Source organism: Saccoglossus kowalevskii, chromosome 7, assembly GCF_978046115.1.
Source record: "Saccoglossus kowalevskii chromosome 7, keSacKowa6.1, whole genome shotgun sequence".
Taxonomy (NCBI): domain Eukaryota; kingdom Metazoa; phylum Hemichordata; class Enteropneusta; family Harrimaniidae; genus Saccoglossus; species Saccoglossus kowalevskii.
Window position 1 is genome coordinate 28,222,235 of NC_140647.1, and position 72,089 is coordinate 28,294,323.

The 72,089-nt window shown below is 37.1% G+C and overlaps 4 protein-coding genes across 5 annotated transcripts in view; 1 reads left to right on the forward strand and 3 right to left on the reverse strand.

Moving 5' to 3' along the window:
- Positions 1–27,959: 27,959 nt before the first annotated feature.
- LOC100373030 (galactosylceramide sulfotransferase-like) lies at positions 27,960–28,874 on the reverse strand. The gene has a single exon (XM_002736393.3). It carries the CDS (start codon positions 28,872–28,874, stop codon positions 27,960–27,962), a length of 915 nt encoding a protein of 304 aa, XP_002736439.3.
- A 4,257-nt stretch (positions 28,875–33,131) lies between these two features.
- LOC102809947 (transient receptor potential cation channel subfamily M member-like 2) lies at positions 33,132–44,004 on the reverse strand. Its single transcript, XM_085501431.1, has 16 exons — positions 43,853–44,004; positions 42,805–42,999; positions 42,072–42,203; positions 41,604–41,663; positions 41,322–41,478; positions 40,912–41,079; positions 40,645–40,741; positions 39,679–39,901; positions 39,115–39,240; positions 38,199–38,342; positions 37,440–37,706; positions 36,390–36,567; positions 35,897–36,059; positions 35,395–35,669; positions 35,101–35,221; positions 33,132–33,967 (listed from the first exon to the last, which is right to left on the reverse strand). The coding sequence occupies exons 2-16, from the start codon at positions 42,973–42,975 to the stop codon at positions 33,538–33,540; spliced, it is 2,712 nt and encodes a 903-aa protein (XP_085357557.1). The 5' UTR covers positions 42,976–42,999; positions 43,853–44,004; the 3' UTR covers positions 33,132–33,537.
- LOC100373176 (uncharacterized) lies at positions 43,737–55,502 on the forward strand. Of its 2 annotated transcripts, none has more exons than XM_078010681.2 (5): positions 43,737–43,809; positions 47,434–47,667; positions 48,143–48,202; positions 53,017–53,232; positions 53,588–55,502. In XM_078010681.2, exons 2-5 carry the CDS (start codon positions 47,515–47,517, stop codon positions 53,954–53,956), a joined length of 798 nt encoding a protein of 265 aa, XP_077866807.2. In that variant the 5' UTR covers positions 43,737–43,809; positions 47,434–47,514; the 3' UTR covers positions 53,957–55,502. The 2 variants fall into 2 exon arrangements, with proteins under 2 accessions (XP_077866807.2, XP_002736440.2); XM_002736394.4 differs by lacking the exon at positions 43,737–43,809 and adding an exon at positions 46,935–47,070.
- A 16,189-nt stretch (positions 55,503–71,691) lies between these two features.
- The window catches only part of LOC100373326 (LIX1-like protein), a 12,711-nt gene continuing 12,313 nt past the window's right edge, over positions 71,692–72,089 (reverse strand). Inside the window, exon 4 of the mRNA XM_002736395.4 lies at positions 71,692–72,089. This exon is cut by the window's right edge and continues 382 nt beyond it. Coding sequence (XP_002736441.1) covers positions 72,070–72,089 — 20 coding nt within the window. The 3' untranslated portion in view covers positions 71,692–72,069.

The window sequence follows — 72,089 nt, forward strand, 5'->3', positions numbered from 1 at the left end:
ACAAATATCGATATTTGTTTCATTCGATTTTACATGTACTTGGCAGGTAATAATTTTGTTGTGGTCAGATCTCATAAAGTGTTGTGCGTAAAGAACTGAATGCTTAGCTGGAACGTAGGCACATCATTTATTTTCTGATAATTTCTTAACACAACATATGTTTGATGATATTTACAGTAAAGTCTCCCCAATTGGACCAACATCCTGGATAATAAATTCAGTTTCAGTCGAATTTGAAATCTTACGTAGTTCAGCATCATTGTTTCTTGTTTGAACAAACAAAGATTTAAGGTAGAAAACAAACATTAGGTGGGCAGGGTTATCCGTATAACACCAATCTTTATTTGTATGGCTTGTAAAAATATACGTGTGTGTATACAGCTATGTAAATGTGAGAAGATTCAGAGAAATCCACTGTGTTCAAAATTACGTGGTATTTACGACATTGCAATCTGATCTGACATCAGCCTAGTGTCGTTTGGTGGAAAGTGCACCATCGATTTGAATGTAATGAAGATGGATTGCTTAAACTTTGTGAAAGCAAACATATTAGTCTGATATCACTATCTCACAGGACTGAATAAATACCCGAATTATAACCTCACATGCACGGGAAGCAAATACAGATTGCGTGGATATGCTCGATGTTGTATTTTAAGTGGTATGTATACCATAGTTTTCAATTCGTGAATCGTTAACCCAAATCGAGTAACAGTCGAGACGTTATTCAAAGCACGTTATATTTTCCATCCACACCAAAAATATCTCTTACATTTAGCCCAACTCGGCCATTTAAAATTAACTTGAGGCTGTGAGGTTTTGTAATAACATGGCGAAGCAATCGGGCCTTCTAATAACATCTTTAAATTCAGTTGCCCCTGGGCAGTTGCAACTTTCAAATATCGTATAGATTGTACAAGAGCAAGCATTATCTTGAACGAGTGTCTCTTACCGCGAGAAAAGAGGAGATTCAGATCTGAAGCCTAAGCGTAAATACGGATTGTAAAAAACACGACAAGTACGAAAATCAGAAATCATTCATGGCGACTCAATTAGTAACTAGCAAATAAATAAACCAAAACAAATTGATTGACTAACATATCATTGTCTGATTAACAAAGTCAAAAGCGTTCAAACTGTGTTACCTTGGTCAGAGTTATATAACTATGCAATCACTACTGCTTCACGTGAATGGTTGGCACGGAAACCAGACTGGTGATTAAACAGAAAATTGTTAGATATTGAATAACACGCCATAACATTAACATCATGTACTTGAAGTTGGAACAGATTAAAAATAATATAATATTCATCAACATGACACTTGTGTGAAATTCAAAGATGATATTCGCATTTTTTTTTAAATAAAACAGCATAATATGATAATGCTGGGCTACGACGTATTGAAATGCATCTTGTATTTATATGTCTATTTACACGATATTTTTTAAATTTCATTTCGGTTATACCTGGCCTGGAAGTCTTAGTTTCTATCCGTATGCCTAAACCTAATCACTAGACGTTATTGAAATGTTTTTGCTAATAATAATAATTTGTTGGAGACAAAAAAAGAAGGATCATTCGTACGGTATTATGAGGAATGATATTTAATTTTCATATTGAATCTTTCAACGATGAGCAAAGATTTTATGCAGCTCGCCAAGCTCAACTACAATTTATTTAATTGGAATTTCAAATCATTCTCCCATCTTATGACACTCACTTGTAAGGCTGTATTAATCCATCACTGTCTTCCTCGATTATGTAATGAAAATGACGGCCGGAGATAATTTACGCTAGCTTATACAGCCCATCCATTGCGAGCGATGGAAAAGTGTGTTTACTACCCCCCCCCCTTCCAACTAACAACACGTTCAAGTTGTTATATAGTTGTTAACTGGAGTGAAATACAATTCCCAGTTCTAGCAGGTTTGTTTAGCCTGCTTCTTACACATGTTTAAGTATTTGTCTATGCTTAGTGTCTAGAGAATTATCGCGGGTGCCGACTGGTGAGCGCCCATCGAAAACGTTCGCATGCTTATTAAAAAGGAGCTGTAAGACATTGTTAAAATATCCAATGGGAAATGGCGTGAGTTACTGAAGATAATGTTCATTTCAATTATTATTTCCATGCCAATAAATATTGATTGTGTTATCACTGTCAAATACAATTCTCTTCATTCACGCATATAATTTTTATTCCAAATTTCGAAAAATCTGAAAATAAGTATTTCGGTTTGTAACAACCTCGCCGGTTAATTTTTGTGTGCATTGTGGTAAGTGATTCGCATTCTTAAAACATCTCAGCTAAATACTCGTGGTTATTGTGCGTTCATAAGCACAACGCTTAAAACTCTTAGTAATATTAATGAAGCGGTTTCTTTCGACTTACAAATCATTTACCTAATTCACCCTAAACTATACTATATCTAAGGTAAATTATTCAAATCTCCCCGTGGGGACACAAGTAAATTGAACACAATTTGCCCCAACGTATAATGATGTAATTTAAAAACACCATGTCTCTTTACAAATACTGTTCAATCAATATCTCATTAATATTCAGTGCATGCCATTGGTGCTTAATCGGGTTAGGTCGTAATGATGCATTGTATTCGGTCGTTGATTCTTTTCATGTTATTTTTCGGTTCAGCCTCTAAAAGAGCACGGACAACACTACACCCAATACAGTAGTAGACAGTGCGGTGATTTTTATATTGCGACACTGTTATACCTGTGAGCAAATTCAAATATATTGTACACATCGAGACAAAACATACTTTAACATTTACAATGCACCGTGCTTCGCATTTACAAGCATTTGCTATAAACATTACATTGACACTGCTTACCTTGCATTTCACTCGAGGCCGGCGATGATCTTTAAACTTAAAAATCGGAGAATATGTCTCGACGCGACCATCCGTAGAACTATTTTCATATGATTGTACACGGTGTACTGGTTAGATGATCAGCTTCGTCTCGCGAGGGCGCCGCGTTAATTGAATGAATGTTCTCATTATATATGTAAGAACACAACGGCTACGATGTACTTTTCAAGTCATTATTACAGTAATTTATTATGCTCTTAAAAATGCATATTTTTGATATTTGGTACATTTATATATCGTAATTGCATTGCCACTACGACTCGCGTTTCCGGTGCGGCTTACGAAGTTAGAAGGTTACGCTGACTGAATGACTTATTGTGCTTGTAACTATACTTTGTTAATCTGACAACCTGTGTCTCAGTCAGTCTGTTATAGTAAGGAGTGGATATGCAAAACAAGTATATATCTAACTCGAATTAAGATAGACACACAAATACAAATGTGCCTCGCGTTACGTCCCAATAATGTAATGTACAGATACTCATATCATGTTTATTGCAGAATGACCCAATAAAGTGTTATTAGTCTGTGTCTAAACATAAAACTTGGATATACAATAACAATCGTAATTTCCCCCGAAAATAGGCCTTATTTCCTAATGTACTTCATGTGTTTTCTAACCTTTGAATTCTACTGATTTATGGTTTATTGTGATCACGACAACGCTGATTAGATCACGTGACAATAATAAACAAGTTTTAGGAGTTGTAAACTCGCTTTCATAGCGCATTTCAAAGTTACGTCGTTCTTAAATGTTTCAACACTGGAGATATTAGTAGAAGTTGCATTGACAACCTTGAAAATAGACTCACACTACAGAGCTGTCCTATGTCATGGATGTGAATAATTTACAAATCAGAAGCAGTGCTCATTCTGGAAGTGAAACTCTTCATAAAACTATCAAATGTATAAATATACGAAATATATCATTTCGTAATTAATAATGTAACATATTCCAAGGAAACTTGCGTTAGACTGTAAATTTATCATCGTTAATAAGAAGAAAGTTTAGTAGACAAGGGTATTAACACTGAAGGTCTTTTGCGTCAAGCAATAATTTTAAGCAATCGAACGTCACTATTTTATCAATTGCAAATGCTAACACATAGTGAGTGTCATTTTGTTACAGGAACTATATTTTTTTGGAACTCCGTGAGAGAGTGATGACCATAATGAGATTGTAGTAATTTAATGCGGCTATCCGGTGTCAACCAGTCCCGTTCCACAATTGTCACCTAGTCAAGAAAATCATGCGCACGACAACGTGTTTCTTCACAGAAAACATAACTGTCATATGTTCATGGCAATCGTTACCATGGAAACATAGTTAACGTATTGGTCCCTCTCTTTTTTTTATCTGGCTTCAGTTGATAGATATCATATGAGACGTTTCTCGGGTGTTTGTCCTAGAGCCATTCGTTGTGTTGGTGACTACAATGTTTATTTCTGTCCCAACGTTTTAAGTTGGATTCAACATTGTGTTTCTGGGAAATCAGGAAGATCGATCATTCGATATTTTATACTCAAGCGTTACTTGTGGAGAGCGCAATTTAAGAAACCAATCAATATCTACCAAGAACAATTCGAAAAAATGGAATTCAAATATAACATTAAGTTGCTAGGACCTCCGGAAATTCGCCTTTTGCTTTTAACTTTTATTTAACATTACCAACGACGCATTCAGTTGGTGTATTCGGGATGGTTTATTTATGTTTTATTGTGCGCTGATTTAAATAGACGCCAGTTTCGAAAAAAAAGAGTTATTGCAATTAACTTGAGAATACACTGAAAGTTTAATAAATGATGAAGTTTTACATGTCGAACCACTAAGCACGATAAAATGTAAAAAATTAAAGTGATAATTTTAAACGTAAAATAATTGTAGCCGGCTTGTAAGTGCTTTTCTTAGTAAACATAGTGATACATCTTTATTTTAGTGTTGATTTATTAATGCTTTCTTGACATTCATGTGGATGAATTAGTTATGTAGACTAGTTGCTATTCAATAATACATAGTCTATAGATTTTAACATGACATTTCTGGCATCCACGAACCATGTAGAATGGACCACTATTTGGTGAATTTATTGTACATGTAAAGTGTAACAAAGAATATACGTAGTATTTATATATTTATTTATTAAACTGTTTAGAATATGGCTGTTCAAGCCATGGTTACAATAGACGCCTTCAGAGCCGGGGTATGCGCATCATTGAGTAATACGTGCAAATTGCGATGTACATAACTTTGTAACTCAAACCACATGGCCATGTTCAATGAATGTTGAAGAGGGGTCAGTCGAAAGTTTGTCTTCTTTAACCCCTTCTTCAACTCACTCGGTAATAACGCTTCCTACACTTCACGTCGTATATCTAGCAAAAAACAATAAAAAGAGAATATGTTTTACGAGTAAGAAAGTGGGAATGGGCGTTGGCTTGCGTCATGGAAATTGACTCGCCTGCTTACAGGCAATCTATATCATATATATATATTAGACTTCGTCGCACCACTAGGTTGTAATCACGAATACAGTTCCCGCGTGTGTAGCCAGGCGACACGCTTACTGAAATTAGCAATGCTTGAAAGTATGTATTCGCCAAAGCAGATGGTAATAAATACCCAATACCCAAGTCAATACTCAGTACGCACAGATAAGCTACAACGTCATAGCATCTGATTCTGTGATAGTTTATGGTTATATCTAATGTGTTTTGGTGCTCAATGATAACCTTAAGAGATTAAATCAACAAAATAAAAGAAAAGATGGTTGAATGATTTCTGACCATGTGGTAACGAAATTAGTTTTTGATTGAAACAAAATAATCCCGGCAAATTATACAGCATGAGTTGCGCTCGTTTCATTTTAATAATACTAATAACCAGGAGTAATTCCATATAATGGGGTTCAGCTGTATGGGGTAGTATTATTAGACAAAAACCTTTTGCCAAGATCTTTTTTTTAGAATTGTACAATTTCATCAGTGTTCATAGAAAGAAGCAGATTTATTAATTTTACTTAGTCGCATGTTTGTTTGAAGAGATACATTCAACAAGCCTTGAAATCAACGTAATATAACAGACAGTATATTATTGTGATAGTACTTCTGACAAGAACCTTTGTGCACAAATCTATACATATAGAGAATATCTCATGAGAGATCGTACAATTTCAAATTTATTAAACAATTGCTGTAATTTTCTTCTAAAACTCGTGAGCCGTATTCAAGACATTGTAGCGCACTCTAGATCATTTACATAAACAAATCTCTTTTCAAAAACATCAATTACCGGTAGTCACAATCCGTGACAAAAAATAGCCACAAGACATGGGTGGAACATATGTTTTCTTCAGAGAAGTTAAGGTTGACTAAATATGAAATGACGTCTCAAATATATACGGCTTTTTATCACACGCGCGTTTTAGTCGATTTTTGAAACTACTAGATTATTCGAATTAATATAGTATAAAATGTTAATTCAAGAAATATTGTGTAAAACAATCAACATCATACGATTATGACATATTCTGTGATATGACGTCAAAAGTTCAATCTGTTTGCATGAACCAATCAGATGTTGTATCATTGTAGTAATGCTGTAAAAATGATAATTTCAAAAATGATTGAATAAGATGATTAGGACATATGACATGTACTAGTTTATATGTGGTTTGTCTAAACGGTAAGAAACAAAAACGTAAGAGAAAAGAAACGTTCGTAAATACAGAACTCCCGCATTGATATCTCAATAAAATAGTTTGTGTCCATAGCTCGGTGTCGCGGCAACAATAATAAACTCACATACAAACTAACTTGCATTATATTTTATTTCAGTGAAATGTGGATATTGAAACAACGAAATAAAAAAACACATATCCCTCTAACTGAACGACTGTGTAGTGTATGTTGTACTCATGGTTGCATAGTTACCATCTTATGAATATTGATGATATAACACTGAACCTGATTGGTCTAGGAAGCGACCGGTTGTATGTTGCGCGGCATATATGGAGTAGAAACAGAGAGAGTATTAATCGTCATATTAGAAAGTGGACTTAGTTTTCTCAAAGATTCCGTAGAATTGTACAATATCAATATTTGAATCAAGAAAATATTTAAATAAAATAATAGTAGTTCGAAATATAGAATAATTGTTATTCTGTGGCAGGTTCGCATACCTTTAAGGGCAGGGAGTGTGTTGGGAAGCGTGAGGTGTTTATATATTTGTAATACTCATATACATTTAATGGTTATCCGGGAGCGTGTGTACCTATAAATCAAGCTGATTACAATTCTGTACGGAGATTGCTATCGAATAGAGGGTAGAGTCTTTCGTGTTTTTATTATTGGCTCATATAACAGGTGTCATGACATATAAAACATTATATTGTATAATATTAAACTCTAACTAAATTTACGCTGGGCATATTACGCATATTATGCTGTCCAAAGGCAGGCAGGTCAGATCGTGCATTCGATTTGAGTTCACTGCCGCCGGTTTAATGGCTCGGTATTTACTGATTGCTAAAGTTAGGCAACTCGGACGATAACGATAGTTAACGATCCTGTTTGGTATTTCGATTCTAAGTAGATTCCGACCTAGAACAAACCGTTAACTGCCGTTAGCGTTTCGTAGCCGTACTTTAATGAAGTAATACTGCCAATTCGCAATACCTCGAATACAAAACGCGCGCGTCTTTGGGAAAATGTCGAAATTTGCATAACTCAAGCGATCGACGTTCTTCCGAGTGTGTTTTATCAGGCATCAATCCGTAAGAGGTTGTTGAAAATATGTTGAGTATTGAAAGTGTCTTATTATAACTTAGAGTTAGTCGCTGAAAAACGTGAAATAAAAATAATCTCACCATAGCATATTAGATTAACGAATTTTAAGTGCACAAGAAAAAATGGAAATAATCTTAACTTGGTCCCATAATAGAACCAACAGTGTAAAAAAAATGCTGAACACAGAAAATATATTTTGTTATATTAGTTTATATGAGCAAATAGTTCCTATTTCAGATTCTCGAGGGTAGTGCGAGTTGTATTTCTAACATTAGTAGTATGTTTTGAGGTTTAATATATTGGCCAACCAATATTCCAAACATTTTGGTGAGTTGATGTGTTCAAGTGACGTATAAACAACATTTAACGTCAGAAAGACGTTGAATACTGCTATTCTATTATTTCATTAGGTGAAAATACATAACTGACAGAATGACAGACACGACTAATTCTATGATGGCTGATATGACGGTTCATTGCATCTTCGTTTGCTATTCAGCGCAAAACATCGTTAACTATGTGCGGTTAGTACTGTAGAACAAAAAACATGTCGACCCCGAAAGTTTGAAAGTCACGTGGTTGTTGCCGAATCGAACAGAAGCGCTGTATTTAAGGTATTGTGAATTTGGTGAGTTTTAATTCCTAGTAAATGTTGACAATGTAGTGTAAACACGTGATACCAAGGGAACGTTTAATATAAACATTTAATAAACACATATCTGTATTCACGTTAATGTTAATGAATAGCATACAATATAACATATAATATTTCCAATAAAACAAACCAAACCAGTAGATGGTTCGGCTCGGTTTATCTAAAATCAAAATCAATATATGATTTCACGTGTACAAATGTGACATTAAACAGAATAACTCGAGTAGACGTGACGACAGAAACAAAATGACTGCCAGGCAGCCGTATTGAAATTAACATTAAGTTTGTTTTTTTTAAATCAAGTTGTGCGTAATGATGAATGTAGCTCTACCAAGTGTGAAAAGAATCCAATCTTGAGTGGCTGTAGTGCCATTTAGAATTATGTATATTTCTATTTTTGTGTGTGATCACTATTTGATGCTTATATCGCATACACAAGTTAATGCCATGGTCTTTGCATGCAAAACAAATAAATAGCTCTGATCAAGTGAATGAAAGTAATCAGATATAACAATGTGCCCGCCTTCATAATCACGTTGCCCACTATTTCACCGGCCATAAAAAAACTGGCCGATTCGAGAAGGCTAATTTAACACAGAGCGGATATTGAAAAACGAGATTCAAGTACGGATTTCAAGGTTTCTACTCAATACTCATTGTCATACGTTCCTGTGGGTGATTTTAATTCTCTAAACATGCATAAATGTGTCATTAAATGCGGGAATAAAACAATATTCAATAATGTTCACAATTCTAACAAAAGCATTCATGTATGATTTTAAAGAAAAAAAATCCTCGTTAAGTAAATCGGTGTCAACTGTTGTTTCCGTCAAGTATAAATATATAAGTTCTAATGTCTAGACTGTCACTCGAACATTGTACACGACGTATAGATCAAAGTGGTCCGAGCGACTTTCAATTCTACGTCGCCATGTCCTACAGGCACCTATACAACATACGTCATATATATGTTTTATAGACAGTTACGTGACTGGAATGCGAATACATGCCATGTATTTCCTGTCGTACAAGCGTAATTACTTGAATAGTTTAAAGCAATGAATTCATCTCATCCATCTCATCTCATTTAACAAATGCAGAGTATATAATTCAATTCAAGTGTCTTATTTTTTCAGCACAAGCTAAAGGCGCGATTGCGCGTATAACAGTCGTCATACCGTATATTGCTTCAAGAACAATTACTATGTTTTCTCCTTTCTTTTCTTTTACGCAAACAACATTTACCGGGGGAAACAGAAATACAGACTGAATATTTTCTAGTTATACTCCAAATATATTAAAATTGTATGTACCCAGTCCTGGTTTAGTTAAAGAAATGAACTTTACTATTTCATAAAAAAGTTTATATTGTGAAGTTAAAACATTTAAACTACATAGTTAGCATAACATTCATGTAGGCCAAATGTAATTTAGTTTTCACATTGAACGTGATTGTGTCTAGGTACTTAGCTAGGTTTAACGTGATATGTAATTCCTTTCATTGTTTGACATATACTAATGCATATATTAACAACATCTAATATGCGTAAATATTTAAATAATGTGACTAGAATATGCTAATGTCATATAACAAAACTGATGATAAACTACAAACAAGCGTAGATGGTTAATAACCCTTTGTATCTGTAGGCAACCAATGGCGTAGTGACTATTCAATGCGCGCACTCACGTATTCGACAATAATAAGTAACATATCAAACTGAAACCAACAACTTTATCTTCCTTTGCGCTTTGAAAATTGCGTTGAGAGCGAATATGTTTTCAAATCAATTATGAGAATTGTTAAGAATTGTCGTAATGATGGACGTGCAGGTTTGAAGTGATTATGTATTGAATGTATAGTGCAGAATGTAGAATTTTGAATACTTATAATGACAGATTTGTCAGTTTCCAGGAACAACTTGTATTTACTCTGTCTAATAGATGCTGAAGTACAACTTAATACGATATGTGTATGACGTCATATACCACTTTCGAAACTGTAGATTGTTAAGAACTGTTGCGATAGTTGCTATAGATTGTTTGAAAATATTGCAAACGACAATACTCGTTATCGTGGCAGGTATCCGTTACCTTGACACACGCTCGTTTTCATGACTTCAAGAGAGTTTGGTTTGATTTGTTTAACTGTCCGTTAAAGGACGTTTTCAATAACTAACAGTTTATATTTCATACCGTTTTGGGTGAAAAGTCGTATTGCAAAGACAGATGATGGATAGCTTGTTTATTATGAGAACCATTAATCATTACTTTCCTAAAAGCTCCGATTATTTGATATGCAAATAAAAATCGTGAGTATTCGTGAGTAACTTTTGTTGATAAATGACAGCGTAATTTGAGTAATTTCTTCAATATGTCAACATCGTACTCAGAGATGATTACATCGTTAGTATAAGTGGGCAACTGCAGAATGTATAGAATACCATTCACCGATATCTCCGGGTAAATTAGCTGTATGATGCTATATTTCTGGCACACGCGCGTGCGCAGATTGTCGTTGAAAAGAAATTGACGACAGTATTAAGAATTTAAATATTGTTGAAATGCACAATGCACATTGAAATAACAGTATGACAAATGCCTGTGAAATGCAGGTCCAAATGGTTATTATTGGAGGTGTATATTCTTGCATTACGCATTAAGATATCTGGTCAGAATAAATAAAAGATGATGTCATAAGACGTCAACACATCTCCGAGCTTTTTTTTTATCTCTAATATCGGTTACAGTTCTAAGAACGGCGATAGACTGAATGACAGGATAAGGTATAATCTTCTCTGCTATTGCATCAATGCTTGGAATAGATAGTTACCCTGGGTAATGTATCAAATGTCCGAATATAAGAGTGTCGAAGGGCATTCGAATTTATGTGCATGACGCGCAAACAAAACAATGTCTAGATGTAATATACAGTGCATGTAAGTCAGTAACTTGTATTGGTGAACTTTGGCTAGGTGATGCACGTATGATAATATTTCAAAATGGTACATATCCAGTTACCTTCGGGGTTATAAGTCATCACAAAAAAGTTATTGACTAAAAAACACTAAACTTAATCTATCTATCAGATTCGTGAATATCGCGATGATTGTGATTGATCAAACTGCCCCTTCCCTTCCGGCTCTGTCAGTCAGTACAATCCGGTTCATTAGTGGAATTCCTGAATTAAATCGCTGATGTTGTATGTGTCCGCATCTACCACGGAACCTGGCCTAGCACAACGATTGTGAAGGTGCATTCTGAAACATGAGACATTGACAGTGTTTGTATCTTAGGGACATTTAATAAAATTTAATAAATAAGTGAAATTATTCAACGCTGAATGGTCCTAGGATTGTACATAAGTATGTGATCACTACCTCTATCAAGACTTTTAACAGAACAGCAATGATATACCTATATAGCACATATATAACAAGGTTACATATCCTATATATGCATATATCCACACTGTGTATATATATATATATGCATTTTACACTGTCACAGGCTGCTCAAAAAATGGAGTATTGCATGCATCCCCAGATATTACGTGTATAACTTGAATATCAAAAGTTATTGTTAAAATGTACTTAGTTCAATTTATGTTATAATTAAATGGCGAGACATGCCGAGGTATGATTCGAACACCGAAAACGCCGTTGAATGATATTCTGTCATCCATAAAATATCCATCAATCAATCATGGGTCTTATGCAACATGCCTGATGTCAATGTCAAAGCCTCGATATTCTAAACGTCTTCGGATAGCAGCTAAATGAGCACGACTTTATTGATTATAGGGGGTTATGTATGTGATCGGTCGTGAAATAAGAAACCTCGTTACATCAATTCAGGAAATACTGGTGTGACAATCAAACAAATTTTTTGTTCATATTAACCTTACGTTTTCAATGTGTTTTTTTTATTTCATTTGTCTTTTTTTTTAAATACACTTTAAGACAATAAAACTGTAGCATAGATGAGAGACTGGGTCAGTGAAAATATGTGATGGAAATGTACAGTTCCAGTGGTTTTGTACTTTTCTTTGACAGGTAAAATGCTATGGGAATCGTCCCCCTATATAGGGAGTAAATTATGTAATACAATTTCCAAACATGACATCACCATAATATCGCCAGATGGTCTTTGTTGTAGAAACTGAACGTACGAGTATCTGGAACTACTTTTCAAGATGGCTGACCAGCAGTGGTTTAATACTTTCCACGTAGTGCTAAAAGTAATAATACCAATCTGTACCTTCCAAACACAGGTCTTGGGGTAGGTTTATAACAGTTCGGTGCGTTAAAACTAGACTGCTACAGGCACAGTTTATTTATACACATAATATATGTAAATTGGTACGGGTGTTCGCATTGCAAAGTGCTAGTACTACAAAGCGACAGGAAACTTTGAGTATAATGCCACAGAGGATACGCTATCTCAATAATTTATCAAAACAGCATCCATTACCATAATAAATTGATAAATGGAACGTGACAAGATCAGTTAAATGAGTTGTATCGAATATCGACATCGCACATGTATGAACATGAATATGAATATTTCAAACTCGATGAAATGTACAGATTTATTTATTTTGCATGCTGGTTAGCCAAAGGTATTTTTCTACAACTGAAAGGTTACTTGCTCAGTGTTTCAGCATGGTGGGCGTATATTTGAATCTATTTGACGTACCTCACATGTACCCCATAGCATTATTGACTGCAAATTCACATACGCTGTGTGACACCTGTGGCGCCTATTTGATATTACAATTAAGCTGATTTATAATAAAATTGCTTTCAGATCTTGCTCATTTCCAATGGTGTATTCTATTTTAAACCAATCTAACTGAAGTCGAAGTGATCAAGGTGAACGAACTATAGAAATACTAAGTAATTTTTTTCTCAATAGAATACAATATGTGGCTTTGTTTCAGTTGATATTTGATGATATAAGTCTAATCGCAGTAGATCTGTAACTAATTTCAATATCGATTGTGCTTGTATATAAATAGACCACAAGTCAGGCAATAACATTCATTCTGTGTAATTTTCGAAACGCCATTAAAAACCTATTTTTAAAAATAGTATATTAGTGTCAACCACACTAGGTCTATCGTCATGACACTAATTTTTAGGCAGCAAAATGTTTCTATGATTTGATTTAAACTGCTTTTTTCATTAAATGACAGGAGCGATAGAATATCTGACATCTCCCCGAAACAATATGGTCGAAAATATGCTATTATTATTAATAATCAATAGTTCAACAACATCTATGGCAAATCATTATTGTTTTTATATCATATATGTAAAAAAAAAACGATATAAAAAACACTGAACTGAACTGGTGCTCTTTCTGTTTCATGAATCCCCGTTATATTATTTAGGGTAACAGCTTACAGTAACAGTACAGTACAGTAATATATTACATTAAATAATAATAATAAGATAACTTGTATATGCAAATGAAATCACGTACAGAATATACGATTAAAGAGCATTACATAATATTTAATTAGCAATCTTCCTCGAAGATCTGATTTCTAAAGTTTTGTATTTAGATAATGTGCTTATTGGCAACATGTTATGTATGCCGCGCGTCTATCTCACAGCGCATGCTCACAACCAATTTGTCTCTGTGTGCAATAACCGTGATATAATGAAGCACATTTCCAATAAAAGGAATCTACCGTCAAGCACAACAGCGCGTGACGCTAACAATCGAACCAAAGGGGAAATCCCGCCAGTTCACTTGTTTGGAACAAATCCATTTGCATATGATTAAACAAATACAGAGTTAATGGTCAGCTGGTTGGATAAGATTGCTCAGTAGATAAGACAAGATTGACGTATTACAATCAATTCACTGAACATTATCTAAATCAAGTATTTAAATCGCCTTCTCTAACGGGAAACCCTGAAAACAACTGACTCGTGTATAATAATACAATTACAATTGACGATGGTTTATCTAGATGCAATACAATCAATAATTCATATGTATTTATTGCCGCAAATCCTAGAGATACTTTTCAATTGAGTGGGGGTATTACGCTGAATTGTGAATTGAATTGTTTTGCCGTTAGTTAACTACTCGGCATATATATTTAGTTGGCAATCCTGTGGGAACAAGCTCATTCACGGGCTCCATTAAAAAAGAAAAAACAACTTACAAAGTAAAATGAAAAAGTAAAACTGCGCAGCAACAAATTCTTAATTTTTCATAAAATTATATTGGCTATTAAAAAAATACAAAGGAAAGGAATACGATGTTGTTGAAAGCATTTATAAATCTGGTAAGTAAGTATGTTCAAAGGTTAATTCTGTTAGAACGAAACCTGAATATTGGTAAAATACTTTTTATGGGCACATTAAAACAAACTTGAGATGAAATATCAATTGAATCATAAAAAACAGTTGTGCCTTTGTATAAAATGTTATTGATATGTTTTGAATTACATAAATATTTATAGTGTAGGTGAAAGTACTTTCTATATACTGAAATGGTCTATTTATACATACAATTATATGTCAATAAAACATATCACGAGATAAACGTTTTGAATTGATACTTTCATTATTTATACTTAATCTTGTAGAGATAACTTCATATAAATCATGACTTGGAATTATTTTTAAGGTAACAACGTTAACAGGGTTAGAAGTGATTCAGACATTCTTTCAAAGCTACGCATGCTACTGTAATAACCTATGCATGATCTGTAGACTTTGATATATGCAAATTCGATGGTGCATTTCCAGTTCCAATGTTTGACTGAGGCGTTACAAGACGACAAATTTCGTTGCCCAATAAAGTTTTTAAAAAGATGGTTTTGAGCAGACTATAATATTTTTCTTGTCCGGGTGTGAATAATTAGTACACCTATAATGTCAAGCTATTTATATGTTTTATATATTTATATGATTTCCGATTTGGTGCGAATTTGCCGACAACCCGTTTATTTGTTTCCCCCTCCCGGCATGCACTGCCAGCGCGGCTTGGTCAACACTATGACTACGCCAAAATCTTAATAGACATTTGTGTTTACTGTAGTGTTCATTGCACGTCTAGTTGGTGTCTCATTTGACATATATCATGAAGATTTGGGAAAAATAAGAATATAAAATATTAATTTAAGTAAACATGTATTGCAAATAGAAATGCGGCAATCTTAGGTAACAACCTCCTCAAACCTATATGAATATTAAATTAGGGAATGGGTAATTAGCGTGGTCGTGAATTACCACGCCGCATTAATAATATGCACCACGGGATATGAATGGGTAATGATAACAAACTCACAAATATAGATGTAAAACAGTTATTATCTGATTCCAAGCTGCAGGCTAATACAAGGGCATTACGTATAGACCTTTTATGTACATACGAGAAACAAGTGCTTGAGATGAGATGGTGTATATTGACTCTCTGATTTTGGTAATGCATTTTATTTGTATATTTATGGGGAAATACAATTATACCTTGCAATATTGTCTGAATTTTTACAGACTTGGGTGGTTTAATATATATTTGTCAAGTTATCACTAAAATTTTAATTCCACATGCACGTCAATGTAAACATACTATTAGTCAAACCCCTTACACTCAGTGAGATAACGAATACACAGGCATATAACAATGTATATAAACATAAACCAGCTGTTCATTGAAAAACAGCGTCAATTGAATTTGGTTCTCAAGACTAGTTATAAGGGTTTCAAAATGTGAGCTTCCACTTGAGTTAAAATTACAAACTAATTTCATGTTAAAGAACCTTACAGATTTTGAGGAAAAAAAAACTCTCGTTCCCTTACTATTATTTAAAGTTGCAAGGCTATTCCTGTTTTATTAACCTGAAATAAACACACCCTTTCTGACCAAATATATCAGACCATGTCAATTTCTCTACGGTGATTACGCTCGTATATATTTTGTGTATATTTTTGAACGCGAGATTCAGACGAGTTTGGATTTCCCTTACTAGCATTTTCGGATATTAAATGGTCTGTTTTCAGCTGTAAACGCAATGGTATTTCCAAATTTCCAAAAAATATTTGTTTAAGAAGAATATTCCGTTGTAAATATTAACCTATTATTATATAATAGAATATTATTGTAGAATAATATATTAGAGAATATTAACCTTTGTAAAATGACCTTGTACATTATTTCTGTCTGGGACAAGGGAACCCACCATGCATTTCAATGCAACCATATGTCACTGTCAACTTGTACAGCCGTTAATTTACTAGCACCACGATATATTTTACAGTCCTGGCTATCGTAAACATGCTCGTATAAACTTGTTGTGAATTGTTTAATGTTCCACAAAAGTGCCGACAAGATTGCGTTTAATCTGTCCACCTTGTAGCCACAGATTGGTCAATAAATTTCAATACAGCCCGTGCCACCTCGTTTCGCCATGTATAAAAGTGTTCCCTTGAGAAATGTCATCTATTACGACGGATTGCTGTGAGTAAACATATTAATACATCTTAGTCCGATGGTCGTCGAGACGTAATATGATAAAAAAAATGCCCCCCCCCTACACAATTCGATGTCTAACATGTGTCAGATTATCCAAATGTTATTCTTTTTAAATTATGGTGTGCTTGTTTTAGATATGGATTGTTTTCCAATTTTCATATAGCGTATTTAGATATAATTTCTATGGATCGATCTAGTGTTTTTGTCTACATAGAAACATTGGCAGCGATTAATGAATACTTTACATATCGACAATACGGACTAGACATAGGAGTCCTTTATTATTGTGTCACAGATCTAAATCCATTCCTAATACACTGTTATATCGAACTTGATGGCATAGTAAACTACTAGATTAAATAAATGTCACACCACTTGGTATTTTGCTTGGTAATTGTAAATTCACTTTGAGTCGTTCCTAATGCTATCAACACTAGTAGAGGGACTACATTGAGCGTTAAATCTGAAGTAAATTGAGATGGAGCTCGTAATTTATTATTTATTTGGGTATCTATGTTCGCTCTATATTCATACATATATGCATACTGTGTACTAATTTATATAGGTTATACAATTACGAGATTTTTTATTTCGGATTCTGATAACATTTAATCAAAATTCACTTGATTACTTTTAATTTCCTGGTCTTTCTGCCATTTCGCAAAATGGAAGAACAAACGGACATGCTCAATAGTAGCCGAGTGAGAACCTGTCACTGTATCGCGAATAGACGTTCATTTGTACTCGAAAGGTAATAATCTGGATGACAACACAATGTATACAATCAATAAAACGCAGACAGTAACACAGAAAGCAGCTGTTTTGTGTGCATGGCAGTATTTCTAAAATTCCCCCATAAACCCGATTCTCGAGAAAGTGAAAAAAAAAATATAAAAAGTCGAAATATCAATTCAATCATGTCACTTGTTCGATCATGTCACCTGTTCGATGATTTCATCTGGTAAATGATGTCATCTGTTGTATGATGTCATCTGATACATGATGTCATATGGTGGATGATGATATTCAAGTTGTCTTTTCTGATCCAATGTTTTGTGTATTTTGTTGAGTTAACACATAAACGGGTCTGGTAATAGGAAGATGGTCACACATATAAAATACGGTTTTGTGGCAAATTGCGTAATATGTGGCTAATCGGACATAAAAAATACTAGAATAACCTAGCCGTAAATTTATGAGTGGAATTTCAGCAAACATAACTGAACAGGTTAGATGGGTCAACATTTTCAATACTACCAATAACTAAGTTAGCCGGCTTAATTTTTATGACTTTCATTATCTTTAGCATTAAAAATTATATTTTCTCATTCCGCCAAATTATAAATAAATAAATAAATAAATAAATAAATAAATAAATAAATAAATAAATAAATAAATAAATAAATAAATAAATAAATAAATAAATAAATAAATAAATAAATAAATAAATAAATAAATAAAATAATTGCCAGTTGTTAATGATAGTCATTGTGGTTTTCAGTTTATTATTAAATACAGATAACCAATCACACTTTTTCCCGTGAAATGTCAAATGGTAAAATCGCAAGATTATGAATGGCACATTTTCCATAGGACGACTTTACAAAAAGTTGTGTTTTTGGAACAGATATTACGAATGGCGTTGTATGGCTTTAAAGGGATGACAAGAAGGTTGGGGGGGGGGGGTTTGGCCAGAAGTGCGTCGTTACGTAGTTAGAAAGGTTTAGTGAAGACGAAACTATGATGATTTGCTGTTTGTTTAACTGTTGCTGTTGATAGTATGTCAGTGTCACCAACTTCCATGTGTTGCAGATCCATTTTACATACATGTACATCGTATATACATTGGTGAAAACACTGATTGGATGGTATATACGATATCGGAACGCAACTGCGTCACCACCAGTCTGCGCTACGTGAAAGGACTGAAGACAATTGTTGTGTTGTGTGAGAATTCATTATAATTTAATGTCTTAATATTTGTTATTTATACTCATATTAACAGTTAGCATAGTTACGTATACCTTGTACCTATATACCTATAGGGGTGTCTTTTCGTGCATAATAAATGTTCATATAATTTATTTGAACGTGTCCCTTGTACTATCACGGGGGTAATAATCTTTCTACTCTCGGGGTCTCCACACTTGTCAGGGGGGAAACTCGTCTCGTCTCTCTATCTCGTCCCCTTGAGGTACGGGATCGGGAAAGTCACTTTAACTTTACAGTCAAATAAGACACACACAACGAAATACGTTTCAGCTCTCGTCTTAGTCGGTCAATCGAGCACTCTATAAGACACAGCGCCCTGGGGAAAAGTCCCCAAGACTCTCACAAGGCTGAACCAAGACTCGCCCAAGACTGGACTGCCTCAAGGCTCGCCCCTGGACTGGACTCGACTCTCCAGGACTGCTCTCTCTCTCTTCTACTGCGTCTATCGTGGAGTATTCTTCAAGACCAACTCAAACTCTCTTTATTCATTTTCACAACTCTAACCAATTACAAAGCAGTAAAAAGACTCTAAGGCGTAAACTTCAATCATAAAGCCAATCACACTAAGTACTGAATACGTCATCTCTTTTGATTAATCGTTCACTACATTAATAACTATGGATGTAAACTGTCAGAATAGCGACGGTATCTTGTAATTAGTTCCAAACCACTGAGCCAAGTTCCGTCCAAAACTTCAAATAGGCCTACACGATGACAGACATAACACAGCAATTCGCTAATAATCAGTTAATTAAGTCGGTCAACAGATACGCGTAAACAAATTCATGACAGTACATTGTAAATCGCCCCTGAACATATAACCGCTATGTTGTGTAGTTGGTCACATGGTAATTAGAATCCATACAACAGGGTAAACGTGCGTTTTTGCGGCTTTATATTTTGGAAACTATCATCCATATGGAAAATGTACACCACTTGTATTCATATGTATGATGTAAACTACACAACTGTATTCATATAAAAATACAAACTTCAAATAATATGGAATGATGCTAATCGTAAATACAAGTATTTTTTCACAATACATAATTGGAATTGGAGGAATACCATATTTGACTATTTTTAGATATTAAAAACATTTGAAAAATATTGTTGTTTGTGACTACGAAGGGCAGTGACAGTTATTCGTATTCTGTATTTATAGACACGATATTAAAGTAAAGTACGTGCGGATCGCCAGTTGTACGGATGACGTCACGCCATCACGCATCATTTGCAACAAACAATATTTGTAGCCAGTGGCATACAGATATAATGATTTAACCATCCATAACAAAACCACACTTTAGCAAACATTGGCAATGCACTTTTCCAGTTTTGGTTATACAGTAATGTAATTGTTGGCAATATGATGTAATGGAGAAACATATTTGGTTGACCACCCCCAAAAAAAATCAGTATTTGAAATTGAGCGAAATCATGGAAGCTATCTCAAGGAAACTTTTGCTATATGGATACATACATGTATTCATATGGATATTGTAAACCACACACTTCTATTCAAATGAAATGTGTAAACAACACATTTGTATTCATATGTAGATTGCAAACCACACACGTGTATTTCTATGTAGATTGCAAACCACACATGTGTATTTATATGGATATTGTAAACCACACACTTCTATTCAAATGAAATGTGTAAACAACACATTTGTATTCATATGTAGATTGCAAACCACACACGTGTATTTCTATGTAGATTGCAAACCACACACGTGTATTTCTATGTATATTGCAAACCACACACGTGTATTTATATGAATATTGTAAACCATACACTTCTATTCAAATGAAATGTGTAAACAACACATTTATTTTCATATGGAGATTGCAAACCACACACGTGTATTTCTATGTAGATTGCAAACCACAAACGTGTATTTCTATGTAGATTGCGAACCACACACGTGTATTTATATGGATATTGTAAACCATACACCTTTATTCAAATGAAATGTGTAAACAACACAATAGTATTCATATGGAGATTGCAAACCACACACGTGTATTTCTATGTAGATTACAAACCACACACGTGTATTTCTATGTAGATTGCGAACCACAAACGTGTATTTCTATGTAGATTACCAACCACACACGTGTATTTATATGGATATTGTAAACCATACAACTTTATTCAAATGAAATGTGCAAACAACACATTTGTATTCATATGTAGATTGCAAACCACACACGTGTATTTCTATGTAGATTGCAAACCACACACGTGTATTTCTATGTAGATTGCGAACCACAAACGTGTATTTCTATGTAGATTGCGAACCACACACGTGTATTTATATGGATATTGTAAACCATACACCTTTATTCAAATGAAATGTGTAAACAACACAATTGTATTCATATGGAGATTGCAAACCACACACGTGTATTTCTATGTAGATTACAAACCACACACGTGTATTTCTATGTAGATTGCGAACCACAAACGTGTATTTCTATGTAGATTACCAACCACACACGTGTATTTATATGGATATTGTAAACCATACAACTTTATTCAAATGAAATGTGCAAACAACACATTTGTATTCATATGTAGATTGCAAACCACACACGTGTATTTCTATGTAGATTGCAAACCACACACGTGTATTTCTATGTAGATTGAAAACCACACACGTGTATTTATATGGATATTGTAAACTATACACTTCTATTCAAATGAAATGTGTAAACAACACATTTCTTTTCATATGGAGATTGCAAACCACACACGTGTATTCCTATGTAGATTGCAAACCACAAACGTGTATTTCTATGTAGATTGCAAACCACACACGTGTATTTCTATGTAGTTTGCAAACCACGCACGTGTATTTCTATGTAGATTGAAAAGCACACACGTGTATTTATATGGATATTGTAAACCATACACCTTTATTCAAATGAAATGTGTAAACAACACATTTCTTTTCATATGGAGATTGCAAAACACACACGTGTATTCCTATGTAGATTGCAAACCACAAACGTGTATTTCTATGTAGATTGCGAACCACACACGTGTATTCATATGCAGATTGTAAACTACACTCATGTATTCATATGGAAATTGCAAACCACACGCTTGTATTCCTATGTAGATTGTAAACAACACACGTGTATTCATATGGAGATTGTAAACTACACTCATGTATTCATATGGAGATTGTAAACCACACACGTGTATTAATATTATAAATGTTATTGGAAATAGCAATAAAACATGGCAGGTTATAAACGAACTGCGGAATAATCAGTCATGTAATGATCGTTTTCCACATAAACTTAGAGTGAGTACTAACCCAGATGAATTTGTGACAGAGGGTAGGGATATTGCTGAGAAGTTTAATTCGTATTTTGTTAATGTTGGTCCAAATTATGCATCTAAAATCAATTGTAATGCCAACTTCAATGATTACCTTGATAGTAGACAATCACATTCATTATTTTTCAGCCCAGTTTGTGCTCATGATATTTTAAAAGAGATCGATAAATTAGATCCTAATAAAGCAGTTGGCTAAGACAATATGTTCCCTAAACTTATCAAGTTGGCTGCTGAACAAATTGCTGAACCACTGGCTCATATTTTTAACTGTATATTCCCTGATAAATTAAAAATAGCCCGGGTTTCTCCATTATTTAAAAAAGGTTGTGCATTTGAAGTTGGTAATTATAGGCCGATATCAGTGTTACCCATTATTAGCAAATTGTTTGAATCTTTAGTAAATAAACAGATGTGTGCTTTTCTAGAAAAATTCCAAATTCTTGATGAAAACCAATATGGATTCCGTAAGCATCACAGCACCAAATTAGCTTTAGCTGACCTTACTGCTGAGATTTCAAAACAAATAGATGACGGTTTTATCACATTTGGTATTTTTCTAGACCTCAGAAAGGCTTTTGACACCATTAACCATACCATATTATTGTCTAAATTACATTATTATGGTATAAGAGGGTCTGCTTTGAGTTGGTTTGAATCTTATTTAGAAGACCGCCAGCAATATGTTAATTTAAATAATTGTAATTCTGATTATAAAGTAATTTCTTGTGGGGTCCCACAAGGGTTCATTCTTGGACCACTTTTGTTTTTAATTTATATAAATGATATTGTAAAATCATCCAACACTTTCCAGTTTAGGCTTTTTGCTGACGACACAAATCTGTTTCACTCCGTTAAAAATGATTCTATTGATATTGGCCTACTTAATTCAGAATTGAATAAGGTTTGCACATGGTGCAAGGCAAATAAATTAACCATAAATATTGATAAAACAAATTTTATGGTTTTCAAAACAGCTCAAAAGAAGACAAATATGCAAAGTTTATTAAATATTGATAACTCTCCTATTGAACTTGCTTCCTCTGTGCTATATCTTGGTGTCACTCTCGACAGATCACTTACTTGGAGACCTCACATTAATAATATTGTTAAAAAAATTAGTAAAATGCTTGGACTCATTTCATATCTGCGTCACTACCTACCCAAATCACTTATAATATTACTATATAATTCACTCATTCTTCCACACATAAGCTATTGTATTGAAATATGGGGCAACACTTTTAGTACCGTTATAGATCCAATTTTAAAATTACAGAAAAAATTTATTCGCTTAGCCACTTTTTCAAATCCCCGTGCAAGTAGCTCACAACTCTTTAAAAGATTGGGCATTCTTGATGTGCATAAATTATGCAAGTTCCAAACGTGCATGTTTATTTATGACCTGAAGGGCGATCGTTATGCTCGTTCTCTGGGTCATTATGCCTCTTCAATCTCTCACTCTTATTTGACACGTTCAGTTATTTCTGACAAACTTGAAATTCCAAAAGTAAAACTAAGCTCAACTAAAAACAGTTTAACATATTCATTAGTAAAACACTGGAATGATCTTCCAATTTCCATTAAAACATTAACATCAAGAAATCGCTTCAAGCTTACCCTAAAACAATTTCTTTTAAATAATTGAACATCAATTTTATTGTTATTTCTCTATCATTCAATTTACAGTATTGTCATTTCACTATTACCACCATATTTCATATAATTTTTCTCCTTATGTATTATGTACTCTTAAACAATATATTAATATGATTTATGATTTCACTGTCCTTATCAGTTTTTTTCTGCTATCAGTGAATATGCAAGGGCTAGAGACTAGATTAGTTCTACTAGAACTACCTCTCTTGTCCTCGCCAGATAGTTATGTATATCTCTATCTTCGTTTTGTAGTTTGTAATGTAATTTATCTGGTGAAATAAAATTGTATTGTATTGTATTGTAATATGGAGATTGCAAACCACACACTTGTATTCATATGTAGATTAAAAACCACACACATGTATTTATATGTAGATTGAAAACCATACACGTGTATTCACGTGGAGATTGTAAACTACACTCATGTATTCATATGGACATTGTAAATCACACACGTGTATTCATATGGAGATTGCAAACCACACACTTGTATTCCTATGTAGATTGAAAACCACACACGCGTATTCATATGTAAATTGAAAACTACACACGTGTATTTATATGGATATTGCATACCACACACTTGTATTCCTATGTAGATTGTAGACGACACATTTGTATTCATATGGACATTGCAAACCACACTCATGTATTCATATGAGGACTGTAAAATACACTCGTGTATTCATATGGAGATTGTAAACCACACACGTTTATTCATATGGAGATTGCAAACCACAAACGTGCATTCATATGGAGATTATAAACTACACACTTGTATTCCTATGTAGATTGTAAACCACACACTTGTATTCATATGTAGATTGTAAACTGCACACTTGTATTCTTATAGAGATTGTAAACCACGCGCGTGTATTCATATGGAGATTTCAAATTACACACTTGTATTCATATGAAGAGTGCAAACCGCACACATGTATTCATATAGAGATTGTAAACTGCACACTTATATTTCTATGGAGATTGTAAACTGCACACTTGTATTCTTATGGATATTGTAAACCACACATGTGTATTCATATGGAGATTGAAAACTGCATACTTGTATTCCTATGTAGATTGTTAACCACACACGTGTATTCCTATGTAGATTGCAAACCACACACATGTATTCATATGTAGATTGCAAACCACACACATGTATTCATATGGATATTGTAAACTGCACACTTGTATTCCTATGGAGATTGTAATCCACACACGTGTATTCATATGGAGATTGTAAACTGCACACTTGTATTCATATAGAATGATTGTAAACAACACACTTGTATTCTTATAAAGATTGTAAAACACACACTTGTATTCCTATGTAGATTGCAAACCACACACATGTATTCATATGGAGATTGCAAACTACACACGTGTATTCATATGGAGATTGAAAACTACACTCATGTATTCATATAGAGATTGTAAGCCACAGACGTGTATTCATATGGAGATTGCAAACCACACACTTGTATTCCTATGGAGATTGTAAACCACACACGTGTATTCCTATAGGATTGTAAATCACACACTTGTATTCCTATGGAGATTGTAAACTGCCACACTTGTATTCCTATGGAGATTGTAAGTCACACACTTGTATTCCTATGAAGATTTCAAACCATACAAGTGTATTCATATGAAGATTGTAAACTACGCAGTTGTATTCATATAGTGATTGTAAACTGTACACGTGTATTCCTATGGAGATTGTAAACCACACACTTGTATTCATATGGAGGTTGCAAACTACACACTTGTATTATATGAAGATTGAAAATCTTACAATTGTATTTATGTGGGAATTGGAGTCCACACACTTTTAAACGGTACATTTATTCATGTGGAGATTGGAAACCACGCATTTTTTTCTCAACGTATTCCGATTCCCGGGTTTGATATGTTGAAAGTGTCCCCTAACCCATTGGCCACCAACTCTGTTCGAACTCATACTGTATTGAGTTATTGGTGAGTTTGTTTGTATCTCTATTATTTAGGTACAGCGAGATGACGTTAGGTATTTCAACCATTCTGTATGTTGGCCACAAGTGTACGTTACAATACTAAACACACAAACTCGTTTAAATATTTTATTATGAGAGGTCGAGCTTCTGTCAAAATGGTTTGCGAGCAACGCAGTTTGAAACGAACACTGTGATTGAATTTGTTCGTTCTATACATTGAATTGTAATTCTTCTCCCTCCTCCCCCAAACTCGGTGTCTGATATAACGCGCGACGACAAAACAAACAATATTGACGTTGTGAGTCGGTTGATGTCGCATTAGCGCTTCGCCTCTAGATGGCGCAACATATGGGACAAGTATATACTTGTTTGTTATTCCATAATGTTTATCCATAGACCCTCAACTTTGTTGAGGGTCTATGGTTTATCATGTGTCATATCTCCAGTCTCCCGACTGTCTACTGTGGATACAAATAAAGATGTGAAGAATTAATTCCAGGAAATTACCTACTCTATACTCGTACTCATATCCAGTCAATTACATCTGCGAGTGTAATGATGCGTTATATGGCGCGTTATAGCGATACTTGATTATTGGAAATCTCCAGGAAATGGACTTCGCAAATGATAGAAAATGCTACTGGGGTTAATCCAATGCATTATAAGATTTATCATGTATGACGAGGACCAGGATTATGTGAAGCACCTCGATAATCACTGATGACGAACTATGTCTTATATTAATTTATACTCTTTTTGGATCAATTGTCAAATCGACGCTTGTATACTGAAGAGTGATGGCATTTTATGGTATAACAATATCTCAAGTTTGGATTCATATTCTTGGAAAACATAACCGTATCTCCATATAAATGGACTTTTCGGCATGATCAGCTGGCTAATACGATTTTTTTTCGCCGACATGGATTTCATTGTTCCTGATTGTAGTGCAGTTTTTGTTTATACCTAGTACGCTTATTATCAATATTACTCTCTCGTTTAAATCCTTTCATTTCCAGGCACGTCATGTTAGATATAGATCTCATATGAAGTACACAGTATAATAAATAAAATGCATTGTTTACACATTGTTTACAAAGTATATTGGCGATTTTAATTGTCAGTTGCCGTCTACAGATTACACTTTGTCGTTGAAAGGACACTTACCGGTCGGGTGTAACAAAAATACGCCATAACGCCCATGTGTTGCACAACGGTGTCGCAGTTAAAAGTGTGAACATTCAATCGAATATCTAGCTTGGATACCTGTTAATTGCAATAAGTCTGGATTACAAAATCACTCTATTTTTGGAACTTTAACTACGAGGTTTTTAGATCAATAAATTCTTAGTAAAATGTAGTGAAAACCGCATCGTCTGATCCATTAGATACGATCCAACTCCGGAAACATAAATAAACCATGACAGTTTCAAATAAAACTAAATCAACTTCCGTCAACATTAATTCATTGATTAACCACGCCTGTCTTGATCTTCGTCTGAGGAGAAATGAATAAAATAACTAGTTTGCAAATAATTACGATGTGCACGTCTCCACTATGTCACCTTCGTAAGATGTACAGTCATTACAGCTGTAGTACGTATTCTTTACACTAACCGCGTCGTCTATTACACACTGCTGGTTTTGATAATAAGATTGCGTCATTTCGAGTATATAACAAATTTATATTACCCATACTGCAATATATATACATGTATACGACATCAACCAGGTAATTTCCCATTGGGATAAAAGCATGGATTTCGTATTCTCAGTCGAGCGAGAGCAGTAAGAATTGTATTCCAAACATTGCTGGTATGTTTTGAGGTTTAATATATTGGTCAACCAATATTCCATACAGTTCGATGAGTTGGTATACTCCAGTGACGTATAAAAATAGACCAGACAAGTTCTCGAATAAAAATCACAAGTTTAACATCAATTGTATTTAACTTAAAGCGAGAGAGTCGTCACCTGCGCACGCGCGAGAATTGTGTCCCAAGTGACGATAACAGCACACGCTAAAAACGCAAAGACTCATGGGTAGACGCTTGTTTGTAAACAATGACACGCTATGGCCATCTGACGCATGCGCAGGTGATGACTCCCCCACTTTAATACACGTGTACGGCCATAAATAAGGCAATAACCCCTTAGTATTTAATTTGTCGCCCATTTATGTCCGTTTTGATTCCACCTTTGTTTTGCCGTTCACGCAATATTTTGGTATAAGTGGCATCGCCTTTCCACAATTCGTAGCATATACTCGGTGCACCACGTTTCAAATTAACTCGGCTCCATCTCGGTGTGCCGCGTACAGGCGACATGGTGCCGTCCAGGCACTGGTTTGTTACAATCTGTCGCTGTCTACGGAACTCATTCAAGTCATATTCAAAGTTTGAACCGTAACTTTCTATCCTTTGCCACAACGTCCTATTAAAATGCCTGTACAGCATCATGTCTGCTTTGTTCCACTTAATTATATTTGCTCTTGATTTGTCCTTGATTTTGTAGACGTATTTTTGACTTCGTATGCCATTCGGTATATAGAGCATATAATGTAGCTCCCAGCATAGAATTTGTTTCAATATCACTAACGACTCGTCAAAGTACTCCGTGATCAAAACGAAGTCCAACTCTCTTTCTATTTCGGTTATTTTTTGGGTAACCGCCGTCACGTTGTCATGGTAACTGTGATCAAGACCGAGGTCGTAAATTTGACCGTTCTTCATTTGCCACCAGTATGGGAGATCGGCTTGTTCGAAATGTTTTGACAGGTTCTCGGTGAACGTTCCTAGGGGGTCCGATGAGCCTTCCATTTTTTCTTCCCATCCAAAATACCCGAACGAAGATTCGAACTGCCTAACTGGGTCCCTTAGTACAGTGAAATATTTCGCATTCGGGACGACCAACTCCATTTCGGGTCTATAATAACGCACGTGGTTCGTCAACATGTCGTATCTTCGGTCGCCCTCTAGCGATAGCGGAGAGTTTTCCACCATAGTACGATTAAACAACTTTTGATTGGAGAACATGTGACCACCAACCTGGACACTTCTCTTGTCCATCGCCAATGAAAGGTTGTTATGGAAACCATACCTGTCGAATATCGACGATACTGTTGTGCTGCCTGTTTTGTGCGTCTTGATGAAAACAATCCGTTTTACCTGCGTGCATTTTGACTGATTTGACGATACTTTTACGATATTTTCTTCTATTACAGAAGGACGGCGGGATTCTTCCGATATACTTCCTGTCGCCACAGGCTTGGTTTTTTGAGTTGGAATCCCATTACTAAACTCAAACCCCGGGATGTTCAGTCCTTCCCTGTGAAGAAATGAAACTAATGAAAATATGTATATCTGTCTATAGACCCTTGAGAGAGGGTTGAGACACAAAGGCTTATAAAAATGGAAATCAACATGTGTACTATACGATGTTCTTTTGCATAATTAAACACATACTTGAATTATTTTGGTAGGACGAAAGAGTCTGAAGTAAACAAGCAATTAAAGCTGTCTAGCAAATGTATTTGTGTGGTCACGTTAAAATTATATTCAGAAAACGACCAGAAGGTTAAAGATCAGGGGCCGACATACTGCCGCCTTGAGGAAACTCTTTTATAACCAATAACAACTGCCGGTTTTATGACCTAGCATCTGGGGCACGGCGGGAGAGCCACTTGTCTAAAATAATAATTACTATCATTGAGGGCAGTATAACAGCAACGACAACCTAGGGCAGAGGCTAGAAATCAAGTCTAGCATTTGAATATTCATGTCGTAACCTTCAACTTATACAACTGTTTGTCAAAGCATTACTTTATAGGGCTCATTAACTCACTTAAATGCGCTAAAATTATAACCTAGTTAATATTCAAATTCAATATTTCTCCGAGTCCTACTTAATATACTCTGCCCTCATGGACTTTCTAAAAACATCTAGCGGTGACTTGTCGACACAAAATAGCATAAAACCCCGGCGATTATTTGTTTATTATTGTACGCCGGGTTTTAATCCTATACACTGAAATATGTAGTTGGTTATCCCTCTCCTCGGAATCTCGTCAGGAATGCATTCTCCCATATTGACTGTTACAATTAGACCTGCAATAGCGCCCTCTGCGATATACATGAACCAAATAGTTCATGTTTTGACCAAAAAACAGTGTGCCTCCTTAAATAACGATATTAATATATATTCAAGTTCAATTGAATTCAGTGGTTACCAGCAAAACTTAACAGGGCCAAAAAAGACAAATACAAGTTGTAGTATATACACGTAATGATATCCAACCTCTGTGTGTTCTGTGGCACTGCACCACGATCAACAGGCGGTCGTTGGATTCGTTCACTAGCAGAAAACTCCGGTAACACCCCTTCTTCCGGGATCAAACTGTGACTCGTTCTTACCAGCTTCCTGTCGATCAAAAGAATGTACAACATCAGGTGACAGAGGCAATTGACAGTTTCTAGATCTACGAACAACCTTCTTTCAGTGGACCCACCGCAGTACAATCGTTCAACATGACTTCGAGTCCATCATGGTACCCGGACATGCACCCGGTCATGACTGTATCAAACTTTTGTGATGATATCGTATTGAATTCACAACATTACCTGTGTGGTTCTCTCCAGTTGATCGATGATTTCCTAACGTGCAATACATATAACAATAACACTGTATAAACCAAGGCTGGTATTGAGAGGCTAATCAGCACGTACCGAATACGTGTTCGTTTCATTATTTTGTCTCTCGGGTTCCAAACGCTAAGTCTCTGGGATCAAATGACGTCGATATAATTCTTACACTACGACTTTGTTCAAATACCTCCATGTATCACCGTCATATGATGTCTTGAATTAGGTTTAGCAATTGCTTGATGTAGTTGATTATAAAAAAACCTAGCTGAGAAGAACAGAATTGTGATAAATTAATACAGCACAGCGTTCGGTTGGTTGTATGTCTTGTTGCGGGGGGGGGGGGTTAATCATTAACTTGTGTTTAGTTATTGATTAATCCTCACAATGGAGGTCAAAGGGACGCGGCCATAAGCTTGGTAGATACATATAATCATGAAGTTAAAAAGTAGCTCCATTGGTTTAACACATATTAGGATGTTACGGCAGCATTTTATCAGAGCCGAACTTGTTGCTTGTCTCGTCAATTAACAGGAGATTGCCTCTTATGCGTTTGTACGGTTGGGCCGATTTGTTCAGAGAAAACGGAACAGATCCCTCAAACACTCAATCTGTTTTTAATCTAGACGATTGTGCGATTTTCTGTCATGACCTACATTCCTTGAGAGACAAGGTTCGTTCGGATAAGACAAGTAAAGATGCAGTAAATGATTTGTGTCAATCGCCGCTTACGAACAACACTTATTTTATGGGTTCTTCAGTTCGTTCATGTACAGTTTTGACATCGACTGCAGAGAATACAACGTAATTTGAAGAAGTCGACAGAGGGCGTGATTTCTCCCAGGGCCATGACATGGCCTAGTCCTATCATCATGAAAATTTGTGCTTACAACTGGTTTTTAATCCGTGTCGAAAACGTGCACAGAATAGTTGTTTTGTGCACGTTTTCGACACGGCTTATTAGCCACCTCAAATGCCAAATCCATGAAATAAACAGCCAATGTCAATAGAGTAGCCAAATTGTTAAAAATTGATTAATACTGGCAAACCAACTTCTGCATAGGTATGTCTCTAAACGCTTGCTTTTTGGTTGATTTAGTCATCTTTTTTGAACTCAGAAGCCTCCAAAACCTAATATTACATGTGAGAACGAAACAAATCCGTCGAGATTTCACGTTTTCCCCGTAAAAGGGATGATGGCTGTTCCCGCTCTGGACTCCCTCCCCGCGTATACTAGTACCGGATTCTGCCGTAAATTCACCCATCCGAAAAATTGCCCTCGGCGATTTCACGGCTAGTGGGTGCTTATTTGGGTTTCAAAATTTCAAAAAATAATCATCAAATATTTTTTGGGTACTTCTATTTTCATTAAAAAATCCACCCACGCGACTTTCAACGCCGGCAGTTGGGCCACCCAAGACGACTCAGAAATCATTGCAGAATAAAAAATAACTAATAATTCTTGCTGAATTAAAAAGTATACCGCTAAAATTTCATTACAATGTCACCCAGTGTCATTTTTCAAATACATTTGTTTTTATTATATTGGTAACGAAAGTATATTCTAAACGAAGTTTCAAATATAAACGAAAACCAACTTCAATGCGTAGTAGCAAACGATCACAGTTGCGCAATTCGGTCATGCGTTTCACAATTGTGATATAAATAATAAATAAATTCGTTGAATTTTTATGAAATGCAAAAAAATTCAACTTAGTTTCATTGCAAGCAAATGATTCAAGTTCCAATCGCATATAAACGCTAGATGCTATCAGAGCCCAATTCCTGTAATTTATCGGAGAGTAAACACGGTATAGTGTGTTTAATCTATCATTTGTACGTATAGTATTTTAGCTAACAGATACCAGCAAGGCCCGCTTATGTTTTATGCTTTCTTCGCATTCATCTTATTTTCACATGCAGCCATGCATAGTGTCGTGTGTTGTCGTACATTTTTTTTTTACATTTTTTAGATCTAGTGTCTGGGAAGGGATGCTAAATTGTTCGAGTTGTGAGAAGCTGAATTACGTACATCGAGTAACGAATCTCCAGTTACGAACCTATCGAGTAACACAAATTACCGCGCCCATACATTAGAAACAATGCCCACTTTTTAACGAAACTTCGAATTACGGAAAACATAGATGTTGTTGTTTAACGTTCAGATTCAGTAACTCGAATGTTAATTAACAGTTATTCGTACGCCCAGCCAGATACGCCCAGCAATTAAAGCCAAAAGTTGCAAGAAACAAGCTAACCGCATGGTCAAAAATAAATTTCAGTAAGCGGATGTTTAATCGACAACTAAATTTATGTTGCTCGTAACTATAAGTTTGGTTAACTGTTAATTCATTATCGAGGTATATTTTGGGCGTGGTTTTGCAATTAATGGTGAAGATTTCTTAGGTATCCACATAGAAATTGATTCTATATTTCTCCTAAAGTCTAATGACGCTTGGGTTATCTCTATGAAAGGATAGTCTCTCCTAATTTGTTGTTTGCTGAAAACATATTTTTGTCATGCAACGGGATTCCGATTTCAACCAAGCGCTAACCGATTTGTACTTGTTTTCAAGGCAACCCTTCACAATTCGTCTATAACTTTCTGAGGTATAAACGAAGAAGAATTAGTTCTAAAATTGGTGTAAGTATAACAACCAGGGACGAATTGGTGACACATTGGTATATATGAACGTAAGAAAATTAAATTTTATCAATTGATTCTTTGGATTAATAGAATATAACACTAATATTATAATACTGCCGTTATTTCCTTTGTACGGAACAATAATTATTGTGTGTTGTCAATGTACATAATATAGTGTTATTGTCTTTTCTCGATATTCAATGTGAGTTATCATAAAATATAGTTCATGGTATTATTTGCATTTTGAAGTTTTCAAATATAGTATCCCCCCTCCAACTCGACACCCTGAACGGTATTCAGCCTCTAGTATTTAGTATCCGGCGCGGTATTCAGCCTCAACGTTATCCATCACGTGTATGCTTGTCCAGTGTTTTTGTACAGAGAAATTGTTACGCGTAATCTGATTGGTCCTGGTATCACAGCCTCTAAACATAAATGAACATACTACTCGTCTGAGTCTGATGCATTATTGTCTTTTCTGTTTTTAATTGATAACCGATCCTCAGAAACAGTTCTGAGTAACTTCCGATTCTTCTTAAGAGCATTCCTAACTTTTGACATAGACTCGTTTTGTTTCTGGCGAAGTTCCCGGATTTCTGTCAATATTTCTCCTAATTCCCCCTGTGTGATTGATTGGTTTTGGACCGTTTCTACCGATGACATTGTCGGGTTTAATGCTGCCAAGTTCCGCTCATACTGTTCCGTGAAACCACGAAACAAAGTTGTCAACACCTCCTCTTGCCGAAGTGATATTTTCTTGACGATGTTTTCCTCCATTCCGTCAATACATTCTTGTAACTCTGTAAGTTTTACATCCGTGTCACGCAGTTTTTTGTCGACAGCGTCCATCTTTTTTAAGGTTTCCACGTCCACTCTGAAAATAATTATATAAATAGTGAGTGTATTGTGCAATGGGTTTTATTGCGCAGTAATACAGTCACGTGTAGTTGTTACGTAATAAGCCAGACTGTGACCAATATGCACGGAGCCTGAGTGGAAGTCAAATATCTGAACGATGCACGACACGAGTGCATTTACGTCACCACGCCCAGGTTTGTTTGTTTGTTTGTACTGGCCAATCACGTTCAACTGGTCGTGTTGATATTAATGTATGTGCGTGTTTCGGACTTTGTTTTTATTACTCATATAACATTTTACAAATTAAAGTTATCGCAAATGAACGACATTACACTGCCTAATCAACTTTAGATCAATGGACATTATGTTGAGTTTTGAGTTGTCATTACCCAGTTATCTAAAACCATACCGGTAATTTCAAAATAGGTATTTTGTATACATTTTTAAACGTCACCACATAGTGACATTGTCAAAATTTGCCAAATTTCACGCATCTTCGTATCTAAGTGGGCAATATCAAATATCTAAGCGAGTACCGTAGAACAATTAGTTATGTCTTTCAAAGTGTATTTATGCTTTTTTGGTAAAAGTCACGCATCTTTGTGTCTAGATGGTTCTGGGGGCGGGGCAGCGAGTCCGCGAGAATGAATAGTTAGATCACGAACAATGTTGTAATATATTAGAGGTACATTACTTGGGGTTTGCAACGCACATAGTACTGTATGATGACATCATGCCAAGATCCCATTCAAGTCTCATCTCGTAGATAGCGAGACGGACGCTACTACCTTCTGACATGATATAGGCGGTTTGTAATAAAACAATAAAACATGTATTATCACATTCATAGTGAAAAAAAATGTAATACATCGAAAATGTACAGAAAATATAGTTATCGTAATCCGTCATATCGTGAGCAGCTATTTTGATCCACCTATATATATATATTCAAATAATCTAAAATTTATAATAATAACGAGATGTTTTTTTGTTTTTGTTTTGTTTTTTTTGTATCGGATGCACGACAATACGTGAATACCCCACATGCAGGCAATTTCGGGACAATTCACAGCATTCCGGGAGAATATAGGTCAGAGAATGCCTCACGCGAGCAAAGAATCCGTGAATTGCTACAATGGTCACTCTTACCCGGAAGATGTTCCCTTCTTGGCGGCGCTAAGTTGTTCAACTTCTGCGCATTCGTCAACTTCTCGCTGCTTCAGGTTGATGAACTCTTTAACTGGTTGGTCATATTTGAAACAGCGTGGCCCTGTCAGTAAAATAACAGAAGATAAATATTGGTACGATCATGCAAATGCCAATTCGAAGACATCGGATTGAAATCACGCGATAATCCCAGGAAAACGTTAGATGAGATGTAATGTACACCAACCGCTCAAAATCAACTTTAAAACGTGAACGTTCACATCGGTCATGTCTCACCTTCACTACATCTTTCCCAAAAATCCGGGTCCACTTCCTTTTCCACCATCAGCAACTTGAACAGATTACAGCAATGGAGTCTACACTTATACGTGTCTTTCGAACAGCACCACCAGCCTGACATTATTAGCGTCATAAGGGGACGGATGATCAGAAGTTCTATACTGTTCAGAGGCGATGGTAGTATAGGTCTCGCCAAGTACTCTTCTACCAGACTGTATTGGTTGTATCGATGCACTTTAGATGATTCTTTTTCTACGTCATCGTATGTTTGACTACAAAAAAACAAAAACAAATGGGCATTACATTGCAATAAGTACAACGATAGTATTATCCCACATTCTCAAGGGCCTAAGTTGTGATTTCTCACACTAGTTAGGGCTTGTTTATTTTGTCTCACTACTATGGATTTCGTCTCGATGTAGAATCCTGGTGTTACGTGTGTGAAGATGGGCTATCAATGTTATTGTCTCGTCGTTGTCGTTTTCAGAGTTATACTTACTTGAAAACAGCAATGAGTAAATTCAATAGCAGTATATTGGATACTATCATATACAATCCTACCAATGTGGGTACCAACCATGGGTATTTCTCCGTCTCTGGACACCTTGGAATGTCTGGATTGGTTGCATGTATCGTGGCGTTTAGGGTACACGAGGGGTCGGCTGTAATTGAACAGTAATTGGGGTGTCATCAACATGTGTGTAAAACACGAACCACTGAGGTCGGATTTTCAACATCATACTGTGTCGCCGTGTTTAAATATGCGTATTTGTTTTTGTTTTTTCAGGCAACATTTAGCATTGTTTTGTCACTTTGAAGAAATACATTCTAGGCATAAATTCAACGCAATTTAATCAGAATTTCGCGATATAGAACATGAGTCACATGTAAAGACGATGTGATGGCAGATTAGATTCGCACGCCGTCCTTGGCAAAATAATCCCATGACAGCGAAACCAAAAAATACGGCATTGTGCGCGAATTCAACTTACTTCCTTCTATCTGTTCCAATTGTAGCTCTCCGTAAAGCTGCCAATATGGCATTGCAAGTACCTCAGCAACCATCGTCCAAGACAAGATATCGTTAGGGTACAGCAATGCATGGTACGCCACTCCAAAACTCAGGAAAAATACGAAGAAAACTATCAAAAACGGCGGTAAATCACGTGTCTGTGTGAAAATGAAACGATTGTTACTGTTACATATGAGACGAGAATCAATAGTGAATTATTCGACATTAAATTACAGGCACATTATCAAATCGACCATCTTGCTCACCCTAATTCATACCTATTCGTGTTATACACAATAAAATAGTTATATGTCCTGACACCATTATTTGATACGTACCACCAATCTTAACACCATTATTTCGTACGTACCACTAAATCCTGACATCAGTATTTAGTACGTACCGCCATATCCTGACACCACTATTTGGTACTTACTGCTAAATCCTCACACCACTATTTCGTACGTACCACAAAATATTAACACCACTATTGGTACCTACTGCCAAATCCTAACACCATCATTTGGTACATACCGCCCAAGCCTAACAGCATAATTTGGTACGCACCGCCAAATCCTGACACCAATATGTGTTACATACCACCAAATATCAACACCACTATTTGGCACGTACCACCAAGTATTAACACCACTATTTGGTACGTACCACCCGATCCTAACACCATTATTTGGTACGTATCACCAAGTATTAACATTACTACCATTGTACGTACCACTAAATCCTGACACCACTATTAGGCACGTACTGCCAAGTATTAACACCATTATTTGGTACATACCACCCAATCCTAACACCATATTTTTGTAGTTACCACTAAATCCTGTAACTACTATTTGGTACGTACCACCAAATCCCATCATTCGATTTCCACGGTTTCGATGCACAATGACGGTATTTATGAACAGCTTTCCTTTTTGTCAACATAAGTTATATTGATTGGAATGTCCAATTTGGGATGATAACGGTGTTAGCGCTGGATTTGAACCGCCATATTATGTATATGACTTACCATCATTAGCCTGATCATGCTGACCTTTGGTCCCAAATACTCCCACAGAGTAGCAAATTGTAAAAGACGACAAAACATCAGGATCATCGATACAATGTAAAATATCCGAGCAACAAAGAAGTGATCTTCGCTGACTGTAAATCGAAGCACTAAACCAATGTGAAACGACCACATCATCAGCCAGTCGATGGTGTTCCAGTTAGACATGTAATAGTCGACCACCTTCACGAGTATTTGAAGCGGTCCGATGGCACCGAATTCTGTCAACTAGTCAAAAAACATTGCATTTTGTTATGTAATGTATGCTCTTTTATTTCACTGTGAAGTTATTATGTCAGTCTAATATTGTTTGAAGACATATTTAAAAGACGGCGGTCGTCACGCAGCGCGTGTTCAAATTGTATGTGTATGTATATTACACGGGTTGTGTGCGTCGCTATGAGTCCTAGATCGAACAAGACGCGGCGCGAGGACCACTCGCTTTAATCACTTATCATATTTAATTGGGTTTACTCAGTTATACAAACTGACACCTTGAGGGTCAAATATTGAGAATTAAAGGGTGGTGGTCTCAGTGTAGCGCGGGTTTGGCAATTGTGTTTCACAATGTATTTCACACACGTTGTGTACGTCGCTATGAGTCCCACATCAAACAAGACGCGGCGCGACGACCACCGCCCTTTAACGATTGAAACTATATACTAGCATTGCATAGTATGATGTTTTCTTGCAACGTTTTTTATTTTATTTTATTTTTACCTGTCTGATTTCCTCCAGCACCATTCCAAATACCCAGATAATTACCATTTGTTCCCAAATACTGATATCCAACCAGTTATCGACGTGGTGGAAATCAGTCAACAGAAAATGGCAAAAGATAAACAGGTGAATCACGTAGACAATCTGGATTTAAATGAAAAGAAAACAATGAATATATGCTAGAAACATTCGCAACAATGATGAACAGCGATGAAATTCTCAGGATTATGTAAATGAAAGACAAGATTACCGTGACGCTTTCATGAGAGTGAGCACATTATATTAATCACCCGTAGTAATAGTTCACCCAGACCATCGGGTGGTATATTGTGGTTATTTGTGTGACTTAGAATAGGCTTATTATACCCGACGGAAATATTTTGATAATACATGGTATTGTCACTCTCCCAAAAAGCCCCCTAGCACGTGGAAACATTATATTATATATATGTAGTGTTGTAAATTCCCTTCTCAGCGGTTTCCAATTCATAATATTGGAAGGGTTCGAAAAATGTTTTCAAATTATTGTGCTTGAGGGAAGTGCATTAGATTCCAGTGACAGTTATACATTGCGTGGTTACCCTTATAAACTAACCACTCTAAGAAATCCACAAACAATTTGGATTCACATGTTTTACGCAAATCTCTATTCAAATTTTATGTAACTCGATATCTGGTTAAAATATCAATTAAAGTTCGATTCACTAAACATGAACGTTAAACAACCAACAAAATCTATGTTGGTGCAATATTGTGTTGCGTGTTGTCTTTGTCCCTTCCTCCCTTTATGCGCGTGAGAGCGTCACGGATATCGGGTCGAGCAGATAGCAGATTCGTATTCCATCGCTATATTTCACGTCGTTTATTTTCATTCAGCAATAATTTCTGAATTGTGCTGCACTACACACACACTTACCACGTTTAACAGACACTTGGTTGCAGGCGCCGTGTAGTAGGCCTTCCACCTTGCAGGATAGTTATACCACTTGGCGTCAGGTACATCCAACACGACCACAAACAGTGGCACGATAGCCAGAAGCAGCTGTCATTGTAAGAAACGACCAAAGTGAAATAGAAATATAGAAAGAGTCAGAGAAAAAAATGTTAGATTAAAATATCCATTGTATTCTCGAAATCACATTATTAAATTTTCTGACAATTGTATTTCAGTTAAAAGTCACCCTTGGTTAACAAAGTACCGGTATTACTTCGCCATAATGTCTGTGTTATACAATGTCCAGAATCTCAATTTACACCTAATATCTTTGCTCGCATAAAAAAGTTCGATCATAATTGAACCTAAAGCATGTTTTCTCTAAAACTGTGTCACAGATATATTTTGTAGTTGTGTCATACTTGTCTTCGTGTTTGACAATGACTCATGTTAAAACATGTATATAATTAAATGGCGTGCATACGGGATCACGTTTCGATTGTACGAAATCTCTCGTGAGCGTAACATCCTTGCATTTAATCTCACCTTGAAAGTCAGCCATTTAATGTCTGCTGCTAGATTCCCAGTCCACAAATCATTCAAGACGATGCGAAAACTTTCCGCTTCTTTGCCCTCGAGATAACTTGAAACAACCAGAAAACTCTCGTTTCCCCACTGTGGACGGTTTCGTATAACCATCTGCCGGGTCTTTTGACGGTCCTCTTCGAAGCATTCTGACGTCACGTAGTTGGCAATAGATTTGTATTTCCTGGCAAGAATAAATATTTTTGTTATGACTATGAGTAAATCTTTCAAAATATTTTCGATTATTCTCCGAATTTCGAATAATATAAATATAAACTTAATAATTTGTGTTTATCTTGTTTACCCGTCTTGAAAATTGTGAACACTTTTTTGTTATTGAATGTGTTGGGAAGTGGTGTCCTCCGTAACAGTATACTTTATTTAAATATTAGTGTTGAAGTTTGAGTAACAATTCAACAGCCGCAATGTATGTATGCTAGACTTTCTTGCAGTCTGTTGCGATTCCGATGAAAAATTCTTGAAAAAATAAATATAAATTGAGTAAACGAGGAGTGAACGCGAAAGTATAAAGGAATATATTTAGTCAATATATCGTACACGTGAATTAATTGACTTGAACTATATGAATGATTTAAATTTGATTTGGGATTGCCAAAAAAGTGAATGTCAATGTCAAATCTAGATTTGATCTGGATGTGTAACTGAGCGTGAATTGATGGTGCGTGGCAATACAACCATATAGAGTAGGAAAAATCATATTAAAAATAATTATTGATGAAGGTTGTTGATAAGCAGAGCATTTTATTTGGTAATTTAGTGGCGAGGGCCATTGGAAAGGTAAACAGAACAATATACAAAAGAGTGTAGATGAATATATATTTTGTATTTTTTAATATAATTTTTCTTACCCATGTTATACAACATAGACACATAAAATGAATGAGAAATATTATTATACAACATTACCTGGCGTGTGTATCGAGTTCATTTGCCTGGGTGAGAGGCATATCCTCTATCACGTCCGATAACTTGTTAAGAAGTTTGCATGCCGTCAAAGAAGCACCTTGAAAAATATAAATATAAATGTCTATATTTGGAATTTGTAAGATGCGGCAGAACTCTTCATTATGTGACATTAATAGTTGTGTACTTGACATTGAGAAAATATTTTCCAAATTTAAGTGAATTCGTTGATAACATATGACGTCAATGCAAATTCTGTGTTTCACTAACCAATGAGCGACGGCCTGTCACTTTCATGCCAGCCATAGTTGAATATGACCGTCGCTAGTTGTTGTCGATCCGACAGCAGAGCCCACAGAAAAAGGTCCCGCGTTCCATAAATTCCTCTCATTGGCGGCGGGGCTTTACTGCAGCAGTACTTAGTATGACGGATTCTGGCTGCATAAAGTAAATACAGTAACGTTAATCGTCGTGCTCTGATGATTTTCTCGATTCAATTTGAGCAAGCACCGGTATCCTCGCCAATAACAAACAGTGTGCCATGGAGGCATTTGTAAAATGTATATTAGCGAATCCGGCGGTCTATTATTAACGCTTCTGTGGCTGTATTACAGTAAAACGAATGTTGATACTATCTTGATGCAGAATTTCTAAGCAAATTACTAGTTTTGGATACGCACCCCTAGCGGCTGAAGCTAACTCCGCTTTCGTCTGATATAATTCACCCAGTTCTATCCTGGACTGGAATTGTTCTGGTAGAAGTTCGCACAGTAAATCTCCAACGGCAGCCATCAGTATGCCTGACTTGTCTGTCTTATCGATCTTCCCTGATGTGTTCTACGCGGATACACAGAGACACACCATTACATTATGTACAACACTGATTGTTTTAATACGTGAATGCATTATATAACAAGAAAACTACATATTTGCCCTATGAACAGAAGACTACAGTGGCTTACCATTTTGAGTTTAATTGGAAATGCCCGGAGCCACATTGGACAGTCTGCACCCGTCACGACCTATTACAAAACATGATATGTTATATATATTATTTTATTTTATTTCATGACATAAAAAACGTGCAACATCACAAACAATCGACCACAAAACTAAATGGCGCTGTACGAGTACGGCCACATGACTGCGACTTCTGCAAACGTTTACAAAAACAATATTCCCTTCGCTAACGTGAAATGTATTTCTATTTACAGTATATTGTGTACAGTTGCATCGTATTCTGTGACATAATAGAAGTTGAGTCGGCATATATACGAGGCAGAATTTGAAGAAAAACAAATCTGTCGACAACAAACTGCTCTCTGATTGGTCTACTTGGCATTGGCATTGACTCCATGCGAGTGGGTAAAATGTGTAACACCGGCCGTAGGTGGTGTCCTTCAACAACTCGCAACTCTTCGGATACTTACGCTGTGATATAGGTCACGTAGATAGTTCTGAGCCAGCAATGTAAGGCTGATCTTTGACCTCATTTTCAATAACGTCTCAAGTACCGTAACGTTGTTTCTTTTTAAAGCCTTGTACACTTTCTTTTGTAAATCCTGTAGTGGGAAAACACACGGTCCGAGTCGTTATGCCAGTGTGTAAGATAAGAGAATTCTCCGCGCAGACAGTTACGAAGCGTGTGACCAAGGTAATATATTGCGTCCTTTCCTGTCACAATATTTGAACTAACTTTGATTAATGGTCTGATAATAATTATTAATATAATGCTGGACTTAAACCAGATTTAAAAATAACTGATTATTCACACTTGTGAAATTAGAGGGACTGAGTATACAAAATCAGTATATAACCTCCGAATGCCTGCATATATGAGAAAACAGATCCGCACATAAACCAAACACTGACAAAGCTTGTGAACCGAAGTTAAACAAAAGTTTTAAAAAAGTCGACGAAGTGCGCTCATTTTATCTCGCAATATAAAAAGTAAATAATTTATACTTGTAAGTTAAAGCGGGGGGGTCGTCACCTGCGCATGCGTCAGATGCCCATAGCGTGTCATTGTTTACAAACAAGCGTCTACCCATGTGCCTTTTGCGTTTTTAGCGTGTGTTGTTATCCTCCCGCTTTAAATAACACTTGTCTTGGTCGATTGCCGAGTGTTACGAAATAAAAAATAAAATCCTTGTTTGCACATACCTGAGATGGTTGTACCGGCTCCGGAATCACGATCTCCTCATCTATAACCGAGTCACCTTCATCACCGGATTGAGCTTCGTACACCTCAAAGTCACCAATATCGGCTTCTGATTCACCCACACTCTGAATGGAATCGGCCCGAATCCGGTTTAGCTTTCCCATACACAACATGGTTGCTTCTTATAATAACGAAATCTGCATATTAAATGGGGATGATATTTTAAGGATGACATTGTTAATTAAGTAGGTGGGGCGTTAGTTCTGTTCATTAATATTCTGAATTGGAGTATGAATATTAACTATATTATAATTATAATTCATAACAGCCTAACAACCTAGTGCATTGTAAATGGTTTGCAATTTGTTTCTTATGAATACTCAAATGTTGCCCCCCCACACACACACACAAACTGATGTGTTCGACGACGGTAATGTCAAGTCAGACCGCGTACCTACAAGCGAGTCTGAAAATGATATTTGAAAATAGTTTTAAGTTGTCAGATGTTTACATTCATAATTTAATTAATCGTTTTTTGTTTTTTTATATTTAGTCAATATATTGCAACTGGTAGTGTTTTTAATACATGTAAGGTCAACTTCAACTGCTATTGATGTCAACAGCGCCCTCATTCGAGACTTGTGTGTTAAACTTGGAATCTATTGTTTAAAACCAAAATTCAGTTATAATGTATATACAAAGTGCATTCATCAAATCACGACGATATCGTATTCGAAGCCCACAACGGTTGACTGGTAAAAAGAAAGTAAATGATCGTGTCCAGACATGTTGGTCGTTTAAAGTCCTACCGTTGTGTCATATATGTAAACATGGACATAGCCAAGACATACTAGTAGTCAGAGACTTGTGAACACCAGCCACGTCATCTTATTCGTTTACGTGCGGCCAAGTCCCACTGGTATGCGAAAGTTTAACCATGGACCGTATTGTTCTGTGACCCGTGACTTAACGTCGATGCTTGTTCAAAATTTGTGAAGCGAAATTCGGTTAGTATGTCTAGAACGTACTACATGACATACACTTACATACCTTCTTTAAACAATTCTTAATTTTCGTTGTTGGTCCTGGAGCTGACTGCTTGGCTGCTGATCGAATTATTACATCGTTGGTGTCCGTGAAAACACTAGTAATTGTTAACACTGAATTGTAGTCAGTATTGTTGATTTGGCGAGGTAGTCTCTACCGGCCATACAAGCAGTGTACGTTGCCACAGCAGTATCACTGGTATACGAACACAAAAGGTCATTGTGGGTGTGTGTTACTACATTGAACCCCCTTCTCTTTCAAAAGACGGGTCAACTTGGCAGAACTCTATTCATAAGCAAATAATGCCAATGGCCAAACTAGTCTGTTCAATATATTGACAGTGAATTATGCCTACGCCGACAGTCTGGTTGGTTAAAATGTCCTCCCATGCCGTTTGAATCTGGTAGTAAATAGTAATAGTAAAAATGTATCATACCTGACACGAAGTGGGCATCAGAGAATAATTAATGTGCATCGAGGGTCGGCAAGGGGGTATTTTCGTAAGCTGTAAATAAATTGTTTTTATTTTCGTAATTATGTAATTTAAATAAATAAAAACTGTAAATTCGTGGACATAAGCAATGTGTAAAATGTAATCGACTATTTTATTCGTCGGGAATTTGTACAAAGATCGTATTTTTTTGTAAGAGTATAAAGTAATTTCCAAATTAAATGTCGCAATTCGTACGCAATTCCAATTTTGATTCTTTAACACAAATTATCAAATATATTATAAAAAAATGTAAAATATGATTAGGAATTTGTTTTACTGTAACTGGAACTTTCCTTTTATTTCCTTTAAAAAACGTAAAATGCCGTTTTTATTTCCTGTAACCTATATCAGCTATGCCCCCTCTCCCGTGCATCTGTTTCTGGAATAATGCTGTTGCCAAGGGTTACAACCTGTCTCGTCCATATCGATGACTCACATTTTAAAAGAAATACGGCATTCGGTGATCAATTTACATTAATTGACATGCGTGACACAATAGCACGCAGGTGCAGTAAAGCATAAAGGGTCGACCAATTGCGGGAAGGGTTGCTTGAAAAAATGACAAGCTAGACACAGAGCGAAAACAAATTGCCCGCTGACACACAAAATATACAGACAAATATACAGTGGAAATTAGGGCACACAATCAGGTTGTTGACATATCATGATTCCGTGTGCGGTCGGTAGCAGATGATGTGTAGTGTGAAAATACAGACAATGCAGACGCTGATGGCTCCCAAGCAAGATAATTCGCCAGATCGAGAAACAAATATAAGACTCGATCAGGAAACAACCACTCGATATAGAAAGGATACGCAGTTTTTTAAGTCCGTGCGCATTTAGAACAGCCCAATCTGATTAAAATCTGATGTAGTGTACGGGCTTTAATTATTTTGGCTATAAACTTATTTCATTTTATTTTTTATTACTTTTGTTATTGATGTCTTTTTATTTTATTATTTTACTTTGATTTTGATTTTGATTTTGTGATTTTTTTTAATTCCGCCCTACCTACATCACAAAATCAAAATCAAAGTAAAATAATAATAAAATAAAAAGGAATTAATAGCAAAAGGAATAAAAAAGAAAATTTAAATAAGTTTATAGCCAAAATAATTAAAGCCCGTACACTACATCAGATTTTAATCAGATTGAGAACAGCCAAGCTACAAATGTTACGTTCTATTTCATTCCGAGTTACCAATGTTCGAAAAAATCATTTTTTTTTTCATGCAGTGAAAATAAAAGTATTCTAATTAGAAAATATTCATCCGATATTATAACCAAATCCAACCTATTCACACCTAGAAGATCAATTATGAGATTTGACAAGCCTCGTAATGAATACGAATAGGGAGGATAACTCCTAATTAAGAGATAATCTCCATTTCCGGGGAAAGTGCCTTGCCGAAAGTGCTTGGTTGTCATGGCTACCCGAGACGCATTAATAATGAAAACAAGAATGATGGTTTTCTCTCAGAACCACGGATAAACTAAATTTCTTTTCATTTAGTTAAATTGTGAAATATATAATATTCAGGCATATACCTTTAAGGTCTATGATTTAGGCGGGTGTGTATGCGTGTTAAAAAGAAAAACATGCGACATATTAAATTACCTTATGCAGCAAAAACCCCACACTGCATTTCACTGTATCATTCGTATTATTATGAACGTCGTTAGCTAGACGCAACACTCAGGTCAAATGTCAATCACGAAATTTGATATAATATGTTATATTAACACCTACCTCAAACTCATATGTGGTACCGTGTTTAAACTCTTATATGACACGTTATTTATTTGGATTAATTGAAAAAAAATAACGTCTTTTCAATATTTTATAATTATTCAATAGTCAAGCTTACGTGTAGTGACGTCACGGTGACCTTTAATCAATAATTCCATGCATAAACATATTACAGCAATTGGCGTATTGCAAAACAATTAATACAATGTATTGGCGACTTCCGGGTCTTATACAGATGTTGTTAATTTCTTATTGTTTATTTGTATACTGTGAACACACTTATTTTCACTGGCGTTAAATTTCAATATTTTGATGCTTAGAGCAATTTCACTGGGTTTTATTTTCACGAACTTGGCAGCTCACGTGTATTTAACTTACGGATTTTACTTATCGGCGAAAATAGCCAAATTAGAAACCAGCGAGTAATTACAGCAAACTAATGCGTCCCACAGCTAACCCCACCTAAGGGTGGGTTGTTAGTGAAAACATATAACAAGTACATAAACATACATGAACGTACACAGCATGCAACGGACTCGATACAGCATTCCATGATGATTTCCACGTACCGCCAGAATATGTATTGAGCATCACAATACTGTCATCTCGGCGAAAAAGTTGAGTGCAACTGTTTCTCCGTCTATCGCTACGTATACGTAGCTAGAAGTGTTAAAAATATGTAGTGAATATTACTGTAAAGCACGATGAAATCGTAGTCCCCTAGGTCAAAATGACGTATTTCACTTGCGCCAAGGTAACAGTCACTGAAGATAATACAAATCCCGCATACTAATTTGATTATGTGTACGTTCAGTTGCTAGGCGACAGTCTCATTAAAGACCATTCGTATTCGCGGGGAAAACGCCATGTTGAATTTGTATTCAGGAAAAACAACATAGTGTCTGTCGCGATTCCTATACGTTTGTTCAAAATTAGGATGGCGCGAGAAACACTGAAATAAGCTGTGATACAGTTCAGGTAAACGATAATTATTAGATTCATATACGAAGCGTACTAATTCCAAATTTGTATACATCGATCAATGTCGTGTATATGATGTTGACGGGGAACTGTGAGAGTTAAAAAAACATGGCGTATCACTGAATTTAACCTGTCGTTGCAGTATTGTCCGTAATACCCAATGGTGTAAACCGTTCCTCTGTTACGTCTTGTGCCGGTGTCTCGTTGCGGCTTAAGTCTCAATCCTGATAGAAATTGTATACTGACTGACATTTGAAATTATATCCGCTGATATATGCAATGTATACTTGGGGAATGATGGTGTTTGGCGTGATCTACTTTCCCTGGGCGAAGTGAAATATACTTTTATTTTTCATCCAGGTTTTTTAAACTCGCGTCATCGCAACGTAAGCTGATAATAACAGTGAACAAACACGCACACACAGAGAAAAAGGAAGCACAATGCCGCAAAGCAACAGTAAGATGTTTGGAATTGGAGTGGCTGACATTGTCATCGGGGCCATGCTAGTGTTATTCGGCAGTATATGTTTGGGGGCGTGCTGGGTGTCTGGTTTCTATACGTATTCTGGGGGACCTGTGTGGACTGGAATTTTGGTAAGTTTGCTGCTGATTTTTAATGTCGAACTGAACACACTGTGTTTCGTGCATTGTGGCACCATGTGTGAACTCTGGTGAAAAACACATTTCGTAAGGACCCACTGTGATTATCCGTTTATATACAAGTATCAATATATCATAAATAGGCCTTGTTACTAACGCGATCAACCCCGTTTTGAAAGCAGGGTCTACGATATTTCTGTCTCTGACTGCCGCTTAATTTGGACAATTTCGTCGCCATCGTCTTTTTTAAATTGTCATTAATTTGCTGAAAAATGCGTAGATCGATTGTGATAGCAATTAGTATGTACATTTTTTAAATAATTAATCAGATATATTATTAATTTCTAAGCAAACCCTTCTTATACAAATGTACATGAAATTTTAATGAATTCAACTATGAAATGTTACATTACATTGTATTATTATTATTATTATTTATTTGTTTATTTGTTTATTTATTTATTTACAGGCTATTATTGCTGGCGTCATTGGCGTATATGCATCAAAAACTGACAAAGTCAATAGCATGGTAAGTGTTTGTAGACATTTTCAGCACTTCAGTGCTTCTACGTTCGGTCTCCGTCCGTGCGTCCGTTTGTGCGTCTGTCCGGGGTCTAATTGCGGAATCCTTTGAATCGATTCCGTTCATTCTTTGCATGTGCCTAATACTTTATGTGGGACATATACACATGCAGTGGTTTAGCGATTCGATTCAAACTTGGTACATAAATTAAACATGTTAGGATACATGTCTATGACAATTTCGCAGTCACGATAGTTTTTGCGATCACGTTAAAAAGGCTAAATTTGAATTAATTGTATTTCGTTTGTAAAACAAAAAAGAAGTCCCGACTTTGCCAGTCTATATGTAGCTGTGCGATATGTTTTCACGGACCCTGGATTCGGAATCACTGTTGACGCCAATGCGGAAAATAGGAAATCAAATGTACCGGTACATGAGAATAGTCTAACTTTATCAGAGTTGTGCGACAATCCGCGGTAAAGAACGGTCAAACCAGTTTTGTATGACGTGTATCGTAATATTGGTGATTTAACGCGTGTATCGTATTATTGATGATTTAACACGTGTATCGTTTTATTGGTGATTTAACGCGTGTATCGTATTATTGATGATTTAACACGTGTATCGTATTATTCGTGATTTAACGCGTGTATCGTATTATTAGTGATTTAACGCGTGTGTCGTATTATTGATGATTTAACACGTGTATCGTTTTATTGGTGATTTAACGCGTGTATCGTATTATTGATGATTTAACACGTGTATCGTATTATTCGTGATTTAACGCGTGTATCGTATTATTAGTGATTTAACGCGTGTGTCGTATTATTGGTGATTTAACACGTGTATCGTATTATTGGTGATTTAACGATTTAACACGTGTATTGTATTATTGGTGATTTAACACGTGTATCGTATTATTGGTGATTTAACACGTGTATCGTATTATTCGTGATTTAACGCGTGTATCGTATTATTAGTGATTTAACGCGTGTGTCGTATTATTGGTGATTTAACGCGTGTATCGTATTATTGGTGATTTAACGATTTAACACGTGTATTGTATTATTGGTGATTTAACACGTGTATCGTATTATTGGTGATTTAACGCGTGTATCGTATTATTGGTGATTTAACACGTGTATCGTATTATTGGTGATTTAACACGTGTATCGTATTTTTGATGATTTAACACGTGTATCGTATTATTGGTGATTTAACACGTGTATCGTATTATTGGTGATTTAACACGTGTATCGTATTATTAGTGATTTAACGCGTGTGTCGTATTATTGGTGATTTAACGCGTGTATCGTATTATTGGTGATTTAACGATTTAACACGTGTATTGTATTATTGGTGATTTAACACGTGTATCGTATTATTGGTGATTTAACGCGTGTATCGTATTATTGGTGATTTAACACGTGTATCGTATTATTGGTGATTTAACGATTTAACACGTGTATTGTATTATTGGTGATTTAACGCGTGTATCGTATTATTGGTGATTTAACGCGTGTATCGTATTATTGGTGATTTAACGATTTAACACGTGTATTGTATTATTGGTGATTTAACACGTGTATCGTATTATTGGTGATTTAACGATTTAACACGTGTATTGTATTATTGGTGATTTAACGCGTGTATCGTATTATTGGTGATTTAACGCGTGTATCGTATTATTGGTGATTTAACACGTGTATCGTATTATTGGTGATTTAACGCGTGTATCGTATTATTGGTGATTTAACACGTGTATTGTATTATTGGTGATTTAACGCGTGTATTGTATTATTGGTGATTTAACACGTGTATCGTATTATTGGTGATTTAACGCGTGTATCGTATTATTGGTGATTTAACACGTGTATTGTATTATTGGTGATTTAACACGTGTATCGTATTATTGGTGATTTAACGCGTGTATCGTATTATTGGTGATTTAACACGTGTATCGTATTTTTGATGATTTAACACGTGTATCGTATTATTGGTGATTTAACACGTGTATCGTATTATTGGTGATTTAACGCGTGTATCGTATTATTGATGATTTAACGTGTATCGTATTATTCATGATTTAACACGTGTATCGTATTATTGGCGATTTAACACGTGTGTCGTATTATTGGTGATTTAATGCGTGTATCGTATTATTGGTGATTTAACACGTGTATCGTATCATTGGTGATTTAACGCGTGTATCGTATTATTGATGATTTAACGTGTATCGTATTATTCATGATTTAACACGTGTATCGTATTATTGGCGATTTAACACGTGTGTCGTATTATTGGTGATTTAACACGTGTATCGTATTATTGGTGATTTAACGCGTGTATCGTATTATTGATGATTTAACGTGTATCGTATTATTCATGATTTAACACGTGTATCGTATTATTGGCGATTTAACACGTGTGTCGTATTATTGGTGATTTAACGCGTGTATCGTATTATTGATGATTTAACACGTGTATCGTATTATTGGCGATTTAACACGTGTATCGTATTATTGGTGATTTAACGCGTGTGTCGTATTATTGATGATTTAACGTGTATCGTATTATTCATGATTTAACACGTGTGTCGTATTATTGGTGATTTAACGCGTGTATCGTATTATTGATGATTTAACACGTGTATCGTATTATTGGCGATTTAACACGTGTGTCGTATTATTGGTGATTTAACGCGTGTATCGTATTATTGATGATTTAACACGTGTATCGTATTATTGGCGATTTAACACGTGTGTCGTATTATTGGTGATTTAACGCGTGTATCGTATTATTGATGATTTAACACGTGTATCGTATTATTGGCGATTTAACGCGTGTATCGTATTATTGGTGATTTAACACGTGTATCGTATTATTGGTGATTTAACGCGTGTATCGTATTATTGGTGATTTAACGCGTGTATCGTATTATTGATGATTTAACACGTGTATCGTATTATTGGCCATTTAACACGTGTATCGTATTATTGGTGATTTAATGCGTGTATCGTATTATTGGTGATTTAATGCGTGTATCGTATTATTGGTGATTTAACGCGTGTATCGTATTATTGGTGATTTAACACGTGTATCGTATTATTGATGACTTAACACGTGTATCGTATTATTGATGATTTAACACGTGTATCGTTTTATTGGTGATTTAACGCGTGTATCGTATTATTGATGATTTAACACGTGTATCGTATTATTCGTGATTTAACGCGTGTATCGTATTATTAGTGATTTAACGCGTGTGTCGTATTATTGGTGATTTAACGCGTGTGTCGTATTATTGGTGATTTAACACGTGTATCGTATTATTGGTGATTTAACGATTTAACACGTGTATTGTATTATTGGTGATTTAACACGTGTATCGTATTATTGGTGATTTAACGCGTGTATCGTATTATTGGTGATTTAACACGTGTATCGTATTATTGATGATTTAACACGTGTATCGTATTATTCGTGATTTAACGCGTGTATCGTATTATTGATGATTTAACGCGTGTATCGTATTATTGATGATTTAACACGTGTATCGTATTATTGGTGATTTAACACGTGTATCGTATTATTCGTGATTTAACGCGTGTATCGTATTATTGATGATTTAACGCGTGTATCGTATTATTGATGATTTAACACGTGTATCGTATTATTGGTGATTTAACACGTGTATCGTATTATTGATGATTTAACGCGTGTATCGTATTATTGGTGATTTAACACGTGTATCGTATTATTGATGATTTAACACGTGTATCGTATTATTCGTGATTTAACGCGTGTATCGTATTATTGATGATTTAACGCGTGTATCGTATTATTGATGATTTAACACGTGTATCGTATTATTGGTGATTTAACACGTGTATCGTATTATTGATGATTTAACACGTGTATCGTATTATTGGCGATTTAACACGTGTATCGTATTATTGGTGATTTAACACGTGTATCGTATTATTGGTGATTTAACGCGTGTATCGTATTATTGATGATTTAATACGTGTATCGTATTATTGGTGATTTAACGCGTGCGAAAGTCAGAAATATAATTAATTCAGATTTGCCAACTTGAACTGGTTTAATTAGTTTTAAACCATATTCTTACAATTTCCATTCTTCAATATTCAACGGCAAATAAGAGAAATGTCGTTGGTAGTGACGGTAAAACGTCCGTGAAACACCGTATATCTTCAACACAGTTGGAGCTTTTTATAAAATGTGAACGCACTCGGTTTGCATATTCATAATTATGATTAGTTACTGAAATTGAGGCGTTAAAACGGCTCAATAAAATAAACATGACGATAAAAATAAATTATCCTTCCTATTATTATTTTGTATTTCAAACGGAAAGTCAATTTAATTTACATGTAATTGTAAATGTTATATGACAATGAGCTAAAATACCGAACGAATATGCATACTAGAAAGTTCAAGCTACGTATATGAAAACAACATTGGACAGCTGGAAAATAGTTGTTCGTCTTCAATTTAATTTGTCAACTATTTGTCTGATATTACCATAATTATAGGCCATATTATATAACATAACACATGTGTTTACCCATTTGGAAACTCACAGAAACATTTACTCAGAATTGCATAGATTAAGACAAATATGGAAATGATGAAAGACGCAGCTCTGTGTCTCTTCGTTTTGCGTCGACCAAATTACATTATGACAGTTGTGTTTTGTTTTTGTTTTTAAATTCCACATTAAATTTTGATCCTGCTCAAGTAGTTTACATTCAAGTTGTTAAAATGTTGATTTACAATTTTCATTTCATTTCCAGTCTGTGGCGTTTTTGGTACTAAATATATTCGTCATAATTTGTACCGTTTACGTGGTGATAGGCGCTATCGTTGGCACGATTGCCGAGCTGTGGTGGTTGTGGTTTGGACTACCTAGCGGCTTCGTCGTCCAGATACTCATAACCATGACTGGCTTGGCGCTCATGATCGTTGCATGCATCGGCGCGTGTAATCACTGCGTTGGAGGCGAAACTCGGGTAAGTTAGAGATTCCTCATTTAAAATGTCATCAGCATTTCTTATATGGGAATAATGTATGATTGTATGACAACAACTGCCATAATTAAGAGTTATTCAAATTGAGAAGTTATTTTGAATGTAGTAGTGTGTTCTGTCAAAGAAATCTGGAGATTGACTCATTTTACTAATAATCTACTAGCCTAGTTACCTTCTTGTATCGTGGGTTCGGGGATATTTGTGGATAATACCCACGGAACAAAATGAAGGTAACCAGGAACGTTCTGGGCTTAATTTATTTCACCCAGTTTTATGGCAGACTTTTACAGAAAATTTGAACGTCGATATTATTACTTTTAAATCGTTTCTATCTCAGACTCAGGTAGTAATGGTGAACCACAATGTACAGCAACCGGGGGTACAGGTGATTCAACAACATGGATACACAACAACGAACGCATACTACGGACAACAACCACAGCCGGTTACCTACATGACTGCCGGAACAGGACAGGTGGTATTACCGAACACAATGTCGTACAATCAGCCCATGCCACCAAATTACTCCGCACCACAACAAGCCCCACCTTACAGCCAACAAGTCCCGCCGTACAGCCAACCTATGGCTGCCGGATACAGTCAAGAACCGTCACCAGCGGGACAAGGAATGCCGCCACCAGCGGGACAAGGAATGCCGCCACCACAGCCTTCCGATAAATTCCCCGTGCCTCCTGAAAATGTCTAGCCGGTTCCGTCAAATTAGTTGGTCGGAAAAACGCACGTTCTTGAAGTTATGATTTATGTATTGCAGATAGTTTATCACAGTTTCTCGACAGCAATGTGCACATTCTATATTCTATATTCTATATACACATGATCATATTGTTTTGACCATTGCCCAGTGCCCACAAGTGTGAAAATGAATTTTAAATTGACACAGAAAGAGGTAAACTGAGTTTAAAAGCGCTGACATGAATACTGAATATTGCAGATGTGCGATGCGCGACATTATTTTACTTTATAATTTACTATTTGTAGTTACTGTCTGGTTATTTTACATGTTGTGAATATGTGTGACAAATACTCTCTGTCACGAATGACGTCATCATATCTATTTACATAATTTCCCACACACATTCCTTCTATGTTCTTGACATTGAATATTTTCTTGTTGCATAGAAAAAAACACATTGTTTATCTTGTTAACCTATGTAAATTTATATATATATATATATACTATTTTATCATACTTTTGTGATTATTGGAAGTTGTACATAGTTTTTAAAACATAATGAACGCATCCATTGGTGTGGGATATTACTCTCTCCAAGAATAAAATACTCATACAGCAAACAGCCACCCGGGGAAATCAACACAGTAATTACGTCTGAAGCTAATACACACATGGGTGACCTAACTTGTTGTGGTCAACCCTCATATTTATCACATGGTCACGTTTTGATCAATGAAATCATCTGTAATTTAAGGATCTTAATTTGTTAATGGCATTTACACTCCGATTCCGTACAACGTATCATAGCATTGGCGGATATAGAGGAGGAACAGTGGACGTGCCCCCTAAAACCGTTGTTACTAGCGCAAATAAATCCCAATGATATCACAGTAAAGGTACACCCCTCCTAACTGAACATTCAATATCCGCCCCTGCTGAATAAGCGCAATTCAGTTTACAGTAATAGCAGCGACGTCATGTTTTACGTCCACTGATTTTATTTACGAATACCAGTATTATATTCCATTCGTGGTATATGAACAACAATGTTTTGCGCCCTCCGCGTTTAAATGTTGGTTTATACGACACTTCACTTTGACGAGTGTTATTTCCAGTGTTTTTAAAACCATGTGCATTGGTCCGTGTCTAAATATTTCGAATTTGACATAATATATATATTAAGAGTGAACATCATATTTGGTAGATTTATTACAATTATAATAATAAATTCACAGGGTAGTATTACAATATTTGTATTACTCATGTATATTACTAGTTCATTTTGCACTGAATAAAGTAATGCACACGTGTTCTGTAATCAGAATGAATATTACGTCACGTTGTTCTCTTTCTCTCTTATGTATTTTATCGTACATAAATGGTCTCCTTCACTTTATAATTTGTAGATTCATTCTATTTACTGTAAAATACTTTATGTTAGGTGAAACTATTTTTTCACTGAATTTTAAGGATATTTCGGGTGTTTTGTATAAAATTTATTTTCACTGGATTTAATTTTCAGTAAATTAGCGAAAATAAAGTATTTTACAGTAATTCATTTATAGAGCCCAATTCTTTCTTTATTGTGAAATAGTGCAGAAGGGGCGTTAGAGGGGGTACTTCTTTGAGTAAGTAAGTAGTCATATGACCCATTCCTATTCAGTGCCACGCTAATTTGGTTAATATTATTATAGGTTTCTGATTTCATTGGTACTTTCCAAAGTCGAAAAACTAAAAAATATCATTTTCAATTATTGAAATATTTTTCTAAAATGAATAAAATCATAGTTGAGTTCGGTTTTATTATTTCTTTTTCTCTATAATTATGGTTTTATATTAATCCACGAGAAGGGGTGGAACATTAAATCTTGACGGAGCTGGCATGATAACAATTTAGTGTCATTCTGGATTATGTTTCCATCTATTTATTATTTTATTTGAGATAGTTGCTTTCCAAGACTGTTCTTCACGTTTTTTCCAGTCTGATTTCATTTCTTTTTAATCCCCTCCCCTCCCGGACTCTAATGATTCGCCCCTTAGATGAAATGTAACATTGTTCATAGTAATAAAGATTGTCAATGTTACAAGTATGTGAGTAGACGTCATGTCGTGGTTTAGAAATACAACCATTATGGTTGCATCACGGCTTTTCTATGTACACATACTGTTGACAGTTTGACTTACAGCGAGTAAATCGTAATATTCTAATTTGCATAATTATTGCATAAATATTTCTACGTAGTAATGTATATAAGATCCTGTAAGTCAACAGTCAGCGTATAGGTCAGATGAATGTATCAACTAGGCAGGTTTGATACCAATCTTATTAAAATAATATCCTAGTTTGGGCTTTATTTTTTTCAAATATGTGTATAAATATTTATTTTCATTATAGATTTCCTTTTACTTTATTATATTTTAATTAATTTTTCATTTGCTGGCAGTTTTCAAAGAGGTTTGTTACTCGCGAAAGCCGTGGCGATAGTTTAAGTAATACGAAATAAGATGTACGTAATAATAATAATAGAAATATATAGTAAAATAAAATATATAAAATTAAATTAAATTCAAATTGTACTTGTTTTGCATAACATATACACAATATTAATACTACTGAATAATAATAAATAGCAACTCTCCGTGCTCGGAAAGTACAAGTCACAAAAATGAGAATGAAATCAACAAAATAGACTTTTCGTGACAAAACCATTCAGCACTGACTGGGGGAAATATATTTAGAAGAAGTAAGATACAATCAGAGACGAGTAGTAAGATACTAACAACCAATCAGAGGCAAGTAAGAGAAATGCACTATAATTTGAATTCGTAGCATCTGTTGAGAAAGTCTATAAATAAGACCATATAACTTTGTTTTTCTCAAATGGTTTGGTTTTATTAATTTTATTAATTCACATATTTGGGTGACATTGATGATATTATTACACATATTTACACTTCATTTTTAGTTCAAGGGTCAGTTTGTCTGTGGCTGGTTTATATTCGGGACAAAGAGTTAATGTGTTTTGCTTGGAATAAATAACTGCCATCATGAAGCTGCTCTCAAAGAATTCACAGTAGAAGTTTATAGTGATAGTCTCTTTTCTACGCTAGTCAGGCTAGTAAACATTTTTTACGCAGAGTTTATAGAGGGCACAAGTACACTATGTTTTTAGCTTCATGGAAGACAGAGCGGAGGTGTTTAAGTGATTCGCCGTCGTCGTCCGTCAACAATCGCATTTTCGACTTCTTGAAAACTACTAGCTCGATTGCTTCGATACATAGTATGTAGGTATCTTTGGTAGACATTAGTCAGATGTGTTGATTTCGTCACAATATCTTCAATTCTCTATTTTCGGGAAATATATTTGTCATTGTTGGTAAAAAATGATATATCGACTTCTTCTTGAAAACTACTAGCCCGATTGCTTTGATCTGTTATGTTCAAGTACCTTGACTCGGCCTCTGTCAGTTTTGTCCATTAAATGACGAAAGCCTGTGTTAAATCGAAGCAAGGTATTACAAACTACTTCTCTTGTCATGTTGGGGTACGTCAGGGATGCATGATTAGTCCATTTTTATTTACATTATTCATCAATGAACTCAATACTATGTTAAAAAATTCAGGTCACGTGGGTATTCAAATCTCACGGGAACTTTTAAATTTATTTTCACTTCTGTATGCAGATGATGTGGCCATTTTTAGTGATTCTCCTATTGGCTTACAGAGACTTCTGTCGACTTTGGACAAATTTTGTACGCTTTGGAAAATGTCGGTAAACTTAAGTAAAACAGAAATTATAGTTTTTAGACGCGGGGGCATTGTTAAGAAAAGTGAAAACTGGGCTTTTGGAGGGACACGGATTAATACAGTGAGTTACTACAAATACCTTAGTTTATTGATCTCTAGTAGAAATTCATGGTCAATGGCTGTAAATACATTAGCAAGACAAGCACAAAAAGCGATGGGGGCAATTTTTCGCATGATACATAATACTGGGAGTCTTCCATATAATGATTATTTTAAATTATTTGATGGTATGATTTTACCAATTTTGAGTTACGGATCAGAGATATGGGGACATAATAGGTATCAGGTAGTAGAAAGAGCCCAGTTAAAATATTGCAAAGCTTTTTTAGGAGTTAAGTCTTCCACATTCGACGTTGCAGTACTCGGAGAGTGTGGTAGATACCCTATATATAATTATACAATCAAAAAGTGTATGAAATACTGGCTAAGACTATTAACCATGCATCCAAGTAGAGTTGCTAAGCAAGCTTATAAACTTGCGCTCAATCTTGATGAATATGACAGAACGTCATGGGCAACAAACATAAAATCTATTATTTTTGAGTTTGGTTTTGGTGAAGTGTGGTTTTGGCAGGGTCCTGGTGACCCTGAAGCCTTTCTCTGTCAATATATGTTAAGGGAAAATGATATTTTTAGACAAAATTGGAGAGCGGAGGTGTGTACAAAAGACAAACTACGTATATATTGTAATTTCAAAGTCCTATTCCAGAGAGAAGATTATTTATTATTTATTAGTAATGTTAAATTGAGAAGAACATTATCATGCATTAGATGTTCCAGTCATGTATTGGCAATAGAGGGCGGCAGGGTCATGGGGCTTGACATTGATTATAGACTTTGTCAAGTCTGTGACATGATGGAAGTAGAGGACGAATATCATTTCATTATGATATGTCCTCTATACGAGATGCTTAGAAAGCGGCTCATTCCCATTGGTCTTATACAAATCCATCTGTAGATAAGTTTTATTCTTTAATGTCATGTAATTCATTTGAAATTATTAGCAACTTAGCTGTTTTTATACAAAATGCATTTATTAATAAGTTGAGACAAGATGTACTTGACTTTTGACCAAAGATTTGTCGCATCAGTATTGTAATAAGCAAAAGGAGCCAGTGACCTATAAGAGCAAATAAAATATATATCATTATTATTATTATTATTAAATGACGACATCTTCAATTCTCTATTTTTGGCGAATATTTTTGTCATTTTTGGTATTTTTCAATTCTGCCAACCGGATGGCTTGGGTATTTTAACGTGTACTCTGAGGTCAGTGATGTAACATTGAGTGAACTCTGAGGTCAGTGATGTAACATTGAGTGAACTCTGAGGTCAGTGCTGCAACATTGAGTGAACTCTGAGGTCAGTGCTGTAACATTGAGTGAACTCTGGGGTCAGTGCTGTAACATTGAGTGAACTCTGGGGTCAGTGCTGTAACATTGAGTGAACTCTGGGGTCAGTGCTGTAACATTGAGTGAACTCTGGGGTCAGTGCTGTAACATTGAGTGAACTCTGAGGTCAGTGCTGTAACATTGAGTGAACTCTGAGGTCAGTGCTGTAACATTGAGTGAACTCTGGGGCCAGTGCTGTAACATTGAGTGAACTCTGGGGTCAGTGCTGTAACATTGAGCGAACTCTGAGGTCAGTGCTGTAACATTGAGTGAACTCTGGGGCCAGTGCTGTAACATTGAGTGAACTCTGGGGTCAGTGCTGTAACATTGAGTGAACTCTGAGGTCAGTGCTTCAACATTGAGTGAACTCTGAAGTCAGTGCTGTAACATTGAGTGAGCTCTGGGGTCAGTGCTGTAACATTGAGTGAACTCTGGGGTCAGTGCTGTAACATTGAGTGAACTCTGAGGTCAGTGCTGCAACATTGAGTGAACTCTGAAGTCAGTGCTGTAACATTGAGTGAACTCTGGGGTCAGTGCTTCAACATTGAGTGAACTCTGGGGTCAGTGCTGTAACATTGAGTGAACTCTGGGGTCAGTGCTGTAACATTGAGTGAACTCTGAGGTCAGTGCTGTAACATTGAGTGAACACTGAGGTCAGTGCTGTAACATTGAGTGAACTCTGAGGTCAGTGCTGTAACATTGAGTGAACCGTGAGATCAGTACTGAGATCAGTGATGTAACATTGATGAACTCTGAGATCAGTGATACAACTATGAGAGAATTCTTAGATCAGTACTGTGACATATTGCTACGTAATGAAGTATTAAGTATCGTCATTATCATAATATATTAATGTATGTATCACATGACTGTATGTATCACCTGATTTATAGATCAAGTACTATAAAAGTAGTTAGTTGTAAGCTAGGCACTGAATACTATAAAGCCTCCTGTGTTATGTTCATTGGAATATAAACATTACAAGTGCTGCAACATTGAGTGAACTCTGGGATCAGTGCTGCAACATTGAGGGAACTCTGACGTCATTGCTGTAACATTGAGTGAGCTCTGAGTTCAATGACATAACATTGAGTGAACTTTGAGATCAGTACTGAGATCAGTGATGTAACATTGATGAACTCTGAGATCAGTGATAACACATCGAGTGAATACTTAAATCAGTGCTGCAATATTGAGTGAACTCTGGGATCAGTGCTGCAACACTGAGTGAACTCTGGGAACAGTGCTGCAACATTGAGTGAATTCCGAGATCAGTGCTACAACATTGATTGAACTCTGAGCTCTGTGATGTAACATTGAGTGAACTGTGAGATCAGTACTGCAACATTGAGTGAACTCTGAGACCAGTGCTGCAACATTGAGTGTACTCTGAGACCAGTGCTGCAACATTGAGTGAACTCTGGAACCGGTGCTGCAACATTGAGTGAACTCTGAGATCAGTGATATAGCATTTAGTGAACTCTGAGACCAGTGAAGTGACATTCAGTGAAGTCAGAGATCAGTGCTGCATCATTGATTGAACTCTGGGATCAGTGTTGTAATATTGAGTGAACTCTGGGATCAGTGATATAACATTGAGTGAATTCTGGGATTAGTTATATAACATTGAGTGAACTGTGAGATCAGTGCTACAACATTGATGAACTCAGATCATTGCTTTAAGATTGATGAACTCTGGGACCAATGCTGCAACATTGAGTGAACTCTGAGATCAGTGCTGTAACATTGATGAACTCTGGTACCAGTGCTGCAACATTGAGTGAACTCTGATATCAGTGCTGTGACATTCAGTGAAGTCTGAGATCAGTGCTGTGACATTCAGTGAAGTTTGAGATCAGTGCTGCAACATTGAGTGAACTTTGATATCAGTGCTGTGACATTCAGTGAAGTCTGAGATCAGTGCTGTGACATTCAGTGAAGTTTGAGATCAGTGTTGCAACATTGAGTGAATTCTGAGATTAGTTATATAACATTAAATGAACTCTGAAATCAGTGATATCAAATTGAGTGAACTCAGGGATCAGTGCTATAACATTGAGTGAATTCTGCGATCAGAATTCTGTTATACCACCTCACTGGTCTGACACTGCCACAGTGGTTTATTTTACCAGCACACTAGTCTGACACTGCCAAAGGGGTTTGCTATACCACCCTACTCGGTTCTCCCTGACACAGTAGTTTATTTTACCACCACACTGGCCTGAAACTGCTACAGTGGTTTGTTATACCATCGCCTTTGTCTGACACTGATTCAGTGTTATATTTTACTGGTACACTGGTTTGACCCTGATTCAGTGGTTGATGCTACCACCGCACTGGTCCGACACAGCAACAGTGGTTCAAGCTACCACCACACTGGTCCGACACAGCTACAGTGGTTTATGGTACCACCACACTGGTCTGACACTGCTACAGTTGTTTATGCTACCACACACTGGTCTGACGCTGCTACAGTTGCTCATGCTACCACCACACTGGTCTGACACTGCTACAGTGGTTTATTTTACCACCACACTGGTCCGACACTGCTACAGTGGTTTATGCTACCACCACACTGGTCCGACACAGCTACAGTGGTTTATGCTACCACCACACTGGTCTGACGCTGCTACGGTGTTTCATGGTACCACCACACTGGTATGACACTGCTACAGTGGTTTATGCTACCACCACACTGGTCCGACACTGCGACAGTGGTTCATGCTACCACCACACTGGTCTGACACTGCTATAGTGGTTTATTTTACCACCACACTGGTCTGACACTGATTCAGTGGTTTATTTCACCACCACACTGATATGACACTGATTCAGTGGTTTATGCTACCACCAGACTGGTCCGACACTGCTACAGTAGTTCATGCTACCACCACACTGGTCTGACACTGCTACAGTGGTTCATGCTACCACCACACTGGTCCGACACTGCTACAGTGGTTCATGCTACCATCACACTGGTCCGACACTGCTACAGTGGTTTATGCTACCACCACACTGGTCCGACACTGCTACAGTGGTTCATGCTACCACCACACTGGTCTGACACTGCTACAGTGGTTTATGCTACCACCACACTGGTCTGACACTGCTACAGTGGTTCATGCTACCACCCCACTGGTATGACACTGCTACAGTGGTTTATGCTACCACCACACTGGTCCGACACTGTTACAGTGGTTTATGCTACCACCACACTGTTCTGACACTGCTACAGTGGTTCATGCTACTACCACCCCGGTATGACACTGCTACAGTGGTTTATGCTACCACCACACTGGTTCGACACTGTTACAGTGGTTTATTTTACCACCACACTGGTCTGACACTGATTCAGTGGTTTATTTTACCACCACACTGGTATGACACTGATTCAGTGGTTTATGCTACCACCACACTGGTCCGACACTGCTACAGTGGTTCATGCTACCACCACACTGGTCTGACACTGCTACAGTGGTTTATTTTACCACCACACTGGTCTGACACTGCTACAGTGGTTCATGCTACCACCACACTGGTCTGACACTGCTAGTAGTTTATTTTATCACCACACTGGTCTGACACTGCTACAGTGGTTCATGCTACCACCACACTGGTCTGACACTGCTACAGTGGTTAATTTTACCACTACACTGGTCTGACACTGCTACAGTGGTTTATTTTACCACCACACTGGTCTGACACTGCTACAGTGGTTTATTTTACCACCACACTGGTCTGACATTGATTCAGTGGTTTATTTCACCACCACACTGGTACGACACTGATTCAGTGGTTTATGCTACCACCACACTGGTCCGACACTGCTACAGTGGTTCATACTACCACCACACTGGTCTGACACTGCTACAGTGGTTCATGCTACCACCACACTGGTCTGACACTGCTACAGTGGTTTATGCTACCACAGCACTGGTCCGACACTGCTACAGTGGTTTATGCTACCACAGCACTGGTCCGACACTGCTACAGTGGTTCATGCTACCACCACACTGTTCTGACACTGCTACAGTGGTTTATGCTACCACAGCACTGGTCCGACACTGCTACAGTGGTTCATGCTACCACCACACTGGTCTGACACTGCTACAGTGGTTCATGCTACCACCACACAGGTCCGACACAGCTACAGTGATTCATGCTACCACCACACTGGTCCGACACAGCTACAGTGGTTCATGCTACCACCACACTGGTCTGACACAGCTACAGTGGTTCATGCTACCACCACACTGTTCTGACACTGCTACAGTGGTTAATTTTACCACTACACTGGTCTGACACTGCTACAGTGGTTTATTTTACCACCACACTGGTCTGACACTGCTACAGTGGTTTATTTCACCACCACACTGATATGACACTGATTCAGTGGTTTATGCTACCACCAGACTGGTCCGACACTGCTACAGTAGTTCATGCTACCATCGCACTGGTCCGACACTGCTACAGTGGTTCATGCTACCACCACACTGGTCCGACACTGCTACAGTGGTTCATGCTACCATCACACTGGTCCGACACTGCTACAGTGGTTTATGCTACCACCACACTGGTCCGACACTGCTACAGTGGTTCATGCTACCACCACACTAGTCTGACACTGCTACAGTGGTTTATGCTACCACCACACTGGTCTGACACTGCTACAGTGGTTCATGCTACCACCCCACTGGTATGACACTGCTACAGTGGTTTATGCTACCACCACACTGGTCCGACACTGCTACAGTGGTTCATGCTACCATCACACTGTTCTGACACTGCTACAGTGGTTCATGCTACTACCACCCCGGTATGACACTGCTACAGTGGTTTATGCTACCACCACACTGGTCCGACACTGTTACAGTGGTTTATTTTACCAACACACTGGTCTGACACTGATTCAGTGGTTTATTTCACCACCACACTGATATGACACTGATTCAGTGGTTTATGCTACCACCAGACTGGTCCGACACTGCTACAGTAGTTCATGCTACCACCACACTGGTCTGACACTGCTACAGTGGTTCATGCTACCACCACACTGGTCCGACACTGCGACAGTGGTTCATGCTACCACCACACTGGTCTGACACTGCTATAGTGGTTTATTTTACCACCACACTGGTCTGACACTGATTCAGTGGTTTATTTCACCACCACACTGATATGACACTGATTCAGTGGTTTATGCTACCACCAGACTGGTCCGACACTGCTACAGTAGTTCATGCTACCATCGCACTGGTCCGACACTGCTACAGTGGTTCATGCTACCACCACACTGGTCCGACACTGCTACAGCGGTTCATGCTACCATCACACTGGTCCGACACTGCTACAGTGGTTTATGCTACCACCACACTGGTCCGACACTGCTACAGTGGTTCATGCTACCACCACACTAGTCTGACACTGCTACAGTGGTTTATGCTACCACCACACTGGTCTGACACTGCTACAGTGGTTCATGCTACCACCCCACTGGTATGACACTGCTACAGTGGTTTATGCTACCACCACACTGGTCCGACACTGTTACAGTGGTTTATGCTACCACCACACTGGTCTGACACTGCTACAGTGGTTCATGCTACCATCACACTGTTCTGACACTGCTACAGTGGTTCATGCTACTACCACCCCGGTATGACACTGCTACAGTAGTTTATGCTACCACCACACTGGTCCGACACTGTTACAGTGGTTTATTTTACCACCACACTGGTCTGACACTGATTCAGTGGTTTATTTCACCACCACACTGGTATGACACTGATTCAGTGGTTCATGCTACCATCACACTGTTCTGACACTGCTACAGTGGTTCATGCTACTACCACCCCGGTATGACACTGCTACAGTGGTTTATGCTACCACCACACTGGTCCGACACTGTTACAGTGGTTTATTTTACCACCACACTGGTCTGACACTGATTCAGTGGTTTATTTCACCACCACACTGATATGACACTGATTCAGTGGTTTATGCTACCACCAGACTGGTCCGACACTGCTACAGTAGTTCATGCTACCATCGCACTGGTCCGACACTGCTACAGCGGTTCATGCTACCATCACACTGGTCCGACACTGCTACAGTGGTTTATGCTACCACCACACTGGTCCGACACTGCTACAGTGGTTCATGCTACCACCACACTAGTCTGACACTGCTACAGTGGTTTATGCTACCACCACACTGGTCTGACACTGCTACAGTGGTTCATGCTACCACCCCACTGGTATGACACTGCTACAGTGGTTTATGCTACCGCCACACTGGTCCGACACTGTTACAGTGGTTTATGCTACCACCACACTGGTCTGACACTGCTACAGTGGTTCATGCTACCATCACACTGTTCTGACACTGCTACAGTGGTTCATGCTACTACCACCCCGGTATGACACTGCTACAGTGGTTTATGCTACCACCACACTGGTCCGACACTGTTACAGTGGTTTATTTTACCACCACACTGGTCTGACACTGATTCAGTGGTTTATTTCACCACCACACTGGTATGACACTGATTCAGTGGTTTATGCTACCACCACACTGGTCCGACACTGCTACAGTGGTTCATGCTACCACCACACTGGTCTGACACTGCTACAGTGGTTTATTTTACCACCACACTGGTCTGACACTGCTACAGTGGTTCATGCTACCATCACACTGGTCTGACACTGCTAGTGGTTTATTTTATCACCACACTGGTCTGACACAGCTACAGTGGTTCATGCTACCACCACACTGGTCTGACACTGCTACAGTGGTTAATTTTACCACTACACTGGTCTGACACTGCTACAGTGGTTTATTTTACCACCACACTGGTCTGACACTGCTACAGTGGTTTATTTTACCACCACACTGGTCTGACACTGCTACAGTGGTTTATTTCACCACCACACTGATATGACACTGATTCAGTGGTTTATGCTACCACCAGACTGGTCCGACACTGCTACAGTAGTTCATGCTACCATCGCACTGGTCTGACACTGCTACAGTGGTTCATGCTATCACCACACTGGTTCGACACTGCTACAGTGGTTTATGCTACCACCACACTGGTCCGACACTGCTACAGTGGTTCATGCTACCACCACACTGGTCTGACACTGCTACAGTGGTTCATGCTACCACCACACTGGTCCGACACTGCTACAGTGGTTCATGCTACCATCACACTGGTCCGACACTGCTACAGTGGTTTATGCTACCAACACACTGGTCCGACACTGCTACAGTGGTTCATGCTACCACCACACTAGTCTGACACTGCTACAGTGGTTTATGCTACCACCACACTGGTCTGACACTGCTACAGTGGTTCATGCTACCACCCCACTGGTATGACACTGCTACAGTGGTTTATGCTACCACCACACTGGTCCGACACTGTTACAGTGGTTTATGCTACCACCACACTGGTCTGACACTGCTACAGTGGTTCATGCTACCATCACACTGTTCTGACACTGCTACAGTGGTTCATGCTACTACCACCCCGGTATGACACTGCTACAGTGGTTTATGCTACCACCACACTGGTCCGACACTGTTACAGTGGTTTATTTTACCAACACACTGGTCTGACACTGATTCAGTGGTTTATTTCACCACCACACTGATATGACACTGATTCAGTGGTTTATGCTACCACCAGACTGGTCCGACACTGCTACAGTAGTTCATGCTACCACCACACTGGTCTGACACTGCTACAGTGGTTCATGCTACTACCACACTGGTCCGACACTGCGACAGTGGTTCATGCTACCACCACACTGGTCTGACACTGCTATAGTGGTTTATTTTACCACCACACTGGTCTGACACTGATTCAGTGGTTTATTTCACCACCACACTGATATGACACTGATTCAGTGGTTTATGCTACCACCAGACTGGTCCGACACTGCTACAGTAGTTCATGCTACCATCGCACTGGTCCGACACTGCTACAGTGGTTCATGCTACCACCACACTGGTCCGACACTGCTACAGCGGTTCATGCTACCATCACACTGGTCCGACACTGCTACAGTGGTTTATGCTACCACCACACTGGTCCGACACTGCTACAGTGGTTCATGCTACCACCACACTAGTCTGACACTGCTACAGTGGTTTATGCTACCACCACACTGGTCTGACACTGCTACAGTGGTTCATGCTACCACCCCACTGGTATGACACTGCTACAGTGGTTTATGCTACCACCACACTGGTCCGACACTGTTACAGTGGTTTATGCTACCACCACACTGGTCTGACACTGCTACAGTGGTTCATGCTACCATCACACTGTTCTGACACTGCTACAGTGGTTCATGCTACTACCACCCCGGTATGACACTGCTACAGTGGTTTATGCTACCACCACACTGGTCCGACACTGTTACAGTGGTTTATTTTACCACCACACTGGTCTGACACTGATTCAGTGGTTTATTTCACCACCACACTGGTATGACACTGATTCAGTGGTTTATGCTACCACAACACTGGTCCGACACTGCTACAGTGGTTCATGCTACCACCACACTGGTTTGACACTGCTACAGTGGTTTATTTTACCACCACACTGGTCTGACACTGCTACAGTGGTTCATGCTACCACCACACTGGTCTGACACTGCTAGTGGTTTATTTTATCACCACACTGGTCTGACACAGCTACAGTGGTTCATGCTACCACCACACTGGTCTGACACTGCTACAGTGGTTAATTTTACCACTACACTGGTCTGACACTGCTACAGTGGTTTATTTTACCACCACACTGGTCTGACACTGCTACAGTGGTTTATTTTACCACCACACTGGTCTGACACTGATTCAGTGGTTTATTTCACCACCACACTGGTACGACACTGATTCAGTGGTTTATGCTACCACCACACTGGTCCGACACTGCTACAGTGGTTCATGCTACCACCACACTGGTCTGACACTGCTACTGTGGTTCATGCTACCACCACACTGGTCTGACACTGCTACAGTGGTTTATTCTACCACAGCACTGGTCCGACACTGCTACAGTGGTTTATGCTACCACAGCACTGGTCCGACACTGCTACAGTGGTTCATGCTACCACCACACTGTTCTGACACTGCTACAGTGGTTTATGCTACCACAGCACTGGTCCGACACTGCTACAGTGGTTCATGCTACCACCACACTGGTCTGACACTGCTACAGTGGTTCATGCTACCACCACACTGGTCCGACACAGCTACAGTGGTTCATGCTACCACCACACTGGTCCGACACAGCTACAGTGGTTCATGCTACCACCACACTGGTCCGACACAGCTACAGTGGTTCATGCTACCACCACACTGGTCTGACACAGCTACAGTGGTTCATGCTACCACCACACTGGTCTGACACTGCTACAGTGGTTAATTTTACCACTACACTGGTCTGACACTGCTACAGTGGTTTATTTTACCACCACACTGGTCTGACACTGCTACAGTGGTTTATTTTACCACCACACTGGTCTGACACTGCTACAGTGGTTTATGCTACCACCACACTGGTCTGACACTGCTACAGTGGTTTATGTTACCCCCACACTGGTCTGACACTGCTACAGTGGTTTATTTTACCACCACACTGTTCTGACACTGCTACAGTGGTTAATTTTACCACTACACTGGTATGACACTGCTACAGTGGTTTATTTTACCACTACACTGGTATGACACTGCTACAGTGGTTTATTTTACCACTACACTGGTATGACACTGCTACAGTGGTTCATGCTACCACCACACTGGTCTGACACTGCTACAGTGGTTAATTTTACCACTACACTAGTATGACACTGCTAGTGGTTTATTTTACCACCACACTGTTCTGACACTGCTACAGTGGTTTATTTTACCGCCACACTGGTCTGACACTGCTACAGCGGTTTATGCTACCACCACACTGGTCCGACACTGCTACAGTGGTTTATGCTACCACCACCCCGGTATGACACTGCTACAGTGGTTTATTTTACCACCACACTGGTCTGACACTGCTACAGTGGTTTATGCTACCACCACACTGGTCTGACACTGCTACAGTGGTTTATTTTACCACCACACTGTTCTGACATTGATTCAGTGGTTTGTTATACCACCACACTGGTCTGTCACTGCCACATACCATTGTACTGAGACAAGTGAAAACACAGAATACAATTGAGAGATATCAACATTTTATTTGATAGATCTAAAAATATATGGTAAAGCTTTAGTTTGAGAAAAACCCACAAACATTATTTTCAACATTAGTTTCATATCAACCAAAGGAAGAAAAAATATAAAGTCTGTTATTTTGGTAATTGATTTTAGGGTGTGATATTAAAAAGTTATTTTCCCATAATACTACACAATATCTACTGAATTGTTGATTATGTTATTTGTGTTAAGAAAAAAAAAAACTTTTGCTTTAATGCTCAGTTATGCAGCTTGTTCTCATTGCTGAATTCAATTTTCAGTGCTGACGATTTCTAAGTAAGTGTTGCACACTCAATGAGACACCAAACTGCATTTAGTCAAGTAGCAATTAACATACATACAAGGTGCCAATAATTTCTAAAAAAAAACATGCAGCTTTACCATGCAAACTCGTACATTGCAAAATTTGCAACAAAAAAACGAAAGCAAAACACTTTCTTACCAATAGAGGGTGACATAAATATCAAACTCATAAAACTTATTATCGATAGTTCCAATTGCTCATAATACATTTCTGTACATAAATTATAAAACAAAATATTATTAAATAGCAACCCTCTATAAGCTGAATGTCACTACCATATCAAAGCAAACAATTTCCATTCTGCACATATCAATATTGCACGTAGATCAAATATACATTAAACTATGCAGTTAAAAAAAAGGAAAAATTATACAATTTGCATTGCAGTCATGATTTGTGAATAAGTCATTCTTCTGGTATCTAGAATACCAAATGAAATAAAAAAAAAAATTAAAATGAAAATTAACTGTAACCAATCACTGTTCACCATGAGGAAATAATAAAAATGTTACTCTTATTTGCTTTAGGTTATTTTTTCATTCCTGTCAAGGTATTCACTACACTCAACTATGTGTAAACAAATCCTGTACATTGGAATAGCACATATTTTATTCCTGTATGACGACAATCAACCCAAAATAAAATTATCAGGAAGTAAAAATTCATGTCTGCTTACTACAATCCTGCCAATTGATCTTAAATTCAGTTTTACACAAGTTTTACACTATTGGGTGGGGGTGGGTGACAAACTCCCTGTAGCCATGGAAACAAGTTTGACAACCTGTTCTTGTAAACTTTTAATACATCTCCAGGAAAGGATATTTTGTACCTATTTAATGATTTACTCACTATCAATCCTGACTGTTTGGATATCTGATACATTCTTGAGTCAATGTGAGCACATCACTGACAAAGCTGTGCTCCATCAACTTAACCTGAAAGCACATTACAGGGGGAAACTACTTAATTTCTAAAAAGCTTACAACACTCTCAAATACAATCATAGCCAAGTTACTCATATTTAATATAGTATAGTTGTGTTCCGAATCAATGCCCAGGCAGGACTCTGCACAGGGCAATGATTTTGTTGAATTAAAAGTACACACACAGGAAGAAAATATGCATGGTTTTAGGTGAAAAAAAATGGTTGCTGAGCTGAGTTCAACCAATGTGGATTAATATGCATCAAAAAATAACAGAAGCCCAGACAAGCATATCCATTTTGTAGCACTACTGTCAACACAATGCATGAATGAAGCAATAAATAAGACGACTGGAATGAACAAACAAAATACTCAATTTTAAAGTAGAAGGAACCTTTCCTGCATGCAATGTCAGTAAAAAAAATTTGTTTTAAAAACAAATGCATAAGGCATACATGGCTTAAAAATGCAATATGGACAGATGAGCAATATTTTTTCATATTGTCTATAATGAAATCCTCATAAAAATATGCTATACATGTAAACAACTCAGTTACATTTACTATACGTATAATGAATGTTTACTATGTCATCAATTCTGTGATATCATGACTTTGATCAAGAAGAAACATACTTTATATTTTACTTATTATGGCATTCTAAACTGACTGCCTGTCAGACTGTTACCACATTTATTATTTTAGTACAAGTAAAAGCAACAACAACTACATTTCACTGATTCCACTAAAAAAAATAATCTTTGTTCACTGCTAAACATTGGGGATAAATAAATCATGGTTGGGGGGGGGGGGGGGCGTCGTGCAACGCCAGTATGAACATGCACAATGCATTGTACACATGTTTACGTTGCTACATGTATGAGTCCATATTGAACAGGACGCGGTGCAACAACCACAACCCTTCAACGAATGTATCAACAAATGGTCCATTATTGCATCTTTAGGACAGGTATGATTTAAAAATAAACTAATCAAATTAAAAATCAGAAAAGTGGCAGTTTTCTTATTAAAAAAAAAAATTCATTCCACTTATAATTTGTACTCTGATTTGGTTTAATGGAGAGAATATAAAACAGTGCTTTGAATAACACGCGAAATCGATGAAACAAAAACACAATGATTGAATGAATTAGTCACAATTGGTGATGAGCTGTTTCGCCATCCACCATGTGACTAGGCACAAACCAAGTTTATTATAAGGTGATTCATAATTTATCTGCATTTCACTTAAATTGCTAGCAAACGCAGATGGGAGTCAATGCTACTATCAATATATTTATCATATTTTATAGAAACACAGACACAGGTAGAAAAACTTTTAAAATGCAAGATGCTAATCTGACGTAAAGTCATTTACCCTTCGCTGTAACTGATGGCATTTTTTCACTTTTTTTTATCTCTGGGAATAATCAGCTACACAGCCCCCAACTGGT

Bases quoted from the DNA above. Each gene is read 5' to 3' on its own strand.
- LOC100373030 (XM_002736393.3), bottom strand. From the start codon at position 28,874: ATGGACAAGAGAAGTGTCCAGGTTGGTGGTCACATGTTCTCCAATCAA.
- LOC102809947 (XM_085501431.1), bottom strand. From the start codon at position 42,975: ATGTTGTGTATGGGAAAGCTAAACCGGATTCGGGCCGATTCCATTCAG. The intron at 42,204-42,804 runs GTATGTGCAAAC...TTCCCACTACAG, and splicing joins AGCCGGTACAACCATCTCAG to GATTTACAAAAGAAAGTGTA. The intron at 37,707-38,198 runs GTAAAAATAAAA...TTTTTTGACTAG, and splicing joins TGCTGGAGGAAATCAGACAG to TTGACAGAATTCGGTGCCAT.
- LOC100373176 (XM_078010681.2), top strand. From the start codon at position 47,515: ATGCCGCAAAGCAACAGTAAGATGTTTGGAATTGGAGTGGCTGACATT. The intron at 47,668-48,142 runs GTAAGTTTGCTG...ATTTATTTACAG, and splicing joins CTGTGTGGACTGGAATTTTG to GCTATTATTGCTGGCGTCAT. The intron at 53,233-53,587 runs GTAAGTTAGAGA...TTTCTATCTCAG, and splicing joins GCGTTGGAGGCGAAACTCGG to ACTCAGGTAGTAATGGTGAA.